The 54,819-nt window shown below is 31.5% G+C and overlaps 3 protein-coding genes, 1 non-coding gene and 1 pseudogene across 4 annotated transcripts; 3 read left to right on the forward strand and 2 right to left on the reverse strand.

The window, feature by feature from the left end:
* Nucleotides 1-15,394: 15,394 nt before the first annotated feature.
* LOC133285516 (uncharacterized) lies at nucleotides 15,395-15,960 on the reverse strand. The gene has a single exon (XM_061482758.1). The coding sequence runs from the start codon at nucleotides 15,855-15,857 to the stop codon at nucleotides 15,564-15,566; it is 294 nt and encodes a 97-aa protein (XP_061338742.1). The 5' UTR covers nucleotides 15,858-15,960; the 3' UTR covers nucleotides 15,395-15,563.
* A 2,716-nt stretch (nucleotides 15,961-18,676) lies between these two features.
* Nucleotides 18,677-18,757, forward strand: TRNAL-AAG (transfer RNA leucine (anticodon AAG)). Its single transcript has one exon. It is a non-coding gene; the product is annotated as a tRNA-Leu (tRNA).
* Nucleotides 18,758-26,137: 7,380 nt separating this feature from the next.
* Nucleotides 26,138-33,906, forward strand: LOC133285507 (notchless protein homolog; annotated as a pseudogene).
* Nucleotides 33,907-34,956: 1,050 nt separating this feature from the next.
* Nucleotides 34,957-38,004, reverse strand: LOC133285508 (alpha-ketoglutarate-dependent dioxygenase alkB). Its single transcript, XM_061482750.1, has 7 exons — nucleotides 37,860-38,004; nucleotides 37,623-37,774; nucleotides 36,940-37,289; nucleotides 36,084-36,222; nucleotides 35,757-35,823; nucleotides 35,512-35,633; nucleotides 34,957-35,292 (listed from the first exon to the last, which is right to left on the reverse strand). Exons 1-7 carry the CDS (start codon nucleotides 37,967-37,969, stop codon nucleotides 35,153-35,155), a joined length of 1,080 nt encoding a protein of 359 aa, XP_061338734.1. The 5' UTR covers nucleotides 37,970-38,004; the 3' UTR covers nucleotides 34,957-35,152.
* A 4,085-nt stretch (nucleotides 38,005-42,089) lies between these two features.
* On the forward strand, nucleotides 42,090-44,502 carry LOC133285472 (exopolygalacturonase-like). Its single transcript, XM_061482704.1, has 4 exons — nucleotides 42,090-42,215; nucleotides 42,318-42,623; nucleotides 43,568-44,092; nucleotides 44,275-44,502. Exons 1-4 carry the CDS (start codon nucleotides 42,090-42,092, stop codon nucleotides 44,500-44,502), a joined length of 1,185 nt encoding a protein of 394 aa, XP_061338688.1.
* Nucleotides 44,503-54,819: the final 10,317 nt, after the last annotated feature.

Genomic DNA, 54,819 nt, shown 5'->3' on the forward strand with positions numbered 1-54,819 from the left:
AGCGTAACGAACCATAAATGGGATTAAGTAGAGGGAACCATTGTTTGAGCTATGATGTTGCTTAACGCATTTAGCTTTTGCTTTGGGTCCCCCTCCTTCCTCGTTTTTCGAGCAAATATCCCACTCAGCCCTACATGTGCTGGCCCTGTGTTTTGAGTGATTTTGAAGCCACCTAACATTCTCTGTTCTTTTCACTTCTCGAAATTATTATATATAGTATCTCATTTCATTCACAACATTTCATACCGTTACTTTTGTAAAGTATTTAGATTAATAAAAAGGTAAAAAAATAAAAAGAATCTATAAAGAGATTTAATCAAAAATAAAATAAAATGATAAAATCATTTCTGCACAGTTTTACGTATAGCAATGATAGGTGTATGATTGTGATTCTTCACATTTAATGCTTTCATCCTTTGTATGGTTATGATTCTCTGTATTTAGTGTTTTCAAGTATATATATAACAAGTATTTGATTGTTGGACGTACACTAACAACTGCAGAAATATAAACCCAAATAAAATTATATATGAATATGAGCAATAGTTGGTCAAAAGTCCAATAGACAAAGTTGGCTTTGGGGCTACCTGCACCCACTAATGCTTCTCTTTTAACTGTCATCATTCATATTCAATTGAAAATTCAACAGAAAATAATACCAAAGCCAATAAAAGAAAGGAAATTGGGAAAAAAGAATTTTACTAGAATTTCGCTTTCTACGGGATTCTAATATTAATTCGGAGGCGTCAATTAATTCAAACAAGTATAAGCAAAAAGCTTGGCAGTTCGTCAGTCCTCAAAGTGAGAAACCAATGTGATGTGCTGTGAGATGATTTGGTTATTGTCAGCAATTCTTTGGACACTCTTCACGTGAATGGTAAGTGAAGTTAACCTAACCTTTATTATCTTATGATTCAAGCTTTAACAGCTAATTCTGAAAGATTAACAAAATGAAGTTTATATGGTATTTGTGTTTTCACACTTAAACTGACAGAAATCCTACCCTGGCCAATTATTAAAAGATGTTTTCCTTCATCTAATTGAGATTCAACAATTGATTAAGTTCTTCAGATGTTGATTAATATTGTACCTTTTAACTATGAATTCCACATTTTACCTGTCCTTAACTTTTCTTAGTTATCTTATACTAAAAACCTATTTTCCTTTACAATCTTTTATATTTATTTTTTTTTATCGTTAGGTCAAAATCAAATCAACAGCTTTCATTTGACGTTGTTTTATAACCGTCGATTTGAACAATAAAAAAAATGGTTGTAAGAAAAATTAGGTTGTAAATATAACTTCGCCCCTTTTAATTATATGTAGTGGAAAATTAAATTGCGAAAAAATCATATATGTTGTTATATACAAACAATTGACTACCAACCCAACTCAGTCTTATAGTTATATTATATTGTTGAAAATATTCAAGTGTGAAAATAATGAAGAATATGCCCTATAAGTATGAGAATACCAATAAATCTACCGCCTTAGGATTTAAAATTGAGATGAGGTATCAACTCACTTATTATAGTTTGTCATTTGATTCATTAACGAAGGTATCATTTGCAAAAAGTTTTAGACTCCCAAAGTCATTCCCAACATGCATGGATTATGGTCAACTGAGCACTGCATGAAAACAAGATTTTAAATTTTGTGTTGACACATTTTTTAAGCTAAAAGCTATTTTAATTTTAAGCTAAACTAAAAAAGGTTTAAAAAAAATTAAAAGCTATTTAGTGATTATACAAAATTGTTATGATTTTGAAGGAAGGAAGATAAAATAATTTATTATTAGACTGAATTATTATGATAAATTGTAAAATTTATAAACCCAAGTTTAAAATAAGGGGAAATGAAGTATCATGTCAAAGGAAAAATAACTTTTGTCCAACAGATACACAAAAAATGCGGGCCCACTTGAAATTAAAGAAAAAAAGAAGAAGAAAACTATTGACACTGGATGGATCCTTTAATGTGTCAAAAAAAACATGATATGGTCATGTGGGAAGATCACAACCATACAAAGGTAAATCAACGGTTATGATTTCGTAACTATCTATTTTATCATTTTTTCTCTCTCCTTCTTTTTTACCATTGATCCACCTTTATATGATTATGATTCCCCACATTACATGGTCATGTAAATTTTCACATTAGAGGATCCAGATCCATTGACACTAGTTTTGATGGTGTCTGTAGGCAAAATTTTGTGTTTCATACAAGATAATAGATACACAAAAAATGCGGGCCCACTTGATATTAAAGAAAAAAAAAGAAGAAAACTATTGACACTAGTTTTGATGGTGTTGTAGAAAAAATTCTGTGCTTCCTACAAGATAATACTTTATTTCCCCTTAAAAAAAGGTAAAATTGTAACATAAATGAGGAGTAAAAAAGATGACATATGATTACAAAAAAAATAAAAATGACATATATCTTAAAATAAAGCTCCCCTTGAGACTTTTAGCTTTTCTTTTACTATAATTTTTTTTAATAATAAGAGCTTTTATAAAAAGCTATTTCACCCCGCGTCAGCTTATAAGGAGAATAGTAATTTAAAAAAAGACCCGCAGTAAAATCGATTTACATGAAAAAAAAAAACGAACACAGTTATACTAATTTATAATCTCATTAATTTTTTTTTAAAAAAAACGAACACAGTTATAATAAATTATAACACAAATATGATTGATGTTCTATATCATATATATAAAAGGGTTTAAATTATCTCCTTTTATAGAAGACAATTATCTCACGTTAATGAGATATAAAAAGTTGTGCTATTCTTTTTTTATTTTATTTTATTTTTAAAAAATGGTGGGACCCACATAACTTGTTTCTATGCATGAGGTAAGTTATCTTCTATTGAAGGAGATTAATAAATCCCTATATAAAAAGACAGTAAATACATTTTTGTCGATTGAATGCAATGAACTTTTTCCATTACTGGTAGGGGTGTAAATGGGCTGAGTTGTGCTAGACTTTGGCTTAAATAATCAAGCATGTGTAAAAAATATTAGGTATGGCCTGACCTATTAGTCTGTGTAAGCTCCAAATTACAAATCTGGCCTGACCTATATTCAAAAAATAAAAGCCTTGATCTAGGCAAGTTAGCCTGTTTAAGCCTATTAAACATTCAACAGTTAAATGAATAACTAAAATAATATTATTTTATTATTCAAAATTATTAAATAAAAATTTTATTTATTATATTTTAAATAAATAATATGATATAAGCCGGCCTGTAAACTTATAGACCCGACATGTACAAAAAAAACCTATGGCCTGTTTTCTAAATAGATTTTTTTTAAAAATCTAGGTCTATTCTATTTTACTACTTATAATAGGCCAAGTCTGACCTAATATAAATTAGGCCGTAAGCCTCTGTAGGTCGGCCTAGCCCATTTACACCTCAAATTACATGGCACCATATTGATCCTGGAATTAGTTCGTACGTATTTGACGACTACAAACGGCGTGAACGTTGCTGAAATCACCAGAGGTACTTGGCATGTATATTCTGCTTTTTTCCTAATGAAACTTATTTTGTTTTAAATCAAACTTACCTTATTTGTAATCAAATCATGATAAACTATTCGCATGTATATATGTCACAGGCTACTAGAAGTAATTAGTCACAATATTTACAATTTTTTTTAAAATATTCCTTAGATGTAACACCCTCCAGCCTTCTAGAAGTGATTAATCATAATATTCATACATAGTTTAGTTTCCCGAATTTTTTTTTTTTTTTAGAGAGGGCATGAAAACCCACGTCATTACAACAAAAATAAATATAAAGTATTGAGAAAGAGAAAGATGTGTAGCATGCTTTCCAACCTAAACAGTAAAAAGAAAATTAAAGAAAAAGGAAAACCAAAAAACTAAAGAAAATACTGTGGCCTTTTCGGTTTTCATCACATCATTATCATAATATAAAAAGACAAAGATGTCTTTTGTATTTTGTTATTGAATTGAGGCTTCGATTTCGATTGTACCGTATATATATGCATGCATCTTGACTAAGAACAAGTTGTACGTCATCTCTGAGTGCTACATTCTATCTAATTACGCCTCCAAACTCATAAGGATGTGTCATTACGAATAAAAATATGATATTATGGCAACAAAACTTGTTTGTGATTAATAGTCCAAACTTGGTGATGGTGAGTGTGGCAATTGATAATAATATGAAGGTGGACTTCCATATAACATAATCAGCTTGACGATCATACCTCGCCGTCCAAAAAAGAAAAACATGCCTTCACCCCTTCGTAGTCAGATAACATTAGATAGGAGGATTAGGTTTTATTTGCAAACATAGTTGCATCATATAAACAAAATTATGATGCTTGGTCGGTATCTTATCCTAATTATATATTTATGTATATATGAGTCATTGGCAATGAGAAATGACTTCAAAATTTCCAGGAAAAATCTCGATTTTCATGATTGCATCTGATTGATAGGGAAAGGGGATATGGGTGTAAATCAGTCCTGTTAAATGTAGCTGTGCATAATCTAAATAGAAACTTGAACATCATTTTTGGTTCGTAAATGGTCCCATTGTAAAATGCGTGGCCGTAATATTTTGAGACATCCCTTTCACCTGAATATATGCATCGGTATTCGGTACCATAGAATTCTCTCTCTCTTTTTTATACCAATAGGTGTTCAAAATCCTAACGGAACTAATCCGATTTCGGACTTAAAAATTGTATTGGGTAAGTTATTTACCTATATTTTTTTTAGCCTACCACTCTCTAACACCTTGGGATAAAAGTGGGTTGGACCGATCTACACGAGCCTATGACCTAATTTATATCAGGTCGGGTTTGGCCTATTACATATAGTCAAATAGAACAGGCTCGAACTTTTAATGAAGTCTATCTAGAAAGTAGCTAGGTGATAAGTTTTTTTTATATGTCGGGCCAATAAGTTCACAGATCGGCCCATATCATATTATTTATTTTAAATTAAATAAAATAACATTATTCATAGTAGTATCAAATGATGATAGGTCAATTGATGCATGTGAGCTAAGTAGGTGGTGGAAGGACCTATGTTCGTTCCCTCACCAGTACTATTTTTGAAAGTTGCATAAGATTTATACAATCTCTACAGTACCATAAAAATCAACATTATTGATGCCTATAGTTCTAGCTTTGCTGAAGATACCATCCAAGCGTTAATATACGATGGAGATTGGTTACGTAAAATGTATGACTTCAAGAAAAAACAAAATGTATAAATTTAATCAATTGAAATTATTTACAATATAATTATATTTAATTAAATTTTAATAGAAATTTGACTATATTTTTTATATAGGAGGAACCATAATTTCAATATGTGAGATTGCATATATGAATCTATTAAAAGATTTTTTTGTTTCTTAATCTTACTTTTTTTTTTGTTTCTGTTCTTTATCTTGTTTTTTGTTTTCTACATTTACAAATTGTTTGCCAAATTATGTAATCTTGGAATTGTTTATGAAGGGAAGAGAAGATGAAGAGAAGTTTTTGGCTACGACGAGCATCATGATGTGTTTGTTGAATTTATGTAGTTATTTTAATTTACATAGTATAGATTTGTTTGTTAGATTTGATGAAATATATGTTATTTAGTTTGAGCATTGTACTTTTGAAAGTAACTTAAATGCATGTTGTGATGAGCTTTGTTGTGATTCATGATTCTGTTTGGACGTTGAAATTTTAATTTTTGTTTTAGCAACAGAATTTGAGTATTTTGTGAAGTTGATTCATGGTTCTGCTTAGAAGTTAAAAATTAACATGTTAACGGGCCAAGCAAGGCCATTTGGTTTTTATTTTATTTTTTATAAACGAGTCAAGTCAGCCTAACAGTTAGACTCGTACTAGGCTCGGGCTAGGCCAAATTGAAATTTTTGGCATAGGCTTGGGCTTTTTGGGACAAAGCTCAGCCCAACCTAGCCCACTTTCACCCCTACTAACACCGTGAGGTCAGAATCTAAAGAGGAGATAGAAAAATAAATGTTAATTAAGATTCTACTCTAATAGTCTTTTAGAATGGTAGGCAAACAAAAAGTAGGCAAAATAACCTATCCATATCTCAAAGCTAATAAAGGATTGATAATATGCGTGAACGAAAAGATCTTGGATTCAATTTCTTCTAGCTTTTGATTAGGGGTGTTAACGGGCCGAGCCGAGCCGAGCTTTGATCTTAAAAGGCTAAGTCTGTGTTTAAATGTGCCAGCCTGACCAAGCCTATTACTTGTTATAAATATAATTATCGGCATGTGGCCTGACTTATTTACAAAAAATAAAAGCCTGGTTTAGCCTGTTTAAAGACAACACAAATTTATCCTAACAGAATATACAATCAACAACACTAGTAATTCCATAAATATTCATAAATTCAATGTATATCCAAACAGCATAATATAGAACAAAATCAATCAAAAAGTCTGTTTAACCAATAAAATGAGATTAAATGGTTTGAGGAGAAAGAGAGGGGTATTACAAGTAGTATAAAAATTAAAATAATATACTAGACCAGCCTGAGAGGTTCTAAGACCGAGCTTTTGAATTGGAGCTGCCTTTTTATTAAACGAGCTTTTATACAAGTTCAAGCCTGATGCCAACAATCAATTTTAAACATATAAACTCACGCCTTTTCGAGCCGAGTCAAAAGTCCTTGGTTCATTTATCACCCCTACTTGTGATCATTTATCGTATTATACTTGTGGTTTGTCTTGAAATTAATTATAGTAAAAGAAATGCGAGAAAATAATTATTTGCAAAAGAAATGCTAGAAGCAAAGTTTCCCTTTAAATTATAAAATTAATCATAATATTAACAGCATCAATAATACATAATATAATAATAAAAAACAAATATAGGAAAAGAAAATGGAATATTATTATAAGTAATTGATTGATTGTTAGTTTGAATATTTCGATAATATTATGTTTAAATATTCTTTTGGAATTCATGATAAGTACATCATTTTATTCATTTGCGCTATAATTCTGTACCCAATCTGGTGCTCATCATAATTAAAATATGCTGCAATATCAAAATGATGTCGTATATACATAATCACTTCGGTGTATACCAGCTGCGTCGCTCTTCTTAAAAGTAACTATGTCGCTTTATCTGCTTATTATTATACTTTTGAATTGAGGTGGTGAATGGCACCTTAGTTTAACATCCCACTTCCCTATATTGTCAATTGCCTAAACAAGTATTATATATGATCTTTTTTTTTTTGGAAATAGTATTATATATGATCTTTATGTTCAATCACTACTACCATTCAAGTTTTGAAATTGTTAGGTATTTTTCGTTAGATGTAACATTTAAAAATATATTAAAAAATAATTGTTAAAATCATTTATTTTTCTAAGAATCTCTCGACCTATATGTGCAATATGCACATCACATCTCCAAAATATTATTATGTTTATAAAAATTTAGGGAGGATTCTTCAAAACAAAAATAAAAGACATAGTATAGACATAAAAATAAAGGAAAATGTGTAATTTAAAGGCTATGATAAATAATTTAGTCTGAATGTAATTACAAGTCTTGACTTCAAACATTATTTGATTGAAAGTAGTTGGCTGCTTGATGTGTAAGTAAGATCAGTTCAGATTCGGTTCACTTTTGTTGGACCCAACACCTGTGCCAAGACTTGCATTTGTGCTAATAATTAAAAGTTTAGCCGCTCTGGACCCCAATAATTGAAAAGTTAAAAAGATGCCCTATTAATCTTTTTTACCTCAATGCCATGCTAGAATTTAGGATCGCAGCAAGACTATGCTTACCTCTTCTTTCTCCAATAGTACTTTCTAATTTCAGTGCATAAGAATAGTTGAATATTTTTTATTTTATTTTATTTAAAGAGTAAATATGGGGGAGGAGGTGAAAATACATCCTCTCATATTAAAAAAAATGATATGATCATGTGAAAAAATCACAATCATACAAAGGTGAATTAACAATTATGATTTTGTAATTACTTATTTCAATATTTTTTTTCTCTTCCTTTATTATCATTGATCCACCTTTGTGTGATTATGATTCCCCACATGACCAGATTATATTTTTTTAGCATGAGATGATGTAGATCCGGGAGGGGATTGTTTTCGGCAAAACTTTGAACCATATATTAATTTTAAGGAAAAATAACTCATTTAAAGCAAACTTAATTTTAAAGTGAATAAATAAGAGTTTATCCATCACTTATTTTATTTAAAGTACACGGTTGATCTTAATATAATAAAATTGAAAAAAAATAAATATACTCTTACTCATTTCAGAAATAATTTTGCTTAAAAAGACTATCTCTTAACTTAATTTCTCCTATAAACTTTTCTCCCTTTGAGAGCACAAATGAAGACCCACTAATGCTACCAAAAATTGTGGCCACTTCGAAAAACTAGCGAACAGAGTGTCTGACATTTAGGGTATGGTTTGGGGTTATCAGACCAGAGCAATTGTGTCCACAAATTGAAGAACAAATTGCAAAATCCCAGTAATCAAATTTTCTACATGCTTGCATTGCACTCAGTAACTTCAAACTTGTTCATTATTAGTAATGGAATTATCCTCACGATCACATCTTAATAGCTAGAAATCTTTAGGAACAAAATTGCCCCTACTAGCATGTGACCGTGTTATGAATGGGTATGAACACGAACTGAAAAACAGAATGATAATTTTTTTGGTGGGACCAAGCAACCAAGAAGCCGACAAAATAATCTTAGCTTTTTAGAAGTTTGGCTAAGCCATTGGTCATGATGTCAACCAAATGTTGCATGATTTGTAACTTTCGGATTCAGATAAATGACTCAATATTCACTGCTAGTGTTGTTCTTTCTCCCACACAAGTCAATGATTCCCATGACTGCGTCTTCGCTTGTTGACTCCGCAACTAACAAAGGAAACGAAGAGGACTAAGCAACATATATGAATGGATATGTATGTGGGAAAGGGAGAGAGCCCACATTGGTTATCTTTATTAGGGATAAAATGTGTGTGAAGGAGATTCTGAGATTTATGCTATAATTCACAAGAGACATAATTAGGAGATTGGTTCGGGGCCATAACATAATTCTTTTTAGCCATAATAGCCGCACTAATTGCTAGCACATGCTTGCATGTAAAAAAGTACCACTAAGGCAAGTGAGAGGAATCAAAATCATGGTCTCTTTATAAGCATTGCTAGCTAAATCCTTTCTATTATCATGAAGGCTTTGATATTGTTGGTAGACCTCAAACATTTACTAATTGCATTAGACATCTATCATTGCTAACCACCATTTGCTTCCTTAAAAGGACTAGTTTTCACCAAACCAGATCCCGTGGTCGGTGCTTTACTGCTTAAAGCAATTTGTGGTTGACAATTCAAATCTAATTGGACATAATGCTGATTTGTAATCAATATTTGGTCATTTTAAAATATTTCATTTTGTTGTGCGCAAATGCCATTTATACCTTGGAAATTCATGTGTGAATCATGAAGTTATTGACTAACTAATAATCATATAAGTTAAAAATGTACCAGAAATTGCATCGCCACAAGCGCTAAGGATTAGGGTGTCAATATAGGTTATAACATGTAGGTCGACCTGTGACATGACACGAAAATTCGTGTTCGGGTAGACCCGCAAAAAAAATAGTGTCGTGTTCGTGTTAGAAAAAATGACACGTAAAAAATTCGTATTGTGTTGTTGACCCATATTTTTTTTAATTATTTGTTTTTTTTTTTAATTTTGACCCTTTTTGTCAATTATCGTTTTGACCCATATTTTACGTGTTATTCGTGTCGTGTCGTGTCAACTCACAAAAAAATTCGTGTTGTGTTAGTGTTGAAGATTTTGACATGAATAAAAATTGGTATCGTGTTAGTGTTTATGTATTCGTGTCGTGTCAACCCGTTTTGACACCCCTATTAAGGATTAATGCGGTTTGAAATATTGACTAAATCATGAAAGAAATACTAACCTTTAAGTTTCTTTGACTCTTCACACACTAAAGCTCAAACGAGGAATTGGCATAAGAGCAATAACTAACAAAAATGTTCATGAATTTATTGTGTTAAATTTTTGGATTAAGTTATGGTTAACAATTATTATTTAAAAATAATAATAATTTGTTGAAGATATGTCATAACTGATGAGTTCAAGCGAGAATTTTGCAACCTTATGACAGATACTAGATGGCATAGATTTTTTTTATTCTCGTAGAGGATAAATGGATATTTATGTTATGTCTTGGGATACCATAATAATCATACCAACACTTGACGGTGTACGGATTGGAGACTAGTAAGGATTTGAATAGTAGATCAGAGAGGCAAGTTGAATAGGATTCTCTGGTGTGGCCCAACGGACAAAGAAGGGCAAGGAATGTGTGACTGTGGGCCAGGCCTATTATCCACTTTATATTGATGCAAATGGAGGTTATGATTTTGCCTCACACATGAAGATAAGAATGAGGTTGTGGCAGATCTTTACAACATTCCCTACCATTCGAATATTAGGCACTGATGTTGGTGGCTTGAGTTTTGATGCCAAGATTTTTGAGTGAAGAAAAAGTTTAAAGTTTCCCCTCTCCCCTAATTTGCTTTCGTAACTTCATAAGTAAGGATATAAAGAAAGAAAAAAATGAAAAAGATGTTTAGGTTTGATGCTACTTTTATGCTATTTACTTGTCTATAACTAATATATTGATAGAGATGGGCCTTGACGTCGCTGCCATCGTAGGGCCTACTTAGATTTTTCATTAGAAATGAGCGTGAGGTAGCTTGGGCTAGGAGTTCAGGATCCAATAAGAAGAAAGAGGAAAAGCTAAAAAAAAAAAGGGAACAATTTTCAATATAAAGAAGAGGGAATTTCAGGGGACCTGAAAATATAGAAAAAGAAGAAGATAGAGAAAATAAACCAAGTGAGACAAAGAAAGGGAGGGAAAAAAAAAGCTAACTAAAACTATTTATAGCCTGTTTGGATCCTCTTATTTTTAAGCTAGAAGCTACTTATAAGAAAATAAGAAAATGGGCTAACTAAAACTATTTTTACCTCTACGGTTTTAGTTGTTTTCCTTACTTAGCCAATAAGAAAATGGGCTATTCGTATATATTGAATAGAATAGACAAGTTTTGGGCTTATCAGTAGTAAACCTCCCATAAGAGACCAATATGATGTGAGCCACGCTGCCTTAGAACATGCATCTCTTCTCGGTTTGGGTTTTAATCTGTTCAAAGTGCATCAAAATGTTTTTACTCGGTATCAATTTCTATGGCCTCTAGCTTCAGAATAAGAAAAAAAAAAAAAATAACTCCTCCGACTACATTTGAAACTTTGCTAAGTAAAAGTTATGTAAACTCCAACGGAATTTTCTAAAATGGTCCCTCTCACAAACAATTTCCATTCCTGTTTTTTTAACAAAATTCTCATTTTGCCGCCCGGTATAACACAAGGTCCATCTTCTCCTGGACCATGAAATAACTGCTAAACTCCAACAACTTTAAACAAATAAATAATTTATATGCCAACACTAGAGGAATTTGAATTGTGAATCACCTAACTTTTTAAATAGTTAATTTATGATTATGGTATAAAAGTTTTTACGTAACCAAACGATCAAACATTCACATACTTTTTTACCTTACGGAAGATTAAAAAAGTATTTCTTTAATTAAAACATGATACTGCTTAGTTAAAAATTTGTATTTCTTTAATTCCCATTCATTAATCTTTTTTGGTTTTTAGTTTGGACGTATAATCACGGAAGATTATAAATGGCTATATTAGAAGAATTCTGCATAAAATTCACTCTTGCAATTTTTAACAAGATAACAAATTTTAAAAAGAAAATACGCTTGAGGAAGATCAAAATGTCAAACCAAATGAGAGACATTGACCATGTTGCCACCCCTTTAATAAAAACACGTGTCAGCGTCTGAATGGTCAATCATTCTCGCTGGACCGCCTAGCTAGAATGACAGAATGCTGACACGTGGCAAAAGCACAGACATCCAGAGAATGCTTGTACTTTTGTCAGGTGTCAGCATTCTGTCATTCTAGCTGGGCAGTCCAGCGAGAATGGTTGACCATTCAGACGCTGATATGTGTCCAGACCATTTCTGCTTGTCAGAGCGAGATTGTGACGTGATATTTTGATAAATTTTTTTATTGGCGTGACAATCTGGTCATTTTTTGCCTAAAAGATGGCAATATGGTCAAAGTCCCATCAAATGATCATATTCTAAACTCTCTTTTTTTTTTCTTCAACCGCGAAAGGTTTGACTTTTCAACCGTTTTGACACTAGACAACTATTTTTCTTGGACAAATGTATATTAATGTGGAGAAGCACTACTTTTCAGTTCTTCTAGAGGAACGGACACGAACAAACTATAATGAAGGTGTTGCTAGATCATGTTCTTCTTTTGGGTTGTTTTTCCCCCCTCTTATGGAGTTTAATGGGATGAGATTGTAACCCTCCACTCCACTTGAGCTTTTAAAAAAATAAATTTTTATGTCTTGTTTTTATAGAATGATTTTATTTTAAAGTTAAAATTATTTTATATTTTGATGAAGAGGGCAGTTATATTCACTATTAAACTAATCACCGTTGATTTTTGTCAATTTAACAGTTATAATTTATTAGTACATTTATTAATTAATTATTAATTCTTAAAAAATTATAACCGTTAGATTGACGAAAATCAATAGTGATTAATTTATTAATAAGAATTGTAAAACTTTTCAATAATAAATATCCCTTTGATGAAATACGTAAAAAAATACTTTTAAATAAAAAAGTTATTTAGATGTGAAAATCAATAAGCACCTTTTATATATATAATTAGTATATATATATGTGCAGTGGTGGGTTGCAAGGGTTGAAGTGAGATTGGGGTAAAATCAGATTTTTTAAAAAATATTTAACTTTTAAAATCTGTAATTTTAAGCAATAAGGAATCTTGACTTTTAAAAAAATAATTCTTTTTATTTTTTTTTAAATTCTGTTTTTTTTCTAAAAGTTATCATCTAAACACATTAAAATTATGCGTAAAGTATGTGTCATTTTAAAGGATGTAAAGTTGTGTCATTTTAAGAGAGAGAAAGAGATAGATAAAGGAGGAGAGAGAATTGACAAAAAAATAAAGATAGGATCCCACCTCTTTGTGAGAATGAAAAGATATAAGTTGTGTCATTTAAAAGGATAAATATTTTTCCCTAAAATTATTGAAAAGGACTTTTTTCGAAAAAAAAAAAAACTATTCTAAAAAATAAACCTATGCGAACGCACACTAACTCTTTGTAAACCAGCTGACATGCACAAAAACTACATCACATAAAGGCGCACTAAGAAACTAAACAAATCAAAAAAAATTAAAATGCCTTCCATCTTATGCTTGAGCACCAGTAGCAAGTGGTAGCTAGGAACAAGATCACGTTGGACAATTTCATTTTTAGGCACTAATAACTAACCAAAAACATGCGCGCCAACCCAATGAACCACTTGTACAGCAAACTAGCATGTAGCTGGGGGACAAAGTCGCCATCACTTTTAAGTCACATTTTCAATGCTTCTGAAATGGTCCAATTTGAATTGGTCAAGCTTAGTGAGGAAAAAAAACTACTACTTTTCGGATTCAACCAGTCAAGCTTGGCTATAAGTGTCGCTTGCATTCAACAATTGCGCGGTAACTTCATGTTTCAACACACGCACAGACAATACTGGTTACGAGACACAGCATTTCAAACACAATGATTGAGATTACAACCAAATATGTGTAATTTCTACAATAGTAACATGTTAGAGGAATGCTAGATAGCTACACTGTAGCACTCAAAGTTCTGGTGTCTCGTTGAAAAATTTAGACTAATTTTCTTTTAATTGACATACATTACAATCATCATTACATTTATTTCAAATTAGTTAAGAGATGAATCCAACATAAAAAACACAAATTATCTGTTACTAGAGTTAATCTAAAATTTAAGATAATTATTAAAATAAATTAAAAACTATGTTCTAGGCGATAACGCAAGCTCAATGGTTGGGTCCAAATTCATATAAGGGGTTATATTTTGTACCGCTAAAGTGAGATTTTTAAATCATCATTACAGGAAATCTCGCTCCCCAACATACCTCACGTACTGAGTTAAGATGCTTATCTCACACCTAATAAAACACACAAGCGCAAAACCATTATAATTATGGGCTTATGTTTTCTTCTGCAGCAGGAATTGAGATTTTTTTCCTGCACTCACAGTAACAGTGCCCATTTATTTTTTTCTTTTTGTTTTTTTAATTATAAAGTGGGCTCCACATAGAAAATTGTCTCACTCACATGAGATAAGATATTTCCAACAAAATAAGATAACTATTTCCCTATAATTATTTATTCAGAGAATAGTATAAATCATTAAAAAGGTCTTTATCTAACAGTTCTTTAAGATTTTGGGTTAAAATGATTCTTTATATGGTATTAGGGCTTTAACGATCACAAGATCATGAATTCGATTCTCACCACCTCCACTTTATAGTGAAATTAAGTCCAAAAAAAAAGTACAAGGTAAACCAAAAATTGAACTTGTGTAATATCCACGATTCAAATTCAAAAGACTGTTGCGTGATGAGATATGTTAGAGAATAATATAAACCATTAAAAAAGTTTTTATATAACACCATAAAATTTTGGATTAAAGTGACTATTTACATCAATCGTATAATCTTCGTCATTTATATATATTCCTCTTAAGAGGTACCTTTTGCATATTCATTTACATCTAGAAAAATACATCTTTCATCTAGTGCCCAACACAACCCCCGATTCTCAACCTTAGCTTGAGATATATTTATTGATTCTCCATTAAATTCAATTTCATAGCTCTGCCTTATAGATCATATTGACATACTAGGAAACAAACCCATTTCCAGTGCAACAATTCAAAGTGTTCTCTGCCATTCTCTCAAAGTTAATAAAATGATATTTGATACATGTTCCTAAACTTTTTCTCCCCAACACACACACAAATGTGTGGAACTCTATGGTTCCCTAAAAAAGTCTCATACATTTTTTTTATGCGTGATATAAATTTATCTCTTACCAAAATGAAAAACAATAAACTTTGGGGATGTTATAGCTACTACTACTTTTTTTTTTACTACCTCTCACCACTAAATCTTAACCGTTGATTTACATTCATCTAATGGTTGTAAAAAGAGGTAGTAAGTATAATCTCTCCCTTAAACCTTTACACAGTAATTAAATTCGCACTTTCTTCAATTCATTGTTAGATTAAGAATCAAAATGAACGGAGTTAGGCCTTTGTTAAAAAGAGCCCAAGTGGGATTAAAATTCTATGATTTTATAAGGAATTAAGAACCTCAATTACAATACAACCTAATATCTCTGTATTACGAGTGTCACCGTGCACTTTATATTACAAAAATAACAATATATTTGATTGATTAGGTATGGTAAGGGGAAAAATAAAATAAAATAAACAAATATAAAATGTTACTAACGCTAAGAGGAGTTGAAAGAACAGAGCGGTCAACTAAGAGGGGCGGTTCGGCGGGCGTATTGCGAGTTTAGCCGGTAAGGGTCGACCGGTTCCGGTTCCACCGCAACTGCTGCAAGACATGCGACCCGAACCGGAACATGTTCTGCATCCGACATCACCATCGGACCAGCGCGAGCACAAGCAAGAAACTCGACCGGTTCCATTGCAACTGGGACAGCGAGGGAATGAACCGGCCATGGGTTTCTGGTCCATCACCGATTTCACGAGAACCGCTCCGGCCAGCACGCTTAGACCGGTTGCCAATTGGCTCACCACAATCGGACCCATTTGCTGGAAGATACGGACGTAGATGAATCGAAGATAGAGAGAGAGAGAAGGAATTAGGGGTAACAGAGAGAGAGAGAGAAGAAGATGAGGGGTTTCTGTGAGTTATTTTTTGCAGTGTTTGAATAAGTGAAAATGAATAAATAAATAAAGTGGTTGTGGAATTGTACACGTTTACGACACAGTGATTGGTGGCTCACCGAAGCAAGATTGGGGTTTTGGAGCTTAGTGAATTTAGAGCTGGCAAAATGGGCCGAGCCCGTCGGGCCGGCCCGCCCCGTCCGTCAAACGTGGCGGGGTGGACTGAATTTTCTAAATTCGCTGCCCGCCAAGTCTGCCCCGCCAGCCCGTCCGGGCTGTTTTTTTTTTTTTTTAATTTTTAGTGTAAAATGTGACGGGTTTGACGGGCAGTCCGCCTCGGGGGCGGGGCGGGCAGCCCGCTTTGCCACCTCTATTAGTGATGCATATTTTTTTTTTTTTTTTCAGTTTTACTTTTTCCTTTGCAAACGGAACCTGCGAGATTTTAATTATAGGACGGTGTTTTACGAATAAATCAGATTCAGTGTATTTTACCAATAAAATTATGACATGTCAGTTAAAAAAAAGTTCATTCAAATTTTTTCTTTTTACTCTGATGTGTATCGCTGCTCTCATTGATAAGACCTATTGAATCTAAGTGCAACAGTAGCACCAAAAATTTATTTGTGTTTTACATTAAAATTAAAAAAAAAAACATACACATTCTCTTTTAATGAGTGTCCTTGGGTATGGAATAATAATTATTATTTTGCACAAACAAAATAATCAAAGGAAAAAGTATTTAATACAGTAAATATTTTAAATAAACAAGTACTTATTATGACCCTGCTTTGCAAGTCTCAAAAATATAATTCTATATTATGTTAATGAATCTTCATAATAATTCTCCTAATTATTTATAGAAGGGAATTGGTTTTTTTTTTTCATTCCCAACACTTTTTACTTCTAATCATTTAATATTTGCTATTTTAAGTATTTAGAAAGATGTAGGAGGATTTGCTAAAAAGATATATAATTACTTTTAAGGGATAAGTACATCAATATCTTTGTGGTTTACTTCAGAATCACTTATGCTCCTGTGATTTTTTATTTTTTACAAAGCACGGGAGCATATGTGATAAAAAAAAAATCACAGGGGCATAAATGATTCTGAAGCAAACCACATGAGCATTTGTGAACTTTTTCCTACTTTTAATATATCAAACTAAAATAGTTTCCTCTTATTTAATAAAGAAAGAGTTATATGTATAACGAAAAAAAAAGTGTTATATTTAAAAAAATAGATGCATTCAAAATATTAGAAACATTTATTATTTAGTAAACAGGAGAATTGAGAGCTATTCTTGAAATTAATTTTTTTATTTTGTAAAATATTTTGTAAGTTTTTTTTTTTTGGGTATGCTTTTGTAAGTTTATTTTATAAGAATAGGTATTTTGTTAAAGTGTATAATTAAAACATATAATAAGAAGATTTTATTATTTTTCATTAATTTATATTAATTATTTAAAAAGTGACATTTTTTTAATTCCTTAAAATATTAAATACTTTTTAATTTAATAACTTTTACTCAAATTTCTTACCATATGTAATAATAACCCACGTTAACACAACCATAAGAATTATACTCCATAATTAGTTCGCTAGCTAATGCATTTTGCTGGGATGCATGCCAAATATTTTTCAAGAAAGAGGAGGAGACTTCGAGTTTCATCAAGAAGATTTTTCCGCCACTTGGCCCAACATTTGGATGATTCAACAACACGGAAGAAATAGGGAAGGAGCCAAAATAATTGATAAATTTTGGGACCATTTTCTTCTTCTCTTGCACTAGATAATTTGTTTAACTTATGTTCATGTTTTTCATAATTGTTTATCCAAAATCCTGAACGAGCACACATAGATATGTTCACTATCTGTGGCAGAAGCTAAATCCTAGGAGTCACAAGATAATCAAAGAGGGAGAGTGTTGAAAATAATTACATGCTTCAATAATCTTTATAGATTCATGTCACACAGTCTAACAAATACCAACATATGCATATAGACTAAGTTAGGACTATAACCTTTTACAGGTGATGATTTTTTCATTTATTTTTTGTGATGTATATATTATGTTATCATCTTTTATTTTTATTTCATAACTTTTTTCGAAGAAGATAAAGAAAATTATTAATACCTTTCTCGGCTTTTTTTTTTTTTTTTGGTGAGGGCACAGCCCCAAGACAAAACAGAAAAGAACTACATCACGAATGTCTAGCCCTGTGAACAGAGCTAAAATCAGAAAAATACAGCCACCTAATATCCAAAGGTGGAACATAAAAAACTATAAAATCCTCCTGATCCAGCTTCAGAAGAGGAAGGTTTGCTAGCCAGTCCGCACAGACATTTCCTTCCCTGTAAGTATGAAGTAACCTGACAGTCCAATCCTTTGAGAGCCAATTTCGTATACGAGTCACTAAATGGGACTCACAGGAATCATCACCAGATTTGGTGAGCAAAATAATAGCAAATTAGGAAAAAGTGTGTGTCATTTTAAAGGACACACACATTCATATCCTTTTAAGAGAGATAATTGAATAAACTATGGGGAAAGAGAGTAAAGAGAAAAATTCATAATTTAAAATTTAAAAAACACACTACATTCATCTAAAAGGACAAAAAAAAAGAACCATCATTTTAATTGACAAACACTGAACCAAAAATTAAGATCACAGAAGAATTGGTATACCTTTCCGTGTGAAATAAGTTAAGTAACTAATATTTAGAACATCAGCACAAGCAAGTTGAGATGGCCGAGTTGGTCTAAGGCGCCAGATTAAGGTTCTGGTCCGAAAGGGCGTGGGTTCAAATCCCACTCTCAACACATTGCTTTTATGAATTTCATTGGGTTCCAATCCCACTCTCAACATCTTTGCTCATTCCAATTATATTAAGGAACCCACTCTCAACATCTTTGCTCATTCCAATTATATTAAACTAAACAGCATATTAATATGTCAGTGCTTTACCCTTCCTCGCCACGACTCCCACAGGGTTGAGCCATAACGTGCTTTTTCAAATCTTGAATTTAAATTTTAAAAGATAGAAAACATTTGAACAATCATTAACCATATTAATGCTGCATAATAAAAATTATTTTGTTAAAAATAATCATTAAAAAAACAAAAAAAAAATGTAAAAAAAAAAACAAAAAAATTGTGTATAAATAGAATATGTGTTATTGAATTTTTTTCATTTGCTAATTAGCTTCTGTGCATATATTTCTTCTCTGATCTGTCTGTTTATCTTCTTCATCTTCTCAAGTTGTTGCTCTATTACATGAACGTGTAATAATTTTTGTTCTTTTTTTTTGCAGCTTTGTTATAGAACAAACCTGACGAGATGATTTAGAATAATTGGGATATGTGCTTTTGTACTTCCTCTAAGGAAGGTTTGGCATTTTTCTATATCTGCTTTTTTTCTACAAGTATTTTCTCCATACTCCAATATCATGGATGAGATGATATAATTAAAGCTGGAACAAAGAAACAAGAGTATACAACGAACAATGGCATCATGCGTGGATCATCCCAGCCTTTTGACAAATTCTGTCTTTTTCTCTCATGTGTATTATTTGTGCTCTTTGGGCACCATCTCAAAATTTAACACGGTAAAAATTCATCATTTATCTTAAAGTCCTTCCATTTTCTATCTTTAATGTTTGTAAGAGCAAGATGAGCTTTCCCTTCTATTCTTCCTGTCTAGACATAATTTATTTTGCATTGTTGTTGTTGTTATTTAATGTCTGTTATTGACAGATATGCTTACCGTGATAAGTTGGATAGGGATGATAGTACTTTGACCCTCGTAAAACCATCTTCAATTTCTTCAAAGGATGCTCAAAGTGTACTAGATGCTAGACCAGTGTAACCCATCAACATAGATTCAAAGCAATTTTTCTTTTAAGAATTTTTTGCTTTAATTATCACTAATAATTTATCCTTCTACTTTTTTTTAATTTATTTTGTGTCTATTGTATAAGTGCCTAACCTAATTCAATGTACTTAGATATTGGAAAACTCTATTGTACATGCTTATATTGAAAATATGAACCAGAGGAAAAATTGGTGGCTCTTCAATTCTAAAATAGAATACAGGCATATGAAGTTTTTTATCTTCTAATTAAATTTATTATAATTAGCCTTGAAACCAATATCCTTTAAAAAAAGTGAATATTCCAGAATGTTTTTTTTTTAATTTTTTTTCAAAAATATAATACAAAAAAGAAGAATCTCGTACAAATATTTTTTTGTAAAAATATTTAATCATTCTTTTTATGATTAATATCATTTTTTTATGATTAATATCTCATTACTTTTTTAAATTTCGAAATTCAAACTTGATATATGTGAAAAAAGAGTTCAGCATTAATTAGTGACAAATATTTTTGTTTATATCCCACTACTTTTTTGACATTCGAATTTTAAATTGATATAGGTGAAAAAAGAGTTCAAACATTTTTTATTGGTAGACAACTATATTAGTATTCACTACTTTCTACATGGGAATTGTTAAGTATATTTATAATATTTATTGTAAAATATATTATTATGGTTAGGTTTAATAAATTTTATTATTATGTTATTTGGGCTTAATTTATTCGGTCAATTAAAAATGATCATATATTATTTACAAAAGCCAACATATTTTACTAATAATATTAAAATTTCACCTATATATAATAATAAATTTAATTTAAATTTTTAATGTTTAGCATTTATTCAACATTTAATTTTTTGAAGTGCAAAAAAATATATATAATAAATTTAAATTTAATATAAAATTATTGATCTAATGAAAAAATATTTAAAATTACAAAAATATATGTATAGTTGTTAAAAAATAAAATAAATATTAAATTTAAATGCAAAAAACAAATACGAAATGACACATTTATACTATAAAAATAAATAAATAAATATTTAAATTAAAAATAATACAAAAAGAGAAAAATTTGTACAAGTATTTTTTTTTTAAAACAATTATCATAAATATTTTAAATATATATATCTATATCTAATCTAAAAAATTACAAATTAAAAGATAAAAAAATTAATTTTTCGAATAATATGTATATTATAAAAAAGTTACATCTATCATTCTGTAAAAATAAAATATAAAAATCTAATCACTATAAAAATTTAAATAAGTGAAAATTTATTTAAAAAGAAATAAAAAATTGATACAAACTTATAAAATAAAAATCCAAAAAGACATATTTTTGAATATACCAGTAATTTTAAACTTCAATATTTTTTTGATAAAATTAAAGAATTTAAATTATATAAAGATATCATAATTAATATAAAATTAAAATTAAAATAACATTTATCATTCTTAATAAGAAAATAAACTAAATATTGAACAACTATTACGAAAATAACTTTATTTTAATACATGGAAAAGAATATTCATTGAACCAAGTATTTATAAAGATAAAAAAATTACAGGACAAGTGATGTACACAACACAGAGAATAATTATCAGCACACAAATTGTAACTTTTTTCTTGGTGCTTAAAATTTTACTCTCAACTTAGTGGCAGTCAGTTTTTTTTTTAAGTTCATGTGGGTCCTTCCTTCCAATGGAATTAATTTTTATAGATAGAGACAATTAATATTTGCTAAAAACTATATTCTGGCAAATCGCGTGCCCACATAATGAAGTGGAAGATGTGGTTGATACAACGACTCAAAAATGCTGAGGCGGTGGGCCCACTTTGATCAATTAAAAATTATAAAAAATAAAATAAAAGCCATCAAGTAGTAATTGTAATACTTGATTATCGGGAAAAAATCTTGTTCTTCTTTGCATAATTCACGAGAAAATATCTATTCTTTTAATGAGTGATGGGTAGAGGAATTTTTTTTATTTATCTCAGAAATAATTATTACTGAAACTGATATGTTACTAAAAGGTGTTTGGTATGATCAATTTTATCCAAGAATTTATGGTTAAAATTATTAAGTATGTGTTTTTTTTTTTTTTTTAAATAAAGAGGGGCTAAGCCCCAGAAACAGAAAGAAATTACAAATCAGAAACTAACAAGCTAGACATATTTCTAGCATCAACAACTATAAGTTCCATCAACTGAGGAGGAGGATCTTTAAAAATCTTGAAATGGAGATTATTAGTCTGCCCAGCTTTAGCTAACCAATGAGCACATTTGTTGTTTTCTCTCTTGGTATGAACAAGATGAATAGTCCAATCTGCTTTTAACCATAATCTCAATCTGCTAGTGACTTGAGAGTCCCTAGGATCTTCATGCTGCTCCTTTGACATCTGGATGGCTCGGCTAGAATCACATTCTAGCTCTATTCTTTTTAATCCTGTTCCCCAAAGCAGTTCCAAACCTTTCAGTAATCCCCATAATTCTGCATCAAGAGGATTGCAGGAACCTAAATTACAATAGAAGCTTCCCAAAAAGGATCCATTGTGATCTCTTAATATACCACCACAACTAGCTTTTTTCATGCCACTAGAAGAAGCTCCATCACAATTCAACTTAACCCACCCTTGCTTGGGGGCTGTCCAAACGCTATCGTTGGAATCACCACGGCGCTGATAAATTCGGGCTTGCAGAATCTGTTGGACAAACATCCAAATTGAAGCCTGTGATTGCTCATCATGACAGAAATGATCTTCATGGATCTCCAAATTTCTCCACTTCCACAAAAACCAACAAGTAGTAAAGGAAATATCCCTCCAGTCCTTCACTTTATTGGAGGACCACATGTTATCGATATTTAAAGTCAACCAATCCTGCAAATTCGAATTCATAAAGGAATTGGGTATCGAACCTGTAAACCAAGATTGCCAAATTTTCCTAGCATGTCTACAATCACGAAGAACATGAATAATAGTTTCCTCATGATTTGGACAACTGGGACAGACATTTGAACCTCCGCTCCACTTACTGGTTCTGCTGCGCACTGAAAGTTTAGCAAGCAAAGTCATCCACATAAACACTTTCACTCGTTCTGGTCCATTCCACGACCAAACTTTTTTCCATAAGCTAGTGTGAACATCTGCTGGGAAGTTCATAAGATTACAGTAAGCGACCTTAACCAAAGAAGTTGAGTGATGATTATTGATCCAAACTAATCTATCCTCCCCATTCCTTGGAATAAGCCTGAGATGATTTGTTACTGCATCAGCCAAATCTGACTCCAGAAATTGATGAACAACTTCAAGACAGAAACCATCATCCACCATGTAATCTGCAATTGATTTCTGACTCTCCTCCCACGGCACCTGATTGCTCGACACCTGCTGCAAATTTTCCTCCCATCCCAACCAGTTATCAATCTAAAGCTTTACTTCAGAACCATCTGCTATTTCCCATCTAAGACCAACAAGGAAATTACTCCAACATTTAGCAAGATCACGCCAAAGTTTAGAGTCATATGATTTTGCCTTTATACCTCTCCTTAAGTCTTGACCTCTACCATACTTGGCTACTAAAATCTTAACCCTATTAAGTATGTGTTTAGTTGATTGTTAAATATTAGTAAAAATATGAGATTATTTTACCATAATAATCCCTACTTTACCAACTAGAGGGAGGGACCAACAAATGCTATGCTTACAAGTGTACAATTAGCAAGGACAATTTGGTCCAACATTTTGCAGGTCTCCCAGGCAGCAAAGTTTTCCATATAATCTATGGAATTTTTGTGAATTAAGCCGTACTAATTTTTTCAAAGAAGAACAAACTCTGGAAAATATTGCAACTCTGGAAAGTGGATCATTTTAAGTTACCAAACACAATATTTATAGGGTTTTATAAGAGTTATGTTATAGGAAAAGTGATTGTGTAATGTTATAGAGATTCATTTTGCGTGCCTTAATTTTTTATTTATTTTTTTGTTTTAAAAAGTGTGGGCCCCACAAAATGTTGTGAGAGTAGGAAAGTTTGTTGTGTTATGTTAAAGGATAAAACGAAAACCCATATTTATATTAGTCCTACTAGCATTTTTCGGGAACTGAAACATAAACCCGCTAACAAACGCACCCTTGGGGGGCGTTTGATTCAGGAAATTTTGTTGAAATAGTAAGAAAATGAGATAGATGGAGAAATAATTAGAAAGATAGACAAAGTGAGATAGGTAAAAAAATGTAAAAAAAAGTTGTTTGGTGAAAAAAACTTTACTGGGAAAATTATTTAACTTTATGAAATCAACAGTGCATTAAAAGCCAGATAACCGATTTTCCGAAAAATCTCACCTTCAAATTGGTTTTCTAAACAGTGCGGATATTTATGTTTCTCATCAATCCAGACAAATTGGATAGATGGGTTTTTGGTGAAAAACGTTGAAACAAACATGGTATTTCTAAAAGCCATACTTGAGAAAGATAGATATCCGCTAAAAAGCTCCCAACCAAACACCACCTTAAGGAATTTAATCTTATATTATGTTAGATCTTAATTTTTGATTTTTGTCAATAAATAATTAGGATTTATTGAATTTTATTATAAGAGAATAACATCTGTTATTTTAAAGGATATAAGCTTATATCATCTTAAATCCTAACTGTTGATTTCCGTCCATCAACGGTTATAATCTATGTGGTCAAACTTAATGAGCCAAATTTATTATTAATTAACCGTTAATTTTCGTCCATTAACGGTTATAATTTATTGGATCAAAATTATTAATTAATTAATAATAAATTTGGCCCATTAAGTTTGACCAAATAGATTATAATCGTTGATAGATGAGAATCAACAGTTAAGATATAAAATGATATAAATTTATATTCTTTAAAAGGATAGATATTTTCTCCTTATTATAAATTACAATTCATTAATAAATTTAATTCAACAAATTCTAACCGCCATTAGAATCTAAAATGATTAAATATAAAATGACATGATTTAAATCTTCTGAAAGGAGAACTACTTTTCCAATTCATCCAACCGTAGTTTATTTTTTTCATATCCATTTGGACGCGCGGAAGAAGCGCGAAAGCGGGGTAGTAGCTTGGTGGTGTCGAAAAAGAAAAGAAAATTGTTGGCGTTCACCCCTAGTGAAAGATCCTAAAAGGAAATCTTTACATTTCTACTATCGACTCGAGTGGAAGAAGAAAACTCGCAGGTGAGTTGATGTTCCCCTCTTTCATCGCTCTTCTTCCCCGTTCTCTATTTTCTATTATACGCATCTCTTCGTTCTTTCACATATAATCAACCCCAAAAAATGAGTTTCGAATTTGATTACCCTATAACCTACATCCGCTGCCCTTTTTTATATTTTTTTGTGCTTGATATTTGAGAATCTTTGAGTCAAGGGTGAACCTGCGGCTTTATTCTCTTTTGTATGTAACTTATATTTTGTGTATGTAACCTATAACTTACATGATGTGATTTTCAATATGAAAGCGAAATTCACATTAATTAGGGGTTGGTGTATATGATATGATATGATGAATGAGGCTAATTGATTTTTTTTATTTTGTGATTTGAAGCATGTGGTACTAGTGGGGCTCTGTGTACGCTGATTTTATTTGTAATTATGTTAACTACTGTGAATCCCTTGGCATCACTCCATAATGATGTTGACTGTCTAGCAAAGTTGGGTGTGTGCTGTCTTTTACAAGTTCCTTATTTTTCTAAAAAGAAAACGTTATCAGCATGCCCAAAGAATTGACACAGTTTCTCTACAACCGCAAACACACTGTCATGGAAAATGAAACTATGCATTACTCTCTATAATATGGCCATGTAAATATTATAATATGGTAATTGCAGTCATGGAATGGAGGCTTTTTTTTATTTTATGGAAATTTATTTCATTTTGTCCAGCATTTGTATTTGATTGTTTTATACGATTTTAGGTTAAATAAAATCTAATTGGTTGGAAAACCAAATTGAAACTTGGTATAGGTTGTTGCTTGAAGTTGGAAAATTACAAAAAGCTTAATAAAAATGAAGTATGAACTTTTTTGTTTAACAAAAAAATTTTAAAAGGCCCACGGGCTGACCTTAACCCATAGGACTTTTGGCCTATGTGTGCCAATATCATTGTGGGATTTTTGGCCCTAATTCACGTGAGCTAGGGTTAAATGGGCCGGGCTGACCCGTTTTCACGACTCAAATACTTTGGTTTTATGTGATGTTGCCGAATAACATAAAGCTGTTTGTTTCTTAAGACCTAAAATTAAAATCCTATTTTATCACTTTGTTTAGTTTCAGCACTGCAAAGAACAAAGAAGATAGATTGACATAAAATCGAAACAGAGCCCCTCTGCTGAACAAAGAAGATATAATCGCATAAAATCGAAACAGAGCTCCTCTGCTGAACAAAGAAGATAGAATCACTCTGCTGAACAAAGAGGAACAAATACCATCACTCTACTGAAAAATGGATGCGTTAGGGGTGGAGAGGGAGATAATCAACGTGATGTGCCTGTTGACGAACCCAGATGGAACTCCTTTGGGTGCTCCTATGTACCTACCTCAAAACGCTGGTCCACAACAGCTCCAACTTATTGTCAATTCACTTCTAAACAACGTAAACCCCTTTTCTATCACCAATTTTAGTTTACATAAATTGGTTTTTTATTTTATTTTAGGGAAAAATGTTTCTGCAGTTAAATGCAGTTATTTATTCCCAAAACGACGTTGTTTTGATATTGAAATTTTAAAAAATTATAAATATAAAGACTATTGTAACCTTGAAATAAATTAAAATAACAAAAATACCATAATTTTCGCTCACATCGTATTGGGCTTATGCAGATAAATTATCTGCTGCAGAAGAAAAAGCCAACCCTTTATTTTATTTATTAATATTGGTTAGTTTTCTATATTCTCATTTTAGGAGGAGAAATTACCGTATGCTTTCTTTATATCAGACGAGGAACTCCTTGTGCCACTTGAAACGTACTTGCAGAAAAACAAAGGCTAGTCACCTTTGATTACAATGAATTAGTCATTATTTTTTAAATCATTAACTTGTTTGCTTGGTTTTTACTAATGTTTTTCTTTTAATTTTAAATGTTGATTAAACATTATTTCAGTCTCGGTGGAGAAGGCATTACGTATCGTTTGTCAGCCTCAAGCTATTTTTCGGATTCGTCCCGTGAATCGCTGTTCGTCGACTATTTCTGGTATGAAGGATCTGATGAATTGTTTTCTTCCATACATATAATGTCACAATGTTGTATGTAGACATTTTATCCAAAAAAAGAGAGAGGATGGTGTACGCTTGACAGAAAATGAGAGAAAATGCAATAAAAGTGCATAGAGAGAGAGAGAAAGAAAAAGAGAGAACACTGCTAGGGTGAGTTTCTGATGATACTACTGATTCTGATTCTTTGCATCTGCAGAGCTGAATTTATAGATGTACATGAGCTTGCAATAACTGAATAACCAACACAGAACTAAAGCATAACAGATCTAAAACAAACCTAACAGATTACAACTCAGCAACAACAACTAACTGAAACTAAAATAATAGAAGCTGACTCTGCATTAACAGAACTCAACAGAAACTGCAGGAGCAGTAGTCGCAGCAGATTACTACTGCTGAAGTAAGTTATGGTTACTTTTCTAATAATGCTGAATCATGTAAAACGGCAATGTGGTTTGGCTTTGAAGATTTTAGCTTATTAGTATGTTATTGTCTTATTCTCTGGAATTAATGTAGTTGGGATTATTTGTAGGTCATGAGGAAGCTGTGCTAACTGTTGCCTTCAGTCCTGATGGGCGACAGCTGGCAAGTGGTTCTGGTGATACCACTGTTCGATTTTGGGACCTGAACACTCAAACACCGTTGTACACATGCACAGGTTTGATGTTAAAGATGATAAGTTATTCTTGGTATCTGCAAAACACAACTTCATGTTTAATTAAAGCAAAAAATAATCAATTGATGTTTAAGCATCCTTCTCTCAGTATAACAATTGAAGTGATCGATTTAACTCGTGCACAAAAAGAAGAAGAGGTTAGAATCGTTGCGTTATGCTTTTGATTGCAATTCTAGAATGAATTTCTAGATAGATTGCGTAAACTAAATCTGTTCCTGATAGATCACAAAGAACAAGAGTATGTTACGAGGAAGGGGATGGGATTGGGAAGTAGAGGATCGATATATTGGTGAGGAGGACAAAATGGGAAATATTCATGGTGTTAAGTGTGGAGAATAGCTGAATGCTGACCTGGAAAGGAATAGTGGGTTGTGGGAATTCGGTTGGGAAATGAGGATATAAGAGGGAAGGATAGGAAGTGTGAAGGCAGTCAATTACTGAGTGAGGATTTGGGATTGGGAGGTAGGTTAAAAATCTCTTGAATGTCCCGTGGTATCTTTTCTTTTTATGTTTTGAGGAATTGCAGAGGTCTGTCTATCTCTGCTGTATGGAGCTAGTCTTCATTGTCCCATAAATTAATATCTGTTGCCATCAGATTCCTATCAGTTTCATGCAGTTGTTCTTTTTCTTATATGTTGTAATTCAAGTAGTTGATCAGACACGCTCTTTTATATCTTTAATGAGGATATGCAATATATAGTTGTTTACATTTTATGCAGGACACAAGAACTGGGTCCTTTGTATTGCATGGTCACCAGATGGCAAGTATCTTGTAAGTGGGAGCAAGGCTGGAGAACTTCAGTGTTGGGACCCACAAACTGGAAAGTCATCACACAATCCAGTAATTGTATAGTCCCTAACCTTGAATACCAATTTCTATTATAAAACTTGTTTAATTTTTTCCTCTGAGTTCTGCATTAGGGCGTATTGGGAACATACACATGCTATATATTGTGAGAGTAGTCAATAGAAGAATATAGTAATGCTATTGCGCTGTGGTGGAGTTTCGCGGTTGGTGGCTGCTACAGGGAACTAACAGTGTCGCGTGGACAGTAGTTGAAATCGCAACTGAATAGTGGCCGTATCATATAAGATAGCCACCGTACCAAGTACCAACAAGTGATGAAAATCCAATTCCACACCCAACTTTCCTCGATTAGTAGGCCATTTATTAGGGTTATGATAGGATCCAACAATTCATAAAAGAAAACAGAAGTCGAATATGGTAGATTGTATTGATGAAAACTAATCTAAAATGAAATCAGCTATGGAAGCTTACAAAAGGTATAATGAAAGCAAAGAAAGATACTGAAAGTAACATAGACTCAGAGCAATTCGAGAGGCTTTGAAATCTCTCCCAAGTTTAGTCCCAAATTCCCAAGATATTCAATGCCCAAACATTCCCTTCCTCCTATTTATTTCTGTGAAACTCCCTCTAATAACCACTTCCCTAACTACTTTCTGATTAGCCTACTCTAGAATATTCTTCTCTAACAAATTCTCTGCTGACTCAAAATGACTCTCCAGCATTTTCTCTTGCGTTAGAGTTGGGGACGTATCAGAAACTGCAGGAGCAGTAGTTGCAGTAGATTACTATGGTTGGTTATAACCTCACTAATTTATTAAATCACTCTCAACTCCATATGAAAATATAAGAATTCTGATCATTACAAAATTGTCGAGATATCCGATGGTAATTATTGTGCATAATCTTTTGAAAAGATTGTTGTCTGTTGGGCTAGGTTGTCAGTAGTGGCCCGTAGCGCCGCTAAACCGCTACCGAAGCGGGTAGCGGCAGTCGGCCGCTACAAACCTTGATGCTACGCGACATTGGCCGTAACGGCGTAGCGTAGCAGCAATACCTCTACCCGCTACACCACTCCCATGTTGGAATTTGATGGAGAATCCGGAGATGATGATGATTTTCTTTATTAGTTCACTTCTTGTACTTGACTATTTGACAATTTTATTGTTCAGTTGTGTTTAATTTTGGATCCTTCCTTTATGTTCCTTGTATTTGACATTGATTGTGTGATTACGTGTGACTTCTTATGTTTGAGCATTAATACTAAAAGCGGTATTGCCTCGTTTCTTGACTGTTAGTATAATATATGTGGAATTAATACTTCACCGTATCGGTAATACCGCTACCCGCTACACCGCTATACCATTTTCGGGGTCGGCCGCTACCTGCTATTGACAACTATGCTGTTGGGTTATTCTTTATACTTGGCCACTGTATTACTTGCTTGCTCACCTGTTTTACATTATGCTTTGGTTAGAAGAATTGCACAACTTTTAGTCATCCTGATTGGGCTTCACCCTTCTTCCTCTCCCACTCCAAAAAATAAAAAGTAAAAGAACATCATGCTTTATTTGTTGAGGGTTTCGTGAGAAAATACAACTGTTATGGAAATGTTTTACATGGAACTCTTGCTTATTTATTTATTGGGTACATTGGTTAAGTATTATTTTGGTTAGTCAGAGTATTTACCTTTATAACAGATGTTGTTTGAAGAGTTTTTTACCATTATAATTTTTCTTGGAGAACAAAAATTGATGTATACTAAATGTAGGGCCACAAGAAATGGATTACTGGTATCTCTTGGGAACCTGTCCACCTTAATGCTCCTTGCCGCCGCTTTGTAAGCGCCAGCAAAGATGGGGATGCTCGCATATGGGATATCATCTCTTGGAAGAAGTCCATTGTTCTCAGTGGCCACACACTTGCAATAACATGCGTAAAATGGGGTGGAGATGGTTACATTTATACAGGGTATTCTCTCTCTCTTTCCTTCCAATTTCTCTTAACTTGTTGGTCGAGTTTTTCTCTGTACTTTAAAAAAAAATTATGTTGCATGAATTGGGATATTAGTACAGTTGCTTTGCTGCCATATCGAGTTCTCCACAAGAGAGGTGTTTTTAATTCAAGTATACAAAAGACTCATATTTTATTTAGTCACTGAGGTTTTATTCTTTGTTTTGTCAAAAAATCTATTGTACTTTGAGCTTTTAGAAAATTATTCCCGCATATCCCTTGCTGGAAATAAAAACCCATTTTGCTATATTCCCATTTTATGATTTTAACTCATGTTTCTATCTAAGTTTAGAGATCTTATTTTCAGACTTAATTCAAGTAATTCTGATGTTGACTTGGGGTATGCGATAGTGGTTTTCCCCTTTTTTGTCTGAATTGATGGATGACTGATTATCTCTTCTGTTGTTCTGTGTTACTGCTTGGAGCCTAACTATTTTATTTCATTACACAGCTCCCAGGATTGTACAATCAAAGTTTGGGAAACCACACATGGGGAACTAATTCATGAACTGAAGGTGAGCCTCCTCCCTTTGCAGTTGAACTGAAGTTAAGGTTTCAGTGTTTTGTTTTTTGCAGCTTAACTTTTATGTGCTTGTTTTTACTGTTATGCATGACTCCTGTTTCTCAGCTGCTGCCAACTTTTTCTTCATTTGAGTTATTTGATATTATCTTTCATGTGGCTTTTATGCTTATCAGATGTAGCTGCCAATTGGAACTTTACTAGTTCAATCTTGAGGGATTTTACTCTTGAGGGATTTTACTAAGTGTTTAATTTTGATTCATTGTCAGTTTGTTAGTAAGCTTTTTATACTATATGTGTCGATACATCACCTAAAATGCTGGGCTTTCCTGGCAGTTATTATGATAAACCAACTCGTTCAATGATCATTTATTCGAGTGTAAATATCTGAGTAGATAATAGTGTTAAAAATGTTTACTCAAACATAGGATCAAAATTAAATCCTTTTACGAATACTTTGGTTTTATGTTCGTCCATGTTGCCCAATAACAGCAGAAGCGTTTTTTTTTTTTTTTAATTTAATATTAGTAAGCAAGTTATTTTGGAATTTTATTTTCATCCATGTTGAGGGACTGTGCCACTTTGCTGCATTGAATTTTGTCTTGGTTGTTTCTGTTTTGTTCTTTTGTTTAGCAGGATTCTAAATCCTCCATTCTCTTTGTAATATTTTTTCTTTGTCATAATGAATTTCTTCTTTTATGAAAAAAGAAAGTAAAGTGTATTATGGAATAGCAAAAAAACAATTCTGCTATACAGGAATCTGACGATGAGTTTTTTTTTTTTTTTTTTTATATTTTTCATCAGATACTTTTCTTGTATTTTGTCTTATCCTTCCTGCTGATATTCAACAATCAACACTATTTCTTCTTTAGTGATGACATGACATGCATAAACTGTCTTTATTTTTACTTACTCTCTTTTTTTATTATTATTATATTTAGGGACATGGGCACTGGGTTAATTCTTTAGCATTGAGCACGGAATATGTCTTCGCACTGGAGCTTTTGATCATACTGGTATACAGTATTCATCTGCGGAAGAAATGAAGAAGGTAGTTGTTAGTTTATTTATTTGTAATGTTAGCCCTTTGAACCATAGTCATTAGTTACTAAACCTGCCTTGGATGTTCTGATTGGTAACCCAAACCCAGTCTGGGCAGATGTGTAGAATGATTGAACCGGGAGGGTTGCATTACCTCTCGGGGGAAAAATAAAAAAAGAAGAAGATCAGTTTTACCCTCGTTTCTTTTCTCCTTTTATTTGTCAATTTTGCATTCATAGTTATAGAGTGATTGTCACTTTCAATCCATTGAATATTTTAAATTTTCTCTCTCCCTTCCTTGTAGAGGATTTTAACTTTTACAAGTTCCTTTCAATGGGAACACTTTTCTTCTATCTCTATTTTACTAATACCAGTGTCTGCTGCGGATGAATGTAGGTTGCTCTTGAAAGGTACAATACAATGAAAGGCAATGCCCCTGAAAGATTGGTATCTGGATCTGATGATTTCACCATGTTCCTTTCGGAACCCTTCATCAGCAAGCATCCCAAAACTCGCATGACAGGTCATCAGCAGGTACAACTTTTTTCCTTTAACTCTCGGTACAATTTTAAAGTATGTCAATGAGAATCAACCAAAGTGATCTTTTCTTCAAATTGCATTGTGACTTCAGTTTGTATCAGTATTATTGAGTAGCACTGTCTCTTATTATTTGTTGCTGTGTCTGTGATAGAGCTCCCTAATAGTGTGAGTTTACACTAGGAAGGAAGGGCAAACTCGCACTATAGGAGGAGTTCCATCAGTCTGTTAGTTGAAATTGGTTTTATTGTTATACAGATTTAAGTTACAATTTTGTTTATATATATATTTAATCTTTTAGGCTTAACGATATACGTGGAACTTGTTTGCTGACAGCTTGTGAACCATGTCTCTTTTTCACCTGATGGGCAATGGGTGGCAAGTGCATCTTTTGATAAATCTGTGAAGTTATGGAATGGCACTACAGGGAATTTTGTCACTGCCTTTCGTGGCCATGTTGGGCCTGTTTACCAGATCAGGTACAATATAAGTGGTTCCATCTTATTTTGAACTGGAAGTCAAAGATATTTCATTTAGAACTGTAATAAAGTTTATTGGTTTTACTATACAGCTGGTCTGCAGACAGTAGACTTCTTTTAAGTGGCAGCAAAGATTCTACACTTAAGGTAAGCATAATTTCCTTTCCTTTCAATATAGGGTATGTACAAAGATCAGTGAACATTTTTAGATTGGTTAGTACATTAGAATACACCAAATATCGTTTGCAAAACAAGAACTTTGACATTTCATTGTGTTTGGTTTTCAAGGTTTGGGATATTCGGACTCGTAAGTTGAAGCAAGATCTTCCAGGCCATGCTGATGAAGTATGTCTTTCAACATACCAAATACTTTAAATTTTCTAAACAATATATTTTCATTCTGGTTGCTAACCTAATTTCATTTTCTTGCGGGAAAGGTTTTTTCTGTTGATTGGAGTCCAGATGGAGAGAAGGTAGCCTCGGGTGGTAAGGATAAAATGTTGAAGTTGTGGATGAGCTAGGCTAATTTTTTGATGAATATTTGGAATCTACAGTTTGTGTATCTCAGTGGTGTTTGTCATTGCATGGATTTCATGGGAAATCAATGCATGGGGTATCGTGCGGATGCAAGATCATATTTGAAGAAATTTTGTTTAACTTATGTTTCATGTTTTTCATAATTGTTTATCCAAAATCCTGAACTAGCACACATAGACATGTTCACTACCTGAGGCAGAAGCTGAATCCTAGGAGTCACAAGATAATCGCAGAGGGGGAGTGTTTGAAATAACAAGTCTAACAAATACCAACATATGCATATAGAGTAAGAGTCCGTTTGGATGGGCTTTTTTTTTTCTTCAAAAACTGTTTTTTTTAAGGAAAAAAAAAACATTTCTCGAAAAAAGTCTATTTTGATGCATGTTTCTAAAAAAAGCAGAAGTTATAAAAAAAGAGTCAAAAACCTACTTTTTTTTCGAAAGTTAAAAATTTTAGCTTTTTAAAAAAGCAGAAGTCAAATATTTTTTTCAAAAATCAAATATTTTTTAAAAAATCTAAATAGCTGTAACTTTTATAGAAAGTACTTTTAAAATAAGGAAGTAATAAAAAAGATTTTTTTGAAAAGGCAATACAAACGAGCCTTAAGTTAGGACTATAACCTTTTACATTTGGTGATTTTTTTTTTTTCTTGTGATGTATATATTATATTATCATCTTTTATTTTTATTTGATAATTTTTCACGTGTAGTTAAAGAGAATTATTAATACCTTTCTCGGCTTTTAAATTAAGATCACAGATGAAATGTATTCACAAATTGAAATCACAACTTGCAAAGTTTAGATACCTTACGTATGACAAAGTCAAGTAATTAATATTTAGAAAATTAGCAAAAGCTCGTTGAGATGGTCGAAGGCGCCAGATTAAGGTTCAAATCTCACTCTTAACATCCATATGGCTTCTGGCGAAAACTCTCACCATATTTTGATTGTTCTTCCATCTCTCATCAAATTTAAGTATCCCCCTTTCATAATTCAATTATTGTACTTGTTCATTCCAATTATATTTTGATTATCAGCCCAATTATTGTACTTGCTCATTGCAATTATATTTTGATTATCAGCCCTTCATAATTCAATTTTCACTAATCAATTATTGTACTTGCTCATTCCAATTATATTTTATTGTCAGCCCAATTATTGTACTTGATCATTCCAATTATATTTTGATTATCAACCCTTCATAATTCAATTTTCACTAATCAATTCAACCATATGCGGGTACCGTAAAGCAAACAGAAGCTATTAGCAAGTGTTACCCCGAAGTCCTTCGCCATAAAATATGTAAAGAAATAACTGAAGGCAAAGTATTCCATGAAATGAGAAGGTTTGCTGGCCATGACTCACTTTCACATAAAATAAAAATGAGGCCATAGTCACATTAAATAGAAATGATTTATCCTTTCTTTTTACATGAGCTAAGTAAACAATATTTTACTTTGTAAGAAAACAATATACTACTCAAAAAACTTGTCTGATATTGATGTTGATTCTTGAAGTTTGAATGTATTTTAAGAAACAAAGATCATCTTCATGCGTCAGCTGTGCCTCAAGATGGCCTATTTCAGCATTTTCCTTATCTATGAAGATCCTAGGAACACCTGCAACATATATATCAAACCAATTTCCAATAGTTATACAGAATTTTGAAACTGTACGAGTCAGCATAAGACAATATAACTCAAACTTTAATTAAACAAGCGAATTCCAATTAATAATCTTTATCTAAGTGACACCAATCAATTTTAAGGTTAGAACTTCAAAAAATCACCCTTTGATTTAATATTTCCCAAACCATCGCTTTATAGGGTAATACTTACCATGAAAGCATTCCCTTGCTTCTCCAGCCATGAGTACAACATCACCACTTCGAAGAAACATAGCCAGAGGAGGATCCTCTTTAGATTTTCCTCCCAAAAGAAATATAGCTTTGCAGCCCAAACTGAGGCAACAAGAACAACAAACTAATTAGGATCAAATTCCATGTTGATTTTTTTTTTTTTTTTGGCATGTTTGTAAACTAGAAACCAAAAGACGAAATAGTCAAAAGAAATTAGCATAATACCTTAAACTAACTATGGGCTTGCTCCAATCTGCTTCCATGTCATCAAGGTGGCCACCCAGTGTGTCCCCTGGAATAATATATAAATCAAGGTGAGAGGTTACTTACTGAATTATATGGTGCCGACTGTTTAAATACTGTTAAAAACTTTTACTACAACATTAAAACCATTGTTAATACAATGATATGACACTTTCTTGCTTACCAATAGTGTGAAGTGTTTTATGTTGACAGTGTATAAAAAACAAAACTAAATATGAATTTAAAAAAACAGGACACAAGGAATTATCACACAAACAAATTCATAATAATAATTTGCTTTAAGCATACCCAAGCCAAAGTAATTCACTATTGCAGCTTCAGGCTTGAATTCAACACCAGCAGGCAATGCAGGTTGTGATAATTGTTTGGCGAGCTCACAGAGTGCTTCAGGGATTTTGTTATGTGGGAGAGAAACATCATAGTTCCGCTGCACACAAACATAATCATTGAGTGATTTCCCTGAATATCAATTGGATGTGGATTTTAGAAGTTGAAATTATAACTCCAAACAAAGACCCAATGCACGTGTAGGGGATGCAACTATAATAACCCTAGCCAAAAAAGAGTTTAGTTTGACACTTTAGCAATATATAAAAAAAAAAATCACTCCCAATTAAACCCGACTAGCGAGTGTGGGGTGGAGGTAATTCTGTATGCAGCCTTACCCTTGCATAATTACAACGAGGCTGTTTCATGGATTCGAACCATGACACTTTAGCAATATGGTAGATAGAATTTCTATAGGCTAGCAAAATTTGAGATTCAACTAAACCAACCTTAAGGGAGCATTTTGCACGCAAATAGAATGGGATAGATGTTCTGTTCTCCTTGGTTCCACCCCTTTCAATGGAACCTAAAAATATATTACTTATTAACCGCATGTCCTATTCTGTTCTATTTTTTTAAAAAATCGAACAGGAACCTTTTAAGTTTCAGCTAAACCAACCTTAAGTCTAGTTCTGTTTTGTTCTCATTCTCTGACAAGTTCAACACCAAACATAAAAATAGAACCCATATCAATAAATCTCAGGAACTTATTGATTAATAATATACTTAAGTAGTAGATACGAAGCTATCCCAAAATTTAATTGTTTTGGAGAGAAATGCAGTTTAAAAATATTTGAAGTGGTGAATCAAAACTTACCTTGGACCAATCAAATTGTAGGCCAAGGGTGCTCCATCGCAACTTCCGCACCAAAGCAGAAGCAGAAATGGACCTGCACTTCCTTCTCAATGGCTCTTCCTTTTCTGTAATAAACTTCCATTCCTTACCATCTATATAACCGATATCAGTACCAGGTTCAGATGAAGTAACCGGATAGTTCTCTTCAACCAAAACTTTCCCATCCTTAGCTGCTACAAATAAGTTGTGTATAGGACCATATATGACATTGTGATTTGTTCTGTTAGGTGGCTGCGGAAAATCAATCAAGCTCTCCCTTATCAAACTACATTGTTTCTCTATGCTTAATGCTCCAGGAATAAAATAAAAGCCTGCACGATAAGCATCAACACCAATAGTTGGTTATCCGATTAAGTTAGTTACAAATGATGCAGTTGTGATTAGTTTCTATTTAGTTATCAGGGTCATCTAGTTGGTTGCAAATGAACAAGTGATTACTTATTAGTTCTAGTTGGTTACAATGTAAACCTCATATTGTTAGTGTATAACTAATTTCAGTTTCTTCCGCATATTGTTAGCGTATAACCAACTTCAGTTTCTCCCGCATATTTTTAGCCTGTATAACCAATTTCAGTTTCTTCTTTAGGATACGAGAAAAACAAAAAAAAAAACAAAAAACAAAACAAAATAAAATAAAATAATACCTGGGCGATTTTGCAAAGAGAACACTGGAGAGATGATCTTGTCGTGAAGAACCGTAACACCTGGAGGAAGCTCATTGTTGCGATAATGGCACTGAAGAATAGAACTGAAGTCAAGGACCTCGGTTAAGTCCACGGGTTTGGGTAGTTTTTTCCTGTGAGGAAATAGATTTGCAATCAGAATCTGATTGACATAACAAACTACAACCACCTACATTTAAAAGAAATAAAATAAAATACTTTTTGTTCTTGGAAGAAGAATTGTTGTCATAGTAGAGCTTGTACTTCTTCTCCGCTCTTCTGAAAGCCGTTCGCTCCGAATCTTCTTTGTTATGATCGGATCCGTACATTGGAAAAAGGATCCGAACTGATAGAAGAGATTAGGGTTTTGAACGCCTAAAAAAAATATTAAACCAAAGGAAATTTATTAAAGGATTATATTTATGTTGTTATACGGAAAATGATACTGTAACAAGTTTTGTGTTACTAACAAGTTTTATACGGAGAAGGATTATATTTAAAATCTAAACATTAAATATAAGAAATCATAATCATATATAAAAGTGAAAATAAATATAAAATATTAAATTTAAAAAATTATGACCATATAAAGATGGAAATAAATATAATTGTTGGATCAACGTAATCGATTTAACAGTGAGATTGATTGGTAGTAACATAACTTGGTTATTACAATATTCTTTCTCATGTTATATAAAATAAACAAGCTTCTTACACACATAAAGTGAAGGTGGGCTCTACATTTAATTTTTTTCTCTTTTCTTACATGTGAATCTCACTTGTAATTTTATTTCTATATCATGATATAATCATTTTCCTACAAGTAAGAGAAATATAATTATAACCCTTTATAAAATGACTGAAAAAAAATTTATTTACCTGGAAATTAAAAGTCAATTAGATCCTTAGAATAATACGCATAGGGAAGGACATTATTGACAATTCAATTCGGATTGGTTCGTGATCAGCGGGCAGAAAAAATGGCGTGCAGTTCCAAGCTTTTTTCGGCGATTCTTGTGGAACCCTTGCAATTCGATTCCTTCCTTTCAGTTTTAGTTGCAAAAACAGAGCAGGTTGACACTGCAAAACCATTAGGGCAATATTGATTCAGAATTTTTATGTATATTAATATTTTTAAAATTAATTTAGAAAAAAATATTTCTGCAGTTAATGCAGATAAGTTATCTGTATTTATTTTTAAAATAACATCGTTTTGGTATTGAAATCTTAAAACATTATAAGGTATTGAAATATTAAAATATTATAAATATAAAGACTATTATAACTCTGAAATAAATTAAAATTACAAAAATATCATGATTTTTGTTCCAAAACGACGTTGTATTGAACTTACTGCAGATTACTTATCTGTAGTAACGGCAGAAAAGAGAACTCATTAATTTAATATCAAATTAATAAGAACTCTTTTGAATTGAATTAATGAAAGTTTAATTTTACTATATTCTAAATTACTTGAATTAGATTTTTTTTTCTTGTACTATTCTTAAAAAAAACACAATTTATTAAAATGGCACAGTTTTACTTATGCGGGCATGCTATGTGTGGATCATTTTCCTTCCCTTATAACTAATGTTGAGCACTTCCCTGTAAAAATAATAAGTCATTAATGCTTTAAACTTTCATATAATTAACGTTGAGTATTTTTTATAATAATAATGGTAATTTATTAATACCTAATACAGTTATTATTTACCAATTAGCAATGAGACACTTATGAATGGAATGGAGTGCTTGATCACTTAATTTGGCAGGTAACTTGAATAATACTTTGTAGTGCATAGGAAAAATGTTTCTGCAGTTATCTGCATTTATTTTCAAAATGATGTTGTTTTGGTATTGAAATCTTAAAAAATTATAAATATAAAGACTATTATAATCCTGAAATAAATTAAAATTACAAAAACACCATAATTTCTGCCTAAAACGACGTCGTATTAAACTTACTGCAGATAACTTATCTTGCAGTAAATAGCGAACCTTAAAAGAAATCAAATGACAATAGAAAACACTTCAGCCTTGCTATCATATTGAAAATGAGTACTGTCTCAACCATCGAAATATTATTATCGGCAAGGGTTTAAATAGGTTATAATTTAGTTTTAAATAGGCAAAGAATCAAAAATATTTTGGATCTAACTTGGCCTATTATTTTGATGGATGCTAAATTTTAAGCCTGACCTAACTTATTTTTTTAAAAATAAAAATATTTTAAATTGTAATAAATCAAATACGAATTGCTTAAAAAATCATAATAGAAAAATAAACATTTACAACTCTTATAACTATCAATTAATGTCTTCAAAATATTTTTCAATAAAAAATTATGGAAATATAAATCTATTTGTGCACATTTGAGCATTCAACCTAACATTTGCAATCTTAATAAGTTATTGATCAAAACACTCTTTATCAATGGGAGTACAATTACAAGTGACACTAAATACACTTTTAAGACTTCACTTTTTAAAATAGATATGTGGCATGTTTTTTATATTTTGGGAGGGGAAGCTTACTCTATTTTACTAAGTAGGCTGCGTCAAAATTTATATGAGGTAGGCTAACATACAAGTCTTTAATAGATAATGTGGCGTATTTACACTCTACACATAATTCTCCATGTGATCAATTCTGATTTATTTTAGTTTTTTCCTCATTTATGTATGTTGGTTTTATTTTTATTATTTATTTCCTATTTTAGGATGATTAGGATCATAAGACATTCAATCTTAAAATATTATGTTTCCCCATTTACATAATTCTAGTTTTATTTCCGGAAGTTATGAAATTTAATTGGCGAAATCTGTATGTGGTTAATTTTCTTAAATTTAGTAATCATATTTTTTTTTTCTTCCCAATGAAAGGAATGAAAAAAATATAGAGTATCACGAGATATTCCTTTCATTTTATTTTTATTGGTAATTCGTCTATTATCCTATCCGATTTTTTTTATTCTTATATTATCATTTAATATATAATATATGATCACATCATTTAATGAATTTCACTTCTTATTTACCAAACTTATTAAATGACGTGACAGTATTTCATAAGTGGCACTGTTGCATTGACAATTTATCAAAATTATAACCATACACTTATCATTGCTGTACGTAAATTAAGCGATTGCAGAAATAATATATATATATATATATATAGGGTCAGGATCATTTTACACCAGCGTAAGTTACACTCCTTATTTTATCCGTTAATCTCATTTATATCTAAGGGCTCTAATTTTTTAGTAATGTGAGTCATTAGATACAAGTGGATCAATGGTCAAGATTGAGTGTAAGACTTCTAACTCTTACATCGGTGTAAGAGTTAGAAGTCTTACACTCAATCTTGACCATTGATCCACTTGTATCCAATGGCTCACATTACTAAAAATTTGGATAAAATTGAGAGTGTAACTTACACTGGTATAAAATGATCCTAACCCATATATATATATATATATATATATATATATATATATATATATTAGAAAGAAGATATTTTAAATTGAAAATAGTAGAACATGTACAGTTAATTATAATTTTATAAAAGTGGAATTAAAAACAACACCGTCATTTTTTAGAAAAATATAAATGAATTAAGCATCACTCTATCAAGTAAAAGTACATACAAAAGTCTATCAAAAAAAAAAAGTACATAAAATTTAACTAAATAGTAAGTAAATTTATAAAAAAATGATCCATGCATGCAAGTGGTGTGAATATCATGTGTTACCCGTGTATAACTTTTTCCATTCCAAATTATAAGTTCCTTGTCGTATATATTTGCTATTAAATTTCAAATAAAAATGTTAAAATTTAATTCATATTTTGATAATTAATAAGATAGCTGTCTGAATGTTTTTTTTATCCTGAAATTTCCATTCAAATTTCAATCATAATTGTATTTTGATTTTATTTCAATGATAAAATATTATTACCTCTTTGATTTTATTTGATCTTATTTCACTCACGAGTTCCCTTACCCGAAGGTATGTCTCCAGCACAACTTTCACGAGGGAGAAAGAATAACATTTGCTGATTATGACCATTATTTAAAAAATTATTAAATTAATCTCAATTGTGCTTTTAAAAGACCAAGATAAAAGAACATTATTCTTCGAGTGTATTCTGAAACTAAACTTACCTAATATTATGGAAGAATAGAAGTTTACTAGGGGTAGAGAGAAATGTGTCAATAAGGAGATTGAGTGAGATTGGGGAGAAGACTGAGAAAGTGAGATCTAGATAGAATCTTTTTGAGATTCTTCCCATATCCATCCCTAGGTTTACTACTGAGTTGTTACAACAACCAACATCAAGCAAAAGACCTCACTATAAATAAAACAAATTCATGAGATTGGATTAAACAACTCCTGAGGGGAGGAAGGGTTGGTAGTTGCACTGTTCTTTTCTTTGAGAGAATAAAGTAAAGATGGGTGCAAAATATATGTTTTGCTTGTGTTTATTTGTTTGGATTGCAGAAGCACACTTTGAAAGCAAGGTTTTCAATGTAAAAGATTATGGCGCTATTGCAGATGGAAAGACGGACAATAGTGCGGTAACCATGTTCATTCCCTTCTCTTTTTTTTTTCTTTTTTTCTTTTTTTCCCTTACAATTTCATTGTAACGAGCTGACTAGTATATTACTCTTTTTGTAAAGACATTTCTAAAAGCATGGAGTGAGGCATGCAATTGGAATGGAAGTGCAAGGATTTTGATACCAAATGAAACCTACATACTCAACCCAGTCATGTTTTCTGGTCCATGCAAGGGTCTAATGAACTTTACAATAAAAGGCATTTTGAAGGCTCCAACTGATCCATATTTATTTGGTGATGACTGGATAAATTTCAGATATGTCAACAACCTTACCGTGAGTGGAGGTGGCACATTGGATGGTCAAGGATATTTAGCTTGGCCACTCAATGAATGCAGCAAGAATTCAAACTGTCCCACTCTTCCTGCCGTAAGTTCCTTATCTTTCATAAATTATGTTTTTCTCTTTCAATGGATTTCTTCAAAAATTTGTCCCTTCTAAAATATGAAAATATGTTCTATTTAATATGACATGCAACATGTGGTCTAAAAAAGAAAAAAAAATTGAAAGTGCTTTTTAAAAAGTGAAAGACAAGCGATGCTATTGTTATTCATAAGAAAATTGTTCCATCAGTTAATTACACCCAATTAGAGATAACTATTATTTACCAGATTCAACCTTCATATATGATAGGTTTTGTTCTTGGTCTGCTACCCTCCCCAATCAAGAGTTTATTAAGTAATGCATATTCACTCTACCTATCAAATTTGTCTAGAATTTGATTTTCTATTGATTGATTATCTATTTTTCTTTTTATAATTATTAAAAATTTATACAAATTGTAATGTCAGAACTCAGGAGAAGTATTTTAAGTTTTGATTTTGTTAGCAAAGAAAAAAAGGTAACTAATAGTTATCAATTATTAGTTGGGACCAAATGCTAAAAATAAATAACGCATTAATTAATTTACTGCGTCTTCTGGTAAATAACAACTAAGGGAGAAAAATTCTAAAGAAATCAAATAAAGTGCAATTATAACACCAGGAAGCGTGAGGGTAAACAATAAAAAATTGATCTTACCAACAAAATGTAGGGTCTCAAGGCTAGTTCCTTATTGAAATAGAGGGTGTACTGGACCACTTTCACCGAAAACAAAAAATTGGCATTCCAACAAAAAAATTGACAAAAAATTCTCTAATTTTATTAGATTCTTCTTAATAGGTATTTTTGTATTCTTAGCGTGATCGTCCAACTAAAAGTGACATTATCTTTTCATAATAATAATATAAATTCCTCCCCCCCCTAAAATTTTTAGTGATTTTGTAAGATTCTTAGCTTCATATGTTATAATAACATCTTGTTTTGTGGATCAGACAATGGTATTTGACTTCATCACCAACAGTCATGTCCATGACTTGCGATCTATTGACAGCAAACACAGCCATTTCGTGATATACGCTTGTCAGAACATGACTTTCACAGAGTTAGCATTACAAGCCCCTAGAGATAGTCCTAACACAGATGGTATCAAAATAGGGATGTCAAATGGTATAAATATCACGAGGGTGAGAATTGGCACTGGCGATGACTGCATTGCTATACTTTCTGGCTCCAAGAAGATCTGGATTTCAGATGTGTTTTGTGGTCCTGGTCATGGAATTAGCGTGGGAAGCCTTGGTCAGAATGATGGGGAAGAAGATGTAGAAGACATAGTTGTCAAGAATTGCACATTTATTGGCACCCTTGATGGTGTTAGAATAAAAACATGGGCTTCTCCCTTGAACCAAACTTTGAACGCTTCTAATTTTGTCTATGAAAACCTTTTCATGATTAACGTGGAGCATCCCATTAACATTGATCAAGAATATTGTCCATATCCTCCTTGCAAAAAAACTGAGGTTTGTTTTCTAATTCATGTTCGAATATTATAAATGATCAGAATTTGATTTTAGGTTCTTATATTTATTGAAAGAGATTTTAATTATTAAATCAATAGATTACCTATTGAACTATAGGTTTATTTACTACAACTCTACAAGGTTAAAAGCAATACATTACTCAACCTATACTTTTGTGGCAGGTGGCTTCAAACGTGCAAATCAGAAATGTGACTTTCAAAAATATTTTGGGAAGTAGCAGTACAGGGGTTGGTGTAGATCTTAAGTGCAGTAATTATAAGCCATGTCAAGACATAAAGGTGGAGGACATTAATTTGTGGCCTCATGGTGGCAGAGGAAATTTAAGCAATTTCTGTTACTATGCAAACGGAGCTTCTTATGGCGAACAGATTCCACCTTCCTGCATTTAGTGCAGCTCTTTCATTAAAGTAGCTTGCTAGGATTTACCTTTTTACTTTTAGAGTTGTATTTTTATTCTAATGAATGTGAAGTTTTCTCGATGTGCCAGCGGTAGAACTTCTTTCTATTACTTAACCTTTTTCTATGCTTGCACTTTTATCACTGGACAATGAATTCTAGTTACTCGAGAAACTAATCGTAAGGTTCTTAAAATAATTTTTACATGTAGTTATTTTTAGAACTACACCTTACACAGTTGTGAAAGGAAAACCACAAGATCTAATTTTAAGTCGTAACACATTATTATATGGAATATTTTACACTCACTCTGCATTAAATTTAAACTCTCTACTTATACCTATATCCCCTTGACCTATCAATTGCACTAGATGCTATGGATAAGTATTAAACTCTTGCTACATTGGTTACAAACTTACAATTACTCTCATTCCATATAATGTGGTCAATGATCGTAAGGGCTGTTACTAGTCTTTGATTCTTTTCTTCCTGTTTGTTGTACTCCGTATTTTGTTTTTTGTTTTTAACTGTAGTCCTTCTTCTTCTTTTTTCATCGTAGGAGCCTTAAAATTAATGAACAATGTTCAGACTCAGTTTGTGTCATTGTTTAATTCTAAATACGATGTTATGTTCTATTATTAATAATTTTGGTATTACAAAGTTGATCTGATATAAAAGGATAGCTATGGAGCGCATAAAGCAAAGCTGAGAATATTTGCTTAATAATCTGCCTATAGCAAACTATCTAAAAGTACTTAACCGGAGACAAATTATCTACCTAACAATATTACAAATCAAATTTACATTTAACTCTTATCTTGTCTAACTGTAGGATCCTCCAATAATTATGCTCGTGAACATGTTGTACTGGATTATTCTACCTTTTTTATTGTGTGATTAATGAATAATGCTTGGGGCACATGTTGGCACACATAACTTCACACATGTAAAGAGGTAGAATAAGAGTGTTAATGTGTGTCTCTAGGTAGTAGGAACTAGGAAGCATCATATGTATTGGTGATTTTTTTTATATATACATGGTGTATTGGTGATTTATATAGTATTGTTGCTTTGCTTCTGATTTGGTGTCTTCTCTGTTAAATTATTATTTTTAAAGTTCAATGATAAAACTATGGGTTTATCATCTATCATTTAACATGACCACAAAATTTTTCCTACACACACAACATTTTGTGGGGCCCGCAGCAAAAAAAAAAAAACTTCGGCACGCAAAACGAATCTCTATAACATAACACAATCACTTTTCCTACAACATAACTCTTATAAAACCCAATAAAACTATTAAAGGATCTGTTGAGTCTGAATGTATAAGCATAATTGATCTGTTGAGTTTGAATGTATAAGCATAATTGAATAATTTTGGGATAAAAACTAGTTAGTCTGACCAGTTATTTTTTTTTAGAAAATTTGTTTTGTCAAAACGTTAATTTTTTTGACTGATTTTTTTTTTTTTGGAAAGCCAATTAAGATAATATAGCGTTCACTTTAGTTGTACCTTTCTAAGTGTACTAGCACTTTAATTCGAGATGACTCTGTTTTTACATTCTTGTAATTAATTATATTTATAAGACTAGAAAGTTATTATTAGAATTAGTTCATATTTGGATGAGCTTTTAAAAAAAATATTTTTTATGCATTGTTTTTAAATATTTTTTTTAAAAGTAAAATTATTTTGCATTTGAATTATGATCTAAAAAAAATTGCTTTTATATAAAAAAAACTATTTGAATATTAAAATAAAAAATCATTTTTTATAAATAAAATTACTAAAAACAACATGTAAAAGTTTAGACTTATTCTATTCCACCTGCATAGAGCTCAGTTTGCCAACTAAGACACACCTCGTGATTGTATAGTATCGCCATATTTTATTTTGGGTTTTATAATTCTTATGTTGAAGGAGAATTGAAATTTCATGTTGTAGAGATAAAAAGTATGTGGAACCCATGTGTTAGAAAAAATTATATGTAGGATTCATGTCAGCACGGAAATCGAAAGGTGTGTAGGAAAATTATAATTCTCATGTTAAATGAGAATTATAAAACCCATTTTAGTTATGCTGATAATGCTTTTGGCATGAACTATGAACAAAAAGGAGAAATGCGTGAAATGCACCATAATTGAAAAAGTATGAAACATTATTCATTGAATTAATGTGTTTCCTGACAGTTATCAATAAGGCTTCATTATATCTACTGTTCACATTGCAAAGAAATATGGTAAGACGTGAAATTTTTATCTTTATTCCTAAATGCAGTATAGTTTTTCCAATGAGTTTTATTCCCTTTCATTTGTCATGAACGCTATTTCAGACCACAGTAGTCAAATTCTGGAGCCTGCGTTGTTTTTATTATTGTGGATTAATTGTTTTCATTAGCCAAGATTTTCAATTGTGTTCATAATCTTGCAGTATTTTTATTTATTTAGTTTCACTTCCTACAGAGGGAGTAATTGAGAGAGAGAAAAGAGATTCAGATGAGAGAAAAAATTTATAGTGAAATCCACCTATATATATCTATGAGGGAAACATTTTTTTAATAATATGAGAAAATATTTTCCTTTTAAATATTGGATTCCCAGCTTTTCCTGCAACTAATTACAACTATATCTTGCATTAAAAAATAGTTATAATATATTTTACTTTAAATATTGGGTCTCCAACTTTTCTTACAATTAATTATAATTATGTCTTATTAGTAAAAAATAGTTATAATATTAAATTTCTTTTTTCTTCTAAGTTTCTTCCACCTATTGTTAACGTATAGTTAATTTCAGTTCCTTCTTTAGAATATGAGAAAAAAAAATACCTGGGCAATTTTGCAAAGAGAACACAGAGACGTGAACTTGTCGTGAAAAACTATAACACCTGGAAGAAGCTCACTCATTGTTGCGATAATGGCGCTGAAGATAGAATTGAAGTCAAGGACCTCGGTTAATTCCACTGGTTTAGGTTATTTTTTACTGTGAGGAAATAGATTTGCAATCAGAGAATCTGATTGACACAACAAACTGCAACTACATACATTTAAAAGAAAAAAATAAAATATTTTTTGTTTTTGGAAGAAGCATTGTTGTCATGGTAAGGAACACTGACCAATTTTTTTTTTTATCTAAATATCATGTAAATAGTATTTTTTATCAGACTGTCACGTGACATAATTCGCTACGACTGATAATGAATTACGTTTGCCAAAGATTTCATGACATGTGGCCACATTTCGTACCAAATTTTCTATCACTAATAGTGAATTATGTCTAGTCAGCTTTTTTTTTTACAAAAATGTGTCGTGTCATGAAATCATTGGCGAACGTAATTCGTTACCAATCATAGCGAATTACGTCACGTAGCAGTCTGATAAAATGTACTGTTCGCGTGGCATTTGAGATTTTTTTTTAAAAGAGTGGCACTTTGGTTGATCTTCGTCGTAGTAGAGCTTGTACTTCTTCTCTGCTCTTCCGAAAACCGTTTGTTTCGAATCTTCCTTGCTATTATTGGATCCGTACATCGAAAAAAAGAATCTGAACTGAGAGAAGAGATTAGGGTTATGAACGCCCAATGGTGGACCCAGAAAAAAAAGCTTATGACTGCACACTTAGGGTGGGGTTTGGGGGCAGCGTCTGCGAAGATTTTTTTTTTAAGAAAATTGTAAATGTATTAAATAATATATAAACAAGAAAAGAAAAGAATTATAGGGGTTGGTTGGGTTGGGTCCATGTTAGTAAAAATCCCGATTTAAATATTTGATTTTATGATTTTACAATTTTTTTAATCAAAACGATTTCATTAAAATTCTAAACACTTTTACGATTTTATGATTTTTTACGATTTTTTTTATGTTAGGATTTTACGTTTTATGATTTTTTATCCTCCTTGATTTTAGGTAAGATTCATATTTTAACTACCATGGTTGGGCCTATGTTTATTTTTTTCTTTTCAATCTTCCTAAATTTTTTTTCTTTTTTTTACTTGACCTAAATCACCCACCCTTTGAAAAAAAAAATTCTCAAACTTGTGTCTGCAAGTGCAGACAGCGGCAACTGTGTGTGTCCGCCACTGTGAATAGTGGTGTTCATCAACCAATCTAAACTGATTCAAACTGCGGTGACCGAATCGAAAAACTGATAACCGAATAAACCGAAAAACCGAAAACCGAAAAAACCCGCAAATTTTAATTGGATTGGATCGGTTTTCGGATGGGTTGATGAAAACCGATCCAATCCAAACTGATCCAATATATTAATTCTCCTCTACTTACTTGGGCCTTTCTCCAATCATAACCCACATTTTTTAAACCAAGACCCATTAACCCATCAACTAAACCCAAAAAAAAATCTAGTCACATCCCATCAACAAAATTTTATCTGTGTAGAGCTTCATATCTCATTGTCCAAAAAAATAACTATATTATCGTTTACTAATGCTTTTGTATTTCAAAAAATAAATAAATTTACAAAGCCAATATATACCAAAGATGTTATTTGCACAATAATCATAAAACTAATTTTAGGATTTTCAAAAAACCGAAAACAGATCCAATCCAAACTGAAAAAAATTGGATTGTACGGATCGAATTTGAAAAAAAATTCAAACCGAATGGATGATTAGATGATCAAACCGAAAAGATTGGATCGGGTGATTTTTGCTTCCAAAACCGATCCAATCCAGACCGTGAACACCCCTAACTGTGAACGCCTAAAAAAATATTAAATTGGGGTATTTGATATGGGAGAATTTTTTTTATTGGGAAAAAAAATTCCGAGGCGAGGGTGGAATTTTTTTTTTCCCGAGTAAGTTACGAAAATATGTTTAGCAAGTCAAAAATTTTCCGAAGAAGTTGGATTATTTTTACTGATGATATGTTTGGTTGATTGTAAAATATTGATGAAAATCTGAACTGAAATTACCAAAGTACTCATTATTTTGAAATGAGATTCTCAGCTCATATAAAACAACAAGACATTTTGTCTAAAAAAAGTTAAAATGAGATTCTGAGTTCATGGGAAAAAAAATTACCGTGGGTGATGTGAGATTTTTTTTTTGAAGTGTGTAGTTACAAATGAGAATGATGAGGAAATAATTTTGCTGGAATTTTTTTAAGTTTCCTAATATCAAACATGGTCAAAAAATATTCCCCACTCCATTTTTTCATTATTACAAACAAAGTACTTATACCAAACATGTAATATTGATTCAGAATTTTCATCTATATTAATATTTTTGAAAATAATTTAATATCAAATTAATAAGAATTCTTTTGAATTTGAATTAATGAAAATTTAATTTTGCTATATTCTAAATTACTTGAATTAGATTATTATTTTTTCTTTTCTTGTACTATTCTTATAAACAACACATTTTGTTAAAATGGCACAGTTTTGGCATATTATGTGTGGATCATTTTATTTCCCTTATAATCACTACTTTCAAAAATTAGTGTAAATACATAAAAACTTATAATTTTTATTGAAGTAATACGTGTTAAAATATAAGTAAAAACTCTTATCAGTAAAAACCGGTAACAATGTCGTGCAAAAAATATAAAAAACGGTATAAACACAAGTTTCTACGTTTTTACTTAAACAAAAGGGCCTGTTTTGATGGGCTTTCAAAAAAAGTGTTTTTTTAACTTGCTTATTTTAGAAGTGCTTTTTACAAAAGCTAATGCTATTTAAGATTTTAAAAAAATATTTGACTTTTGACTTCTACTTTTTTAAAAGCTACAATTTTTAGCTTTCAAAAAAAATAAATTTTTGACTTTTTTTATGACTTCTTTTTTTTTAAAAGCAAGTATCCGAACAAATATTTTTTGAGAAGTGCTTTTTTCTGGTTCACACACATTTTTTATAAGAAAAAGTTTTTATCATTTTAAATAACATAAAATATCATTTTAAGAGAGATAGATACATAATAATTTTTTTATTTAAAATTAAATTTAAAAAAAAAAAACCACTCTCTCTCATGATTTTCATTTCTTGTGTTTATCTCTCTCCTAAGATGACATAACTTGTGTCATTTAAAATGACAAACATCAAACTCTTTTTATAACTAGTAAATTACTCGTGCGATGCCCGGAGAAAAAAGAACAAAATATTTGTCGTCCGTCGTGGTTGCTTAATCACACTGCAAACCTTATACTTACAAAAACCTGTGTTGTTATCTTGTTCTATATTTCAGATGGAAAAAATTAAAGCATTGACACAGAACTTTGCAAATGTCAACCATAAACAAAAATATGCTATCCAGAGTGATCAATATTATGCAAATCAAATATAGTTATCTACTTGATGAGTTATGTAAAAAATAAATACGCCATAGTAGACTGTTAAAATGAGGATGGCTAAAAAAAGAAAAATGCATACAACTTATTGCAAACTATAACAGCCACTAATAAAATCAAGGTAACAAACAGACCAAGCAAATATGCAATTAAAATATCACCTTGTACCTATAATAAGAAAATGCTATTAATTCAGTGTCATTCTGTAGCAATTATTGGAGGGATGGGTTCAACACATACCAAACATGTGATTTCATGTGTTTATGAATTACCAGGGACATCCTCTTCTACCATCATATTTATACCTACGATACAAAATGCAAATACTCATTAAATAAATTACGCTAATATGTTAACAACCAGAAGTGCTAATTTAAGCCAAAAAAATGGGTTATTTTTTTTTAGAACCCAAAAAACGTTGTCTGAAAGGGAGTTGAAAGCAAATTAACCAAATGGTTATGTATGAGTCATATTTTTTGCTTATATAGGAACAAATGTGTCTAAACAGCATCAAATCAATACACATGCTAAAAACTTGTAACAATATAAAGAACCCACAATGATAAATTTTTAAAAAACAACCTACATTTGGGTCCACCAAAGACTTAAATAATGAGGTGACAATAGCTTCGCTGCTTCAAACACTTGAAACTTGATATCTTGGCTCATTATTTGACTCCAAATTATTTTTTTTACGTTGACCTTAAATAACATGGATTTTTCATTAAGAACGTTAAGTTTTCTTGGATAATGTTACAAATCAGCACCCTACATAAAAAAAAAACTCCTCCAAAATTAAGTATAACTCGTGCGATGCACGGGAAAAAAATAAATTTGTTTGTCTGTCTGTCTCAAAAAGTTAATGCAAATCATAAAAATATATCTCTGCATTTTATTTAAATCAATATTGTTAGCTACCTAACTCCAACTTTTTGTACTAGAGTTGGCAAATTTTTGAAATATTACGTTTAATATAATAAAAGAAGAGCAAAATTTTAATTTAATTACAAAAAAATATTGGCGGGCCAGTCCTCAGGACCGACTCCACTTTGCAACCTCTAATTGTTAGCATTATATACCAGCATGTAATAAAATTTTATATTTATCCACACGAAAAAGTTCTTATATTTGCATCTAAGTTTTTATATTTTATCTCGGAGATGGACTTTCGTTTATTACAATCATATTTAAAAAATAATAATAATTAATTATTTTTTGCAAATATTTGCGTAGTTTGTATTTGAAATTTTACAAATTTATATTTACAAAAATTAAAATCAGATTTAGGAATTTAATTATAAAATAAGAAGGATGAAATTTTAATTTAATTATAAAAATATTTGGTAGGAAGGCCCTCCGGGCCGAGCCCAGTTTGCCACCTATAACAATTAGCATGTAATAAATTTTTATATTTATTCACAAAAAAGGCTCTTATAATTGCGTCTAGGATTTTATATTTTATCTCAGAGATGAACTTTCAATTATTACAATTAGATTTACAAAATAATAGTAAATAATTATTTTTTTGCAAGGATTTGTGTAGTTAATATTTGGAATTTTATAAATTTGTATTTACAAAAATTGAAATCTGAATTAGGAATTTAATTATAAAAGAAGAATAGTAGAATTTTAATTTAATTATTAAAACCTGTTCGCTGGCGGAGCGTGCAGGCCCTCTGGGCCAAGCCCAGTTTGCAACCTTTAACTATCACCGTTTTATATAAATAATTATTTTATTTTTTGCAAGTATTTGTGTCATTAATATTTTGAATTTTACAAATTTGTATTTACAGAAATTAAAATCATATTTAGGAATTTAATTATAAAAGAAGAAGAATAAAACTTTAATTTAATTATAAAAATGTGTTGGTGGGCCGGCCCTTCGGGCCGAGCCCAGTTTTTCACCTCTAACTATTAGCATGCAATAGTGAATTACCCGTGCAATACCCGGAGGAAAAAGAATGAAATTGTTGTCGCCGTCGTTGGTTAATCATCGCACTGATAAGTCAACACATTTATCTTGCTATCAAGCTCTGAATAGTACAAAGGTGGAGGTATAAACATGAAGAAAAAAAGCAAACAGGTTATTTGAGAAATATCAGCATTTTATATCAGCATGTAATTGATTTTTCTATTTATCCACAAAAATAATTCTTATAGTTGCGTCTAGATTATTATCTATCCATATTTTATGTAGTTAGACAATAAACATAATAATAGATATAAAAAAGTGTTGGGGAGCATGGGCGGGTTGGCCCTCCCGGCCGAGCCCATTTATCCACCTCTAACTGTCAACATTTTATATAAGCATGTAATAAGTTTTTATATATATCAACAAAAAAAAATCTTATAGTTGCATCAAGATTACTATCTATCTATATTTTCTATATTTAGACAGTAAACATAAGGAAAAAAAAGTGTTGGCGGGAAGGTGGGCCGAACCCATTTTACCACCTTAACTGTCAGCATTTCATATAAGAATATAATAGATTTTTATATCTCCACAAAAAAGATTCTTATAGTTGTGTCTAGATTACTATCTATATATGTTTTCTATAGTTAGACACTATACATAAGGAAAAAATATTTTGGCCAGGCTAACTTGCCTGTTTGGCGGGGAGGGAGAGCCGGCCCGTCGGGTCGAGCCCATTTTGCCACATATATCTGTCAGCATTTTATACCGGCATGTTATAGGTTTTTATATTTATCCACAAGAATTTTTTTTTTATAGTTGCCTCTAGATTACTATCTATCTATATTTTATATAATTAGACAATAAACATAAGAATAAAAAAAATTGTTGGTGCGCTGGGTGGGCCGGCCCTCCGGGCCGAGCCTATTTTGTCATCTCTAACTTTCAGCATTTTATATCAGCATATAATATTTTTTTATATTTATCCACAAAAATGATTCTTATAGTTGCGTCTAGATTATTATCTATATATGTTTTCTGTAGTTAGACAATAAACATAATAATAGATATAAAAAAGTGTTGGTGACCATGGGCAGGTCGGCCCTCCAGGCCGAGTTCATTTTGCCACCTCTAACTGTCAGCATTTTATATAAGCATATAATAAGTTTTTATATCTATCAACAACAAAAAAAGTTATTATAGTTGCATCTATATTACTATCTATCTATATTTTCTATATTTAGACAGTAATCAGAAGAAAAAAAAGTGTTGGCGGGCGGGGTGGGCCGGCTCTCCGGGCCGAACCTATTTTACCACCTTAACTGTCAGCATTTCATATAAGAATGTAATAGATTTTTATATCTCCACAAAAAAATTCTTATAGTTGTGTCTAGATTACAATCTATATATGTTTTCTATAGTTAGGCAGTATACATAAGGAAAAAATATGTTGACCGGGCTAACTCGCCTGTTTGGCGGGCGGAGAGGGTCAGCCCATCGGGCCGAGCCCATTTTGCCACATATATCTTTCAACATTTTATACCAACATGTAATTGGTTTTTATATTTATCCACAAGAAAAAGTTTCTTATAGTTGCCTCTAGATTACTATCTATCTATTTTTTATATAATTAGACAATAAACATAAGAATAAAAAAAAACTGTTGGTGCGCTGGGTGGGACGAGCCCATTTTGTCATCTCTAACTGTCAGCATTTTATGTCAGCATGTAATATATTTTTATATTTATCCACAAAAAAGGTTCTTATAGATTCGTCATGATTACTATTTATCTATGTTTTCTATAGTTAGACAAGAAAGATAATAATAGATATAAAAATAATTAATCCTGATAGGTATAATAATTAAGCCCAATAGACATAAAAATAATTATTATTAATATGCTTAACAATTTCCCATGCAAAAAGTAGTGGACAATATTAAATGCTGAATCTTTTCCTACCTATAAAGTTCAAAATTCAAATTTAAAAAATATAAATTTTAAATATTCTCTCACCCAATAGACATAGTAATAAATATTATTAATAGTCTTAATAATTTTCTATGTAGAAAGTATAAAGTAGAGGGAAACATGCATGGA

This window comes from Gastrolobium bilobum, unplaced genomic scaffold, assembly GCF_033153095.1.
Source record: "Gastrolobium bilobum isolate Gb01-03AN ecotype WA unplaced genomic scaffold, APGP_CSIRO_Gbil_v1 utg32472, whole genome shotgun sequence".
NCBI classification, from domain to species: Eukaryota; Viridiplantae; Streptophyta; class Magnoliopsida; order Fabales; family Fabaceae; genus Gastrolobium; species Gastrolobium bilobum.

Excerpts from the sequence above, each read along its gene's own strand:
- LOC133285516 (XM_061482758.1), bottom strand. The coding sequence starts at position 15,857 with ATGGGTCCGATTGTGGTGAGCCAATTGGCAACCGGTCTAAGCGTGCTG.
- LOC133285508 (XM_061482750.1), bottom strand. The coding sequence starts at position 37,969 with ATGTACGGATCCGATCATAACAAAGAAGATTCGGAGCGAACGGCTTTC. Across the intron at positions 37,290-37,622 it reads CTCTTTGCAAAATCGCCCAG|GCTTTTATTTTATTCCTGGA; the intron begins GTATTATTTTAT and ends CTTATCGTGCAG. Across the intron at positions 35,634-35,756 it reads AAGCCCATAGTTAGTTTAAG|TTTGGGCTGCAAAGCTATAT; the intron begins GTATTATGCTAA and ends TTGTTGCCTCAG.
- LOC133285472 (XM_061482704.1), top strand. The coding sequence starts at position 42,090 with ATGGGTGCAAAATATATGTTTTGCTTGTGTTTATTTGTTTGGATTGCA. Across the intron at positions 42,216-42,317 it reads GAAAGACGGACAATAGTGCG|ACATTTCTAAAAGCATGGAG; the intron begins GTAACCATGTTC and ends CTTTTTGTAAAG. Across the intron at positions 42,624-43,567 it reads ACTGTCCCACTCTTCCTGCC|ACAATGGTATTTGACTTCAT; the intron begins GTAAGTTCCTTA and ends TTTGTGGATCAG.